General features: G+C 44.6%; 1 long non-coding RNA gene across 1 annotated transcript; it reads left to right on the top strand.

Annotated features, from left to right (window-relative positions):
* Positions 1-7,858: 7,858 nt before the first annotated feature.
* On the top strand, positions 7,859-43,802 carry LOC123596717. Its single transcript, XR_006711822.1, has 3 exons — positions 7,859-7,986; positions 32,510-32,657; positions 43,691-43,802. It is a non-coding gene; the product is annotated as an uncharacterized LOC123596717 (long non-coding RNA).
* Positions 43,803-72,089: the final 28,287 nt, after the last annotated feature.

Here is a 72,089-nt window from a genome sequence, read left to right on the forward strand (position 1 = left end):
CAAACAAACAGACATTTACAAGATGTGTGATTTTCTAGCTCTACTTTCTCATATGTCGGCAACCTCTTTACATCTAGAAAGCCCAGAGGTAGCAAAAGTTTTCTTTTGAAAGTTTGAGGGGTAACTTCATATTATATACACAGGCCTTCTATAAATGGCCAGTAAATCTTCCGAAAGGGTGGTCTTCCTTTTGGTCAAATGTGGTGTGAAATTCTCCCATTTCTATTTTCCAACATCAACCTCTGGTAGAAGGAAGAGCATTGCCTTATGGCCCGTTAACCAAAACACCTGTTGTGGACCAGGACCAATAGAGCCTCTGTCCATTGTCTGGAGCAGTCCAACTAGGACGGAACAGTCATCCCATGGCCCGCATCTGTGGGGCTCTGAGGCCCAGGGGTGGCCAAGCTCACATCAATGTAGACCTGCCTTGTTGGGCCCTCCCACAACTCCGAGTGGCCTCCATTCTTCTCACCCCAGCATGCCCCACCTCTAAAGACACCGCGTCCCCACTGGCTGGGCTGGTGCTTGGCATAGGCCCCACAAACTTGGGCCAGGAGAGTGGGCAGCCAGCAAGGTTGGGGTTCCAAGAGGCCGCCTCCATTGGAGCTGGGGTGGGGGTGGGGGTGGGGAGAGGTTCATGGCTGCTTCAAGGCCTGGACCTGGCCAGTGGACAGCCACGGCCAGGGCACTGGGTCTCTGCAGGTCAGAGCCCGCGACCTGTCCCTGGGTCCCCTAGTTTACCCACTGGCCTGATAGATGCCAGTGCTGATGACTGCAGGCTCCCCAGGGACCTCAGTGAGGCCTCAGGGTGGGGATGGAATGTAAAAGTCAAGAAGCAAGTTCAGGAAGGTCACTGAAAGCCATCAGAAGGAGTTTGGACTTTATCTTGGGGCGATGAGGGGCCACTGAAGAGGGTGAGGGAGGAGAGAGGTTGACTGTAGGGAAGATCAAGAAGCTGTCGGGTCTGGGGTGAAGGGCCAGCTAGGAGGCTGCTGCAATTATCTCAGCCAGAGATGGTGAGTGTATGGTGGAGGATGGGAGGGATGCAGCTGTCCCAGGAGCCTGTGGGTCTGTGTCTGATCACAGTGCCCAAGGGTGCCCATGGAGTGAATATCTTCTTCAGGTCATTCATCAAGTGCCTCCACACAGTGGGCTTGTCAGTCAGGTCAGTTTCCCTGTCTTTTCTGCAGTGTCCTCGCCACTTTCCCCACCAAGGGGGAAATGGGCAATGGGCATCTCTTCATTAACCTACACCGAGTACCTTGCCTCAAGTTTCACCCAGGAAGTGGTTAAGGTGAGGGCTTCAAATGCTTTCCTTAAGAACGTGGAACAAGTCTTAGCGCTGAGCTAGGTGCAGACACCAACCTTCCAACCTGAGTTGGGGATGGCTACATCAGGCACAGCTGCTGGCTGCTGGCTCCCTGCTCCTCTGTAAGGCTGTCTCTGCCTCTGCCTGTCCTGTCTCCTGGCTGCCCAGGCTCAGCACTCTCTTTTGTGGGGGACATGTCTGTTTTTCTTTTACCTGGGCATCTGAAATTATGGCCTCTTAAAGTAGGCAAGACACAACACAATGGATGCCCTCATTGGCTATGCCCTGAGGGACTGTCACCCCCGGTGCTGGCTGGGGAGCCTTTTTGCTAGCCCATAAAGGGGATTGAGAGATGCTCCAGGGATATGAAATTGTCTACAGTGAAAACAGATAAATTAACCGATGTTTACACTTATGCTCATTTAAGCTCCAAAGATGACTTGTGTAAAAAGCGGCCACCTAATTTGTGGAAGAGGAAGAATCGAGATTAATTGAAACAGTAAATCAACATTATGGTTGTGTGGGAGAATACATTTCCAGCGCATTTTTCACCAGCTCACCAAAGCAGCACCATTTTGCATGCTGATTTACAAACAGGAACAGGAATGACTGGGACATCAGATTGCTTTGATATGCCACCAAATCAGAGGATTCCTCTGAGAAAGGCACTCTTTGGCATTTGAGTGTAGAGTCAGGCCATCTGTGGCAGGAAGGTCCCGCGTTCCCCAGTTCTGTTGGTCTGTAGCCACAGGGGGCTGTGCTCTGGCAAGTTGGACAAGCAGACCAGTAGTAAACACAGGGCTTCCCAGAACATTTCACTGAGACAAGTCCCTGATGATAGACGGGTGTTTACATCTGCACCCTTTCCTGTGCCAGCAAGCTCTGCTGTGTTTTTCCCCTAAGAACTTAGGACAATCTAACAGGCTTAATCTGTGTATTTACTACCTGTCCCATCTTACTAGAGTGTAAGCCCCAAGAGGGTCAAGGGCTTGTCTGTTCCATGCCCTGCCCTGTCATCCACCCTGGATAGACCGGCACATCATAGGTGCTGCGTGAGCTTTTGTGGACTGACAGAGCCCAGCCCCTGCTGTGAAGACCTGCTCTGAGAACACTCTGCTCTCACTGCAGAGGCTGCATGCCTAGGTCAGGACCCATTTCATGATGTCACTCCACAGACATTAAGGAATATACCTTGCTGGGGACATTCATGTAGGCTGAGAAGAGAAGAGAAGAGAAGAGAAGCCAGAGAAGAGAAGGCATGGTTTCCCTTATTCTCCTATCTTTCTGCTGGGGCAGGTGCTGAGGCCAGGAGGCTGATTTTTTTCCAGTGGAGCAAGCCCTGCCCTGCTGATATCCCTCCTGTAGGGCAAGTGTGAGGGTAGTTTTCCCAGTGGGTGTAAGCAGACGTGTTTGCAATTGAGTGGTCCGAGTCTGGGGTGCCAGCTGTTTATAGGAGCTGCTCAGCACCTGGGGACTATCCCGGCAGGAAGCTGAGTTTACTTTTAGAGAATCTCACTTGTTGTACCACATTTTATGCTGAGAAAGCAGGCACAGAGGGTTGGATAATTTGCTCAAGGTCGAATGCCTGCCAAAGTAGAAGATATAAAGATTTGACTCCTAAGACTGATTCTGTCCTACTGAGCCATCCTACCCTCACTCCTCCAAGCTGCTAAACAATCTGAGGAGAGACCCTGAATATCAGCACTGGGTTACCTCTGGAGGCCCTTGTGTCTGTGGTCTGGACTCGCAGGTGGTCAGGTCTCCTGCAGCAGGCAGGGAGATATGGAAGGACATGGCCTTTGTCAGGATCTGCTGAATGCCCAGGGTTCTCCATGCACCCTCTCACTTACTCCTGGTGTCCCTACAGCTGAGGCTCCAGCATGTGGCTACCTGCCTAAGCTTACACAGTGAGAGATGGTGGGCCAGCGGTCTCAGGCCACCGTCCCGAGTGGTCTCTATGTAGGACCTGTTCCACAGCACTTCCACTGTCCTGTGGCAGTTCCCAGTGGTGCAGCTGCCGAGAGTTTTCATGGCACTTGGTATCCTGTGCCGGTCCCTGTGATTCTATCAGAGGCTGTGCCTGTCTCACCTCCTGTCATCTGGGGATGCCTTGTGAGCTCCAGCAGGGCTACTTTTTCCTGTGCCTTTCACCCCTGGACAGTGTCCAGGCCACCACATGCACCCTGCTATCTAGTTGTGACTGGCCTTTGGTATTTTGGAGCATTGTCTCAGCCAGCTTTGACACCACCAGGAACCAGGCCTTCTGGCATGGGAACAGGACCACAAACCAGCTTCTCCACTGAAGAAGCCAGCCCTTAGCGCAGAGATGGGGGCCTAATGTTAATGGAATGAGGCACAGCAGCACCCATATAAATGTATGGTCCACATGTGTGGGTCATATGCACACACATCAATGCAGAGACATGTGTGCCCTGCAATCAAACACATGCTCAGGTTTCATACATGCCAGTTGCCCTGTGTGTGTGCACATAGAGAGACAGACACCAACCCACAGCCAAACAGACATGCAGAGAAGTGGTGTTGGGTGGAAACAATCTTATTTGGCTCCTCTATCTGTTGACTTTTAGATTCCTTCCCCTTGGAAATAAATCATACTTTGATGAGTGATTGAGCAAAATGTGGCTGAACTCAGGTTATGGGAGTGGTGTCGGCTGGGGTGATCTGAGTCCAGGGAGAGACTCCAGTGTCCAGGCCTGAGCCCACCAGTCGCCTCTGCATTGCCAGGCCCACACTTTTTCTTGGGGCCTGCTGGCGAGCCCTTCCCCTCTTCCTACTGGTCCCTCAGCCACCTCCTCCATGCCCCACATCCTTCATGCCCCCCTTGTGACTGCCATGCAAAGTTTTGGTGCCATTTTGCACACTCTTCAGAAAAGACACTGTTCTCCTGGTGTGTCCCTGTCCCAAGGCAGGCAAACCTGCAGGGATCAGGATACTGGTTGTGGCACACCTGGCAGGGCCCCTGGGTGAGCCACTGTGCTGCTCTGCCTCAGTTTTACTTTAAGAAGGAAATAATGAGAGGCACCTGGGTGGCTTAGTCGGTTAAGTGTAGGACTTCGGCTCAGGTCATGAGCTCAGGTTTGTGAGTTCTAGCCCCACATTGGGCTTCATGCTGATGGTGCAGAGCCTGCTTGGGATTCTCTCTCTCTCTCTCTCTCTCTCTCCGTCTCTTTCTCAAAATAAACTTAAAAAAATGAAAGAAATAATGACCCTACATGAAAGGAATTGCGGTGAAAAATAAACTGAAATAATTATGGGGAGAATCATAATTGCTTGAGGGATTGTAGGTCTCAGGAAAGGGGTGCTCTTTGTTAGGGAGGCTGGCTGTTCTCCTTTTGCCCCCACCCTCATTCCTTCCTCTGCTCTGTGCCCTTCCCAGGCCCTTGAAGGGCAGCCGTCCTCACATGCCCCTGGGACACCTCTGCCTGTTGGCATCCAGATGGGTTTGACCAATGGAGAGCATTGGCAGATGTGGGTGTGAGGAGAGAGGGCTGGGGCATCTCTTCCCTGTCTCCTCCCTGCTGGGCTCTGTTTCTGGGTGCCGTCTCACCTGCCCCCTCACCTAACCCTGAGGAATGCCATGGCCTCACTGTGGATGGCCCCCAAGGGCCATGTCTGTGTGCTCTCAATCCCACCTAGGCCTCAGGACCATGCCCTTTATTTGAGCCTCCTGTCTGGGAAGGGGCACTGGGCCTTCCCAGTGGGAGTGGGAGTGGGAGCCCTGGCAGGCGGGCTGGGGACTGGGAAGTTTGTCTGGAAGGGGCACTGGGCCTGCCCAGTGGGAGTGGGAGTGGGAACCCTGGCAGGCGGGCTGGGGACTGGGAAGGTGGGTGGCCCACAAAAGAGTGGATCTGCCTAGTGGGAGAGAGGAATGGCATCTGCTGAGTTCCCACAGTGTCCTGGGCATTGCAGTAGGGACAACACCTGATTTATTGCTCACATTAAGCCCAGGATGTGAGTGTTATTGCACTTTCCTTGCATGGATAGGTGGGGCAGGAGAAGTTGGTGACTGCCAGACTCACAGAAAGCTGCACAGCACTGGAGGCCAGGTCCCTCAGCCATGGCCCTGACCGGTGCAGGGTCCTATACAGGGAGGGCCTGGCTGTTGACCCTGGGACACAGCACATGGGGAGCCTTGGAGAGGTAACTGCCCTGCCTAACTCAGCTGCCTCACCTGAGAGGAAGTAAGCTCCTGCTTGACTTGAACACCTCTGCTGGGATTGTCACTCGGCCATTCTTGTTTTGATCGGTCCTGCCACAGAGAGAGTCCAGTTCCTGCCTTCTCAGTAGCCTCCGAGTCTTCCTGGGCCCAAGGCTCAGTCCTGTGCAGCCAGACAGGCCCCTCTGGCACTCATGATAGATGTCCCCAGGGAAGAGACACAGCTCAGGGGCACTGCCCACACCACAATTCCACCCATCACTTAGCTGCAGGGTGTGCCTCTCTGTCTACACTGGAAAGACCCAAGGCGCCTTACATAGAGGCACTTCCAACCCCATGGGTGACCACAAACAAGTGAACAAGGCATGTGGGTGCAGAGAAAATAAGATGCATCTAGCGCCAAGGGGTCCACACACAGAGCACTCCCCACAGGGCCTATCCATGAGCTTCCTTCTGGCCCAAGTAAAGAGGGAAAATGTTACCTGGAATTCGCTTGCAACCAAGGAGTTCCTGTGGGCTGTTCCAGCCGTGGGGCCTGGAGTGCGGTGTCTTAAGCTGCCATCTGTCCAGGGCCAGCCTGTGACAGCAAGCTTCACATTTCCTCGCCTAATGGAGTTAGACTCCTGGCGAGGCTCTGGCTCTTCACCTCTGCTCATTTCCCCTCCTCTTTGTATGGGGTTTGTTTGCAGGCGTTTGTCTGCTGTACTTGAGGCTGAGCCTGGAGGAGAACCCAGAGGTCAGATGAGGCCCTGGCCATGGGTGGCACTTGGAGAAGGAGGCCCTGATGTGGAGACCTTGCTGCCCTGGCAGCATAGTCTCTGCTGTCCTTCTGGTCCCGTTACTTGTCATGACAGGTTGGGGTTGTAGTGAGGAAGAGTGGGAGAGAGCAAGAAGCTGAGCAGAAGTCACGGCTTATAAAGAAATTGTGTCGGGCTGTGGCATTTCTGCTTTTATAATTCTCAGTCAGAATGTACCTCTCTGAGCAAGGAATGGGGTCCCCAGTCTGCTCCTGTGATGCTGGCAGGTAGGTGACATGGCAGGACAGATGTCTGCATCCCTGAGGTGTGCTGGGCCCCACAGATGCCAGTCTGCTGAGGGGGTGGTCTTGGTCCCGCCACGGTGTGCAGGGAATAAAAGCCTAGCAGCGGCTCCTGTGGTTCCGCGTGTAGGGTGCTGCTCCTAGAGCATCCCATGAGAGATTCAGCCTGCCTTTCCTAGCACAGGCCTTACCATGCTGAACAATGCACAGAGCCCAGACAGCTCTGCACTGATGGCAGGCTTGGTGGGCTTCAGGGAAGAGCATTCCTCTGCAGAGCTGTGCCTTAGGACTGGGCCTCAGGGGTCCAGGGAAAGCAGATGGGGCTGGGCTCGAGCCCCCATGCCCACATTATGCAGACCCATGCCAGGTTTCCCTGTTCTATATGTGCTGCTTCCTTTTCAGACTTCATTTGCAGAAGGAGTCCACAGCTGAGAGTGCCTGAGAGAACCGATGGCCTCACAGGAAGGCTGCCAGCTGGTTCTTTGGCAGAATTTGTGAATATCTCTTCTCCCACTCGGCCTCTTTGTGCTGATGGGGCAGCAAAAAGCACTGCATGGGGGCAAGGACCGGGGATGCACAATGCTGGTGCTCTTGGTTGGCCCGTGCTGGTCCTCCCTGCCCTCTCCCATGTTCCCACACCCTCCTCTCCTGTTGTCCCTCAGAAGAATGGGCTGGCAGGGAGTTAGGGAGAACCCTCCTGGGGAGCACAACATACAGGCACAGACAGCCACTGGGTGGGATTGGAGGATCCTGGAGAAACTTTTGTTAGAGGACCTTTGAGGCCCCATCTATGGATAAGTGTGGAAAAAGTTGTTTCATGAGTTTAGTAATCACGGCAGAATCAGTTTTCTGTGTAGTCAAAAGTCCGCATCCATAACTTACTATAAAATATAGGCATCAGGAGCAGGCCTTTTTATATTTGTGAATATTTCTGTATCACCTTGTGACAACCTTGTAAATATTGTTAAAGGATGGCAGTTTGACTCTGCAACATTCATCCTACCATGGTAAATGGCTTGTCCCCCACTAGAATGGAGACTAGAGGGTGGGGCGTCGGTGCGGGTGGGGTGGACTCATGCACTCAGTCTGTGTGCAGGGATGCTTGCTCCCTAGGGGTGGGGGCTGGGGCCCTGGGTGGCAATGGAGTGTCTAGGCTGTGCCGACGCTTGATCACAGCAGCTGGAAGGCCTGAAGTGAACTTTGGAGGGAGGGCCAGGGGTCAGTGAGAGGCTGCTAGGCACCTTTTCTCTGTGTTGTCTCCCTCCCCTAGGACACCTTGCAGCCAGACTATTATTGTCTTCATCTTGCAGAGGAAGCAGGGGCTGGAGAGGTCAGGTGCCAGGTTCTAGTGCCCCAGTGTGAGAGGCAGTTTGGAGTTTAACCAGCGCCACGCTGACCCTTGGGTCTCAATGCCATCCAAGAGACTGCTGGTACCCAGGTAGCGGAGAGCCCAACTGCAGGGTAAGTTTCCACAGGGCACAGGGCTGCATCGTGGAGACTTCATGCCTGGACACGGAGCCTGGAGGCTGAGCCGTACTGTAAGTTTTATAGCTGTGGTCACTTGTGCTCTCCTGGTGGAGTTATTAGAGGACACAGGTGATTTCCGCACACTTAGACCATGACCAGCTCACTATGGTCATCAGCTGCTGTTGCTGCTGCTGCTGTTAGCGGGCAGTGAGTGGACCCTGCTGTGTTCTTCCAGTGTCCTCAGCAAGTGGACCCTGCTGTGTTCTTCTGGTGTCCCCAGCAAGTGAACCCTGCTGTGTTCTTCCAGTGTCCTCTGTGGCTTTGCAGTTTTCCTGAAGGGTCTGGCTCACCCAGGCCATCCTTGGGCCCATCCTGTCTGCCCTGACTGTCATCAGGTGTCTGACCCCTATCTCTGCACGCTCATGTGGGGTGAGCTGAAGCTTCACATACCTGGTTTCATCTAATTTTCCTGTATACCCATGAAGTGGGCTTTGTTATCCCTTTTCCTTGAATGAACTGGGGATCAGAAAGATTAGGCAGCTTTCTCGAAGTCACAGAATTTGAATGTGTGTTCTATTTTTCCTTTAAAGCCATATAGTTCTTGTATTTTATTGTAGTACATTGTACCACATTGCATGGCCTCTCATGCTCAGTATGAGCTAGGAACTTTTTGAACTGATTTGACCTGAGGTATCTTTCCATGAATGTCAAAATGATATATCAGTGACCATCTGGCCTGTTGGGTGCAGAATGAAAGGCAAACTTTAGGGCACACAATAAGCATGTCATGGTGTTCTTGATTTCTCCTTGGCGATAGAGATTTGATTTTGGGGGTCTCTGAATGGCCAGGTCCTGCCATTTCTGGCGCATATATGCCCGGAGGAAATAAGCCCTGGTGATCATGAGAAAGAAAATGACTTTGTGATTTAAAAAAAATTTTTTAATGTTTATTTATTTTTGAGAAAGAGAGACAGAGAGTGTGAGCAGGGGAGTGTCAGAGAGAGAGGGAGACACAGAATCCGAAGCAGGCTTCAGGCTCTGAGCTGTTAGCACAGAGACCAATGCGGGGCTTAAACTCACACACTGAGATCACCACCTGAGCTGAGGTCGGACGCTTAACCAACTGAGCTACCCAGGCACCCCATGACTTTGTGATTATTACCTGGCCATATCCTCCTGGGCTATCCTCTGTCAGATAGAATCCAAGAACTTTCTGGGGAGATGGGGTGGATTACCATCTCTTGGACACACGTGTATCTGCTCTTACCTGGGTACTGTTGCAAGAGTGGTGGTGGTGTTGGATGTTGCCTGACAGACAGTCACATGTCTGGTGGTGGGGAAGCCAAGTGCATGCTGTCCCCTCCAGGGGGAGCCTTGGGTTCTCCAGCAGATGGGGGCTCTTTTCTCTGGCACACCCCTCTTCTGGGGGTTACACCTGAGGACAGGCCTTGGTATCTGACCTCTCTCTTTTCTGCCTAGCCCTTTTTGCCTTGCAGCAAAGACTTTTGCCTCTGTCTTCAAAATTCTGGATTCCAGACCCAGAAACACCTCGCCCACTGCCCCATCTTTGGCCTGGTCAGGGCACTGAGTCTCTTACTTGGGCCTGGCTGCCACCTCCCACCTGTCTGTATGGAAGAGCCCTTGAAATCAGATTCAACACCCCTGCCTTGTCTGCTCTCCCTCCCTGACCCTCTGTGGGCTCCCTAGAGGCTCCACTGGATCTGTTCCTGGTTTTCTCCCCACCTGTTTCTTGTTGTCACCCCAGGCTTGTCTCATTGTCCCAGCCACTCTAGCCTCTTCTCTGTCCCTCACATGTGTGGGTGCATACCCTGTCCTCAGGGCCTTTGCTCTTCTTCCCACCACCTGCCATAGAAGGCCCATCTCATTCTCTCACACTGTTGTTCAGTTCCCTGCTCAATGTCACCTTGTCACCTGATCTACAGAAGCCTCTGTCTCCACCCCTGCTTTGTTTATTACTAGCAGGCAGGAGATGATATACTTCCTTGTTTACCATCTGTCTTTTTAGCCAGCCCACACCCTCTGCTCTGCTCGCTGTGGCATCCCTCCCACCTGGGCCAGGCCAGCGTCTGTTGTGTGCTGAGGCCACTGCTGTTGGAAGAGCATGGATATGAGCCTGGGCCTCTGACAGCAGAGCAGAGACAGGAAGCCCCAGAGCCCTATAGGACTTGGGACAGGTGCATCCCTTGAGGTTTTTGGTTCTGAGCCCTCCACTCTGGGAGTGGCACTGGGCAGGCAGACAGGCACACAAGGAAATGGGGCAGGTCATCGACCTGGGGTAACCCCTACCATTTACTGTAAGCCTATTCTGGGTCAGCTCTCCTTGGGCCCTGGATGTTCGTGGTCTCCCTGAGGGGTCAGGGTGATTGTGGAGCTTCAGGAGATGTGGAGATGCAGGACCTGCCTGAGCCACCTACTCCACCTACTGCCACCTACTCCCCTGTGGAGAGAGCACAGTGGGGGGCAGCATGCTGCACTCTCAGACTCACTTCCTGTCGGTTGAGGGCTCCTGGCGTCTCATTTATTTATTCAATAAATGCTGGCTTATGACACGGGGCCACTGACTGGGAGTGCAGATGTATAAATGATCCACTGTTGTCAGGAAGGGTGGACAGGAATCAGCAGGGCAATGACAGGGAGGAGAGCAAAGCCTGGAGGGGGAGCCGTTCCCTCTTGGATACTCATTGCCATGTTCCAGCTCAAACCTGAGACTCATGGGAAGATGTATTCCCTGAGTGTGGGTTAGCTCATCCTCACCCTAATGGCATTGTGTGGAGACAATGTCAGTATGCATCTTTTTTTTTTTTTTTTTTAATTTTTTTTAACGTTTATTTATTTTTGAGACAAAGAGAGACAGAGCATGAACGGGGGAGGGGCAGAGAGAGAGGGAGACACAGAATCGGAAACAGGCTCCAGGCTCCGAGCCACCAGCCCAGAGCCCGACGCGGGGCTCGAACTCATGGACCGCGAGATCGTGACCTGAGCTGAAGTCGGACGCCTAACCGACTGCGCCACCCAGGCGCCCCTGTCAGTATGCATCTTAACTGCAGAAAAAATTCCTGGAGCAGCAAGTTGTTGGGGGTAGAGCTTGGATAGTAGTCTGCATAACAAATGCAGGTATGGCTGCATAACAAATACCCCAAAAATGTAACTTAAAACAATCAGTTTATTATTATTGATGATGATTCTGGGAGTGGAGTGGGCTTAGCTCAGAGAGTTTTATTCTCAGGGTCCCTCTATGTGATTGCAGTCAGATGGTGTGTGGTGGTAAATTTTCTGTGCCACCTTTGTTAGACTATAGGTCCAAATGTTTGATTAAATCCAAGTCTAGATGCTCTGTGAAGTTATGTTTCAGACATGATTAGTATTTAAGTAAGTAGACAATGGGTAAAGCAGATTACCCTCCATAATGTGGGTGGGCCATACCGATCAGTTGAAGGCCTTGAGAACAAAGACTGAGGTTGCCTGAGGAAGAAGGGGTTTCTTCCAGGCTGCTCCTGGACTCAAGACCACAGCAGAGCTCTCTCCTCGGTCTCCACCATTTGACCTGGCCTGCAGATTTTGGACTTACCAGCTCCCACAATCTAATGAGCCAGTTCCTTAAGATGAATCTCTCTCTACATGTGTGTACTCATCACAGTGGTTCTGATACTTTGGAGAAAGCTAACACATGCTGTCATCTCAAAGTTTTACACACTGTGTATGTGGTGGTTGGGGTGAGATGTTGGATGGGTGGTCGGCCAGATACCCATGCATGGCCCAGACTTCCTTAAACATAGCACCTGAGCAAAGAAGGAGCTTGAGAAGATGGCAGAGTAGGACCCTGAGCTCACCCCATCCTGTGGTTACAAATAGATATCCACATCAAAGTAAATAAACTGGAGGGTGATTTGAAGACTGGCAGAACAAGTTCCACAACTAAATATGGAGAAGAAGCTGCAGCTGAAAGGTTAGGAAGGTCAGAAAGGTAGAGGGAGGCTGCCCCCAGGAGGGAGGGAGGTTCATGGAGAGGGCCAAGAAACAGGCCCCTGCACCAGGGAGCTCTTATGGGGAAAATTAATCCTCATTGGCTTTGAAAACCAGAGAGTTTGTAAAACCAGTAGGAACCTGGAGCTTTGAGAGTCAGCTGAATGAGCACTGGGTGAGTCTGGAGGGCAAGGAATAGCTGGGTTGCCGCCCTTAAAGAGACAGCAGCCTTCAAGGAAAGGCAACATAAAAACAGCAGTTTATACAACACCATGGTCAAATGGGAGACAGATCTGTTCATACTGATTTTGGAGGGTGTTGGGGACTTCCCTGAAAATGAGGGACCTGGCAGGTTCCATTTCCCTCCCCTGTCCCCCAGCGTAAACACAGGTCATCTGTGGGAGGTGACGCTGCACAGACTCTTACAACCAAACCATCTAGCAGTGTGCCATGCCTGTGAGTTCTCCTGAAGACTCACCCACTCTAAGTCTGTGAGCCTTGGCCCTGGGCTCAGAGCAAATTTTGTTAAAGCTGTGCACACTCATCCTACCCAGCCACAGGGCACACAACTGCTGCCTCAGGCCATGCCCAGCTGCTGTGCAGCACCCAGCTGTTGCAGCACTTTGGGGGATCTGGAATAGGACTAGTGGCCTAGCACAAATTTGCTAATACTGCCACCCCACTCCCAAGTTCTGTGGTGGACACACCCTCTCAGACCTGGCCTGCCTGGATTCCACTAACACCACAGAAAGCAAGCATGACCCACCACAGGCAGAGAGACAGTGCAGATGACTGCACTAAAAGGAATAGTGACTCAGATACAACAGCAGGGAATAAGCAACACACATAGGATAGTTTGTTGCACTGCCAAGTTCTGGTGAACAGGGGGCACTGCACGGCAGGGCACTCCACGACCTCTTCTTCATAGAGCAGAAGACACAACTGACTTTCTTAACACAAAGAGAGGCAGACAAAATGAGGAGACAGAGAAATATATCCCAAATGAAACAACAGGACAAGGCCACAGCCAGAGATCTAAGTGAAACAGATATAAGGAAATGCCTGATAGAGAACTTAGAACAACAATCATAAGGATACTCACTGGACTTGAGAAAAAAGAGAAGACAGGAATAAGACCCTTAACAGACAAATAAAAAAGAGCGTAGCAGAGATAAGGGGCTCAGTAAATGAAATGAGAAACATACTTGATGGAATGAACAGCAGCATGGATGAAGCAGAGGAACAAACTGATGACCTAGAAGACAGAGTGATGGAAAGTTGTCAAGCTGAACAAAAGAGAGAAAAAAAAATTATACAAAATGAGAATAGATTTAGAGAACTCAGTGACTCTATCAAACATAATAATATTCATATTATAGGAGCCCCAGCAGAAGAAGAGAGAGAAAAGATGGCAGAAAATTTATTTAAAGCAATAATAGATGAAAACTTCCTTAATTTGGGGATGGAAACAGATTTCCAGATCCAGGAAGCACAGGGAACTCCATCAAAATCAACAAAAGCAGACCCACACAACATATTGTAAGTAAATTGGCCAAATATAGTGATAAAGAAAAAAATTAAAAAAATTTTTTTTAATGTTTATTTATTTTTGAGAGACAGAGAGAGACAGAGTGCAAGCAGGGGAGGGGCAGAGAGAGAGGGAGACACAGAATCTGAAGCAGGCTCCAGGCTCTGAGCTGTTAGCACAGAGCCTGATGTGGGGCTTGAACCCACAAACCGTGAGATCATGACTTGAGCTGAAGTCTGGCGCTTAAATGACTGAGCCACACAGACGCCCCAAGAAAAAAAATTTTAAAGCAGCAAGACAAAAGAACTTATAAGGGAAAACTCATAAAGCTACAGGAAATTTTTCAACAGAAACTTTGCAAGCCAGAGGGAGTGACATGATATATTCAACATGCTGAATGGGGAAAATCTGTGGCCAAGAATACTCTATCCAGCAAGGCTATCTTTCAGAATAAAAGGAGAGATAAAGAGTTCCCAAGACAGAAACTAAAGGATTCATGACCACTAAACCAGCCCTACAAGAAATATTAAAGGGGACTCTGAGTGGAAAGGAGAGAACAAAAGTGACAGTATAAAGGTAGGAAACACAAAAACAGTACAAATGAATATTTCTTTAAAAAAATCAGTTAAGGGGGAGGAAGGAAGATGGCGGCGTAGGAGGACGCTGGGCTCACCGCGCGTCCTGCTGGTCACTTAGATTCCACCTACACCTGCCTAAATAACCCAGAAAACCGCCAGAGGATTAGCAGAACGGAGTTGCCGGAGCCAAGTGCAGACGAGAGGCCCACGGAAGAGGGTAGGAAGGGCGGCAAGGCGGTGCGCGCTCCACGGACTGGCGGGAGGGAGCCGGGTCGGAGGGGCGGCTCGCCGGCCAAGCAGAGCCCCTGAGTGTGGTTGGCAAAAGCGGAGGGGCCTGACGGACTGTGGACTGTGTTCCGACAGCAAGCGCGACTTAGCGTCTGGGAGGTCATAAGTTAACAGCTCTGCTCGGAAGCGGGAAGGCTGGAGGGAGAGCTGCTGAGCCCCCGGACGACAGAGCTCAGTTTGGCGGGGAACAAAGGCGCTCGCCAGCGCCATCTCCCCCGCCCATCCCCCAGCCAAAATCCCAAAGAGAACCAGTTCCTGCCAGGGAACTTCCTGGCTCGTGCAAACACCCAACTCTGTGCTTCTGCGGAGGAGCCAAACCTCCTGCAGCGGATCTGACTCCCTCCCGCTGCCACAGGGCCCCTCCTGAAGTGGATCACCTAAGGAGAAGCGAGCTAAGCCTGCCCCTCCTGCCCCTGTGCACCTTGCCTACCCACCCCAGCTAATACACCAGATCCCCAGCATCACAAGCCTGGCAGTGTGCAAGTAGCCCAGACGGGCCACACAACCCCACAGTGAATCCCGCCCCTAGGAGAGGGGAAGAGAAGGCACACACCAGTCTGACTGTAGCCCCAGCGGTGGGCCGGGGGCAGACATCAGGTCTGACTGCGACTCCGCCCACCAACTCCAGTTATACACCACAGCACAGGGGAAGTGCCCTGCAGGTCCTCACCACGCCAGGGACTATCCAAAATGACCAAGTGGAAGAATTCCCCTCAGAAGAATCTCCAGGAAATAACAACAGCTAATGAGCTGATCAAAAAGGATTTAAATAATATAACAGAAAGTGAATTTAGAATAATAGTCATAAAATTAATCGCTGGGCTTGAAAACAGTATAGAGGACAGCAGAGAATCTCTTGCTACAGAGATCACGGGACTAAGGAACAGTCATGAGGAGCTGAAAAACGCTTTAAATGAAATGCAAAACAAAATGGAAACCACCACGGCTCGGATTGAAGAGGCAGAGGAGAGAATAGGTGAACTAGAAGATAAAGTTATGGAAAAAGAGGAAGCTGAGAAAAAGAGAGATAAAAAAAATCCAGGAGTATGAGGGGAAAATTAGAGAACTAAGTGATACACTAAAAAGAAATAATATACGCATAATTGGTATCCCAGAGGAGGAAGAGAGAGGGAAAGGTGCTGAAGGGGTACTTGAAGAAATAATAGCTGAGAACTTCCCTGAACTGGGGAAGGAAAAAGGCACTGAAATCCAAGAGGCACAGAGAACTCCCTTGAGACGTAACTTGAATCGATCTTCTGCACGACATATCATAGTGAAACTGGCAAAATACAAGGATAAAGAGAAAATTCTGAAAGCAGCAAGGGGTAAACGTGCCCTCACATATAAAGGGAGACCTATAAGACTCGTGACTGATCTCTCTTTTGAAACTTGGCAGGCCAGAAAGAATTGGCACGAGATTTTCAGTGTGCTAGACAGAAAAAATATGCAGCCGAGAATCCTTTATCCAGCAAGTCTGTCATTTAGAATAGAAGGAGAGATAAAGGTCTTCCCAAACAAACAAAAACTGAAGGAATTTGTCACCACTAAACCAGCCCTACAAGAGATCCTAAGGGGGACCCTGTGAGACAAAGTACCAGAGACAACACTGCAAGCATAAAACATACAGACATCACAATGACTCTAAACCCGTATCTTTCTATAATAACACTGAATGTAAATGGATTAAATGCGCCAACCAAAAGACACAGGGTATCAGAATGGATAAAAAAACAAGACCCATCTATTTGCTGTCTACAAGAGACTCATTTTAGACCTGAGGACACCTTTAGATTGAGAGTGAGGGGATGGAGAACTATTTATCATGCTACTGGAAGCCAAAAGAAAGCTGGAGTAGCCATACTTATATCAGACAAACTAGACTTTAAATTAAAGGCTGTAACAAGAGATGAAGAAGGACATTATATAATAGTTACAGGGTCTATTCATCAGGAAGAGCTAACAATTATAAATGTCTATGCGCCGAATACCGGAGCCCCCAAATATATAAAACAACTACTCATAAACATGAGCAACCTTATGGATAGAATGTGGTAATTGCAGGGGACTTTAACACCCCACTTACAGAAATGGATAGATCATCTAGACACACGGTCAATAAAGAAACAAGGGCCCTGAATGAGACATTGGATCAGATGGACTTGACAGATATATTTAGAACTCTGCATCCCAAAGCAACAGAATATACTTTCTTCTCGAGTGCACATGGAACATTCTCCAAGATAGATCATATACTGGGTCACAAAACAGCCCTTCATAAGTTTACCAGAATTGAAATTATACCATGCATACTTTCAGACCACAATGCTATGAAGCTTGAAATCAACCACAGAAAAAAGTCTGGAAAACCTCCAAAAGCATGGAGGTTAAAGAACACCCTACTAACGAATGAGTGGGTCAACCAGGCAATTAGAGAAGAAATTAAAAATATATGGAAACAAACGAAAATGAAAATACAACAATCCAAACGCTTTGGGACGCAGCGAAGGCAGTCCTGAGAGGAAAATACATTGCAATCCAGGCCTATCTCAAGAAACAAGAAAAATCCCAAATACAAAATCTAACAGCACACCTAAAGGAAATAGAAGCAGAACAGCAAAGACACCCCAAACCCAGCAGAAGAAGAGAAATAATAAAGATCAGAGCAGAAATGAACAATATAGAGTCTAAAAAAACTGTAGAGCAGATCAACGAAACCAAGAGTTGGTTTTTTGAAAAAAGAAACAAAATTGACAAACCTCTAGCCAGGCTTCTCAAAAAGAAAAGGGAGATGACCCAAATAGATAAAATCATGAATGAAAATGGAATTATTACAACCAATCCCTCAGAGATACAAACAATTATCAGGGAATACTATGAAAAATTATATGCCAACAAATTGGACAACCTGGAAGAAATGGACAAATTCCTGAACACCCACACTCTTCCAAAACTCAATCAGGAGGAAATAGAAAGCTTGAACAGACCCATAACCAGCGAAGAAATTGAATCGGTTATCAAAAATCTCCCAACAAATAAGAGTCCAGGACCAGATGGCTTCCCAGGGGAGTTCTACCAGACGTTTAAAGCAGAGATAATACCTATCCTTCTCAAGCTATTCCAAGAAATAGAAAGGGAAGGAAAACTTCCAGACTCATTCTATGAAGCCAGTATTACTTTGATTCCTAAACCAGACAGAGACCCAGTAAAAAAAGAGAACTACCGGCCAATATCCCTGATGAATATGGATGCAAAAATTCTCAATAAGATACTAGCAAATTGAATTCAACGGCATATAAAAAGAATTATTCACCATGATCAAGTGGGATTCATTCCTGGGATGCAGGGCTGGTTCAACATTCGCAAATCCATCAACGTGATACATCACATTAACAAAAAAAAAGAGAAGAACCATATGATCCTATCAATCGATGTAGAAAAGGCCTTTGACAAAATCCAGCACCCTTTCTTAATAAAAACCCTTGAGAAAGTCGGGATAGAAGGAACATACTTAATGATCATAAAAGCCAATTATGAAAAGCCCACAGCTAACATCACCCTCAACGGGGAAAAACTGAGAGCTTTTTTCCTGAGATCAAGAACACGACAGGGATGCCCACTCTCACCGCTGTTGTTTAACATAGTGCTGGAAGTTCTAGCATCAGCAATCAGACAACAAAAGGAAATCAAAGGCATCAAAATTGGCAAAGATGAAATCAAGCTTTCGTTTTTTGCAGATGACATGATATTATACATGGAAAATCCGATAGACTCCACCAAAAGTCTGCCAGAATTGATACATGAATTCAGCAGAGTTGCAGGATACAAAATCAATGTACAGAAATCAGTTGCATTCTTATACACTAACAATGAAGCAACAGAAAGACAAATAAAGAAACTGATCCCATTCACAATTGCACCAAGAAGCATAAAATACCTAGGAATAAATCTAACCAAAGATGTAAAGGATCTGTATGCTGAAAAGTATAGAAAGCTTATGAAGGTAATTGAAGAAGATTTAAAGAAATGGAAAGACATTCCCTGCTCATGGATTGGAAAAATAAATATTGTCAAAATGTCAATACTACCCAAAGCTATCTACACATTCAATGCAATCCCAATCAAAATTGCACCAGCATTCTTCTCGAAACTAGAACAAGCAATCCTAAAATTCATATGGAACCACAAAAGGCCCCGAATAGCCAACGGAATTTTGAAGAAGAAGACCAAAGCAGGAGGCATCACAATCCCAGACTTTAGCCTCTACTACAAAGCTGTCATCATCAAGACAGCATGGTATTGGCACAAAAACAGACACATAGACCAATGGAATAGAATAGAAACCCCAGAACTAGACCCACAAACGTATGGCCAACTCATCTTTGACAAAGCAGGAAAGAACATCCAATGGAAAAAAGACAGCCTCTTTAACAAATGGTGCTGGGAGAACTGGACAGCAACATGCAGAAGGTTGAAACTAGACCACTTTCTCACACCATTCACAAAAATAAACTCAAAATGGATAAAGGACCTGAACGTGAGACAGGAAACCATCAAAACCTTAGAGGAGAAAGCAGGAAAAGACCTCTCTGACCTCAGCCGTAGCAATCTCTTACTCGACACATCCCCAAAGGCAAGGGAATTAAAAGCAAAAGTGAATTACTGGGACCTTATGAAGATAAAAAGCTTCTACACAGCAAAGGAAACAACCAACAAAACTAAAAGGCAACCAACGGAATGGGAAAAGATATTTGCAAATGACATATCGGACAAAGGGCTAGTATCCAAAATCTATAAAGAGCTCACCAAACTCCACACCCGAAAAACAAATAACCCAGTGAAGAAATGGGCAGAAAACATGAATAGACGCTTCTCTAAAGAAGACATCCAGATGGCCAACAGGCACATGAAAAGATGTTCAGCGTCGCTCCTTATCAGGGAAATACAAATCAAAACCACACTCAGGTATCACCTCACGCCAGTCAGAGTGGCCAAAATGAACAAATCAGGAGACTATAGATGCTGGAGAGGATGTGGAGAAACGGGAACCCTCTTGCACTGTTGGTGGGAATGCAAATTGGTGCAGCTGCTCTGGAAAGCAGTGTGAAGGTTCCTCAGAAAATTAAAAATAGACCTACCCTATGACCCAGCAATAGCACTGCTAGGAATTTATCCAAGGGATACAGGAGTATTGATGCATAGGGACACTTGTACCCCAATGTTCATAGCAGCACTCTCAACAATAGCCAAATTATGGAAAGAGCCTAAATGTCCATCAACTGATGAATGGATAAAGAAATTGTGGTTTATATACACAATGGAGTACTACGTGGCAATGAGAAAAAATGAAATATGGCCTTTTGTAGCAACGTGGATGGAACTGGAGAGTGTGATGCTAAGTGAAATAAGCCATACAGAGAAAGACAGATACCATATGGTTTCATTCTTATGTGGATCCTGAGAAACTTCACAGGAACCCATGGGGGAGGGGGAGGAAAAAAGAAAAAAAAAAAAGAAGAAAAAAAAAAAGAGGTTAGAGTGGGAGAGAGCCAAAGCATGAGAGACTGTTAAAAACTGAGAACAAACTGAGGGTTGATGGGGGGTGGGAGGGAGGAGAGGGTGGGTGGTGGGTATTGAGGAGGGCACCTTTTGGGATGAGCACTGGGTGTTGTATGGAAACCAATTTGACAATAAATTTCATATAATAAAAAAAATAAAAATAAAAAAATAAAAAAATCAGTTAAGGAACTCACAAAACAAAAGGATATAAAATGTAACAACATATACCTGAAGTTGGGGAGAAGAGGAGTAAAGAATCCATTCAAAGTTAAACAACCATCAACTTAAGGTAGAATGCTACTTGCATAAGAGGTTATATAGAAACCTGATGGTGAGCATATATCAAAAACCACTAATAAATATGCAAGTAATAAAGAGAAAGAGGAGATTGAACATGGTGGAGAAATAGGGGGACCCAAAGTTCCCTCGTCCCTCAAACACATTAGTGTTGAGGTCAAAGGACTTTGAATTCCAAGAGTCCAGGCTGCCGAGTGACAGGGACATCTCCAGGGACCCATGGGGACAACCTGGTGGGCCATAGCTGTGTGATTGCAAACTGGGAGGGATAAAGTAGGCAGCATCCGCACGGATTGGAGGGATCCCCGTCTGCGGAGAGACAAAGGAAGAGAAAGAGAGGCTGGAGAAGCGTAGGACCGTATCTGGACAGGAGACACCACGGACCAGGATGGAGATAGATCCAATATCTGACTGTGGGGCTTCCTCCGGACTGGAGCCGGCTCCCCAGTTCGCGCACTTGGGAAGGAGGGGAGCCAGCAGGGATCGGTAACTAGTTCAGAGGTGCAATCTGCAGTCGGAGAAAGCAATCCCCTCCCTGGAGTGCTGTGGGAAGAAGGTGTATGACCGCTCAAAGGACCCTGCCTGCGCCCGCCAGCCAGAGGCCAATATTGGTGGGCAGAGTGGCACTTCCCCAGAACTGGGGTGCATGGAGCGGGACCCTTTAAGACATTGGGGTTTAAATACCAGCTGAGTACCATGGAAGCACCAGAGCCAGCAGAGCTGGACAAGCCATCTGGTTCGTGACCGAGTGGCACTGAGAGGAGGCCCTCCATCGGTGGGGTGGAGCGCACTTCCCGGGAACTGGGGCGCACGGAGGATTCTTTAAGACATTTGGGTTTGAAAACCAGACAAGCCCCAGGGAGACGCTGGAGACTGTGGAGTGGAAAAAACAAAAAGAAAAACAAACAAAATGGTCTGCTCTCGCCACTCAGCGCTGTGAGGACTGCTTGAACAGAGTAGTTTGGGACACCCAGTCTGTGGAGGAAACACTGGGGTGTCACCATTTTTCTCCCCATCACCAACAAGGTGGGGCTTCCGGGAACGGACAGTGGACCCACAGTGGAGGCAGGACCCGCCTACACCAAACCACACCCTTCTCTGCCTGGTACCTGCATATCTAAGGAGTGGGATTGACCATGAGGAACCAGACGTTCCTTCCTCCAGATCAGCACTGCCACCAGGTCCAAGGAAACCAGTGTTTTTGCATTTTCGGATTTAATCTTGGATAATTCTTATCGTGTGTGTGTGTGTGTGTGTGTGTGTTTTCTTCTTCCTTTTCTCCTTCTTATTTCTTCCCTCCTTTATCTGGGTATTCTGGTTGTTGGTTTGTTTAGGCAGACATATTTAATCTATTCTCTTTATATCTGTTCTATATCTCCTTTTTTTTTTCTTTCTCTCTCTCTGGATTAAGCAGTATAGTTTCTCTGTCTGGTGAATTTTCTTTTCTTTTCTTTTTCCTCACCCCTGTCATTTCTCTCTTTGTATAGGAGAAGACCTCTTCCATCAACACTGTGCCCCCCCCCCCCATCCATTTTGTTTGTTTGTTTGTTGTTGTTGTTCCAGGGCTTTTTCCAAGGCTACTTCAAAGAACAAATCAAAGCACACCTGGTGGAGGGACCAAACTATCACTATGAGTAGGGAGATAAAACAACTAGAGTCCAAAAAACAGAGAGCAAGGAACATACTCCAAAAAACACCTCCAAAACCAAGCCCTGGATAGTGTATGACCCCTCTTTTTTTAAAATTTTATTTATTTTTTTAAATTTACATCCAAATTAGTTAGCATATAGTGCGGCAATGATTTCAGGAATAGATTCCTTAATGCCCCTTACCCATTTAGCCCATCCCCCCTCCCACAACCCCTCCAGTAACTCTCTGTTTGTTCTCCATATTTAAGAGTCTCTTGTGTTTTGTCCCCCTCCCTGTTTTTATATTATTTTTGCTTCCCTTCCCTTGTGTTCATCTGTTCTGTGTCTTAAAGTCCTCATATGAGTGAAGTCATATGATATTTGTCTTTCTCTGACTAATTTCTCTTAGCATAACACCCTCTAGTTCCACCCACGTAATTGCAAATGGCAAGATTTCATTCTTTTTGATTGCCGAGTAATACTCCATTGTGTATATATATATATATATATATATATATATATATATACACACACACACACCACTTCTTTATCCATTCATCAGCTGATGGACATTTGGGCTCTTTCCATAGTTTGGCTATTGTTGATAGTGCTGCTATAAACATTGGGGTTCATGTGTCCCTTCAAAACAGCATTCCTGTATCCTTTGTGTAAATACCTAGTAGTGCAATTGCTGGGTCATATGGTAGTTCTGTTTTTAATTTTTTGAGGAACCTCCATATTGTTTTCCAGAGTGGCTGCACCAGTTTGCATTCCCACCAGCAGTGCAAAAGAGATCCTTTTTCTCTGCATCCTTGCCAACATCTGTTGTTGCCTGAGTTGTTAATGTTAGCCATTCTGACAGGTGTATGGTGGTATTTCATTGTGGTTTTGATTTGTATTGCCCTGATGATGGGTGATGTTGAGCATCTTTTCATGTGTCTGTAGGCCATCTGGATGTCTTCTTTGGAGAAGTGTCTATTCATGATTTTGCCCATTTCTTCACTGGATTATTTGTTTTTTGGGTGTTGAGTTTGATAAGTTCTTTATAGATTTTGGATACTAACCCTTTATCTGATGTGTCATTTGCAAATGTCTTCTCCCATTCCATGTGTTGCCTTTTAGTTTCGCTGATTGTTTGCTGTGCAGAAGGCTTTTATTTTGGTGAGGTCCCAGTAGTTCATTTTTGCTTTTGTTTCCCTTGTCTCCGGAGATGTGTTGAGTAAGAAGTTGCTGTGGCTGAGATCAAAGAGGTTTTTGTCTGCTTTCTCCTCGAGGATTTTGATGGCTTCCTGTCTTACATTGAGGTCTTTCATCAACTTTGAGTTTATTTTTGTGTATGGTGTAAGAAAGTGATCCAGGTTCATTCTTCTGCATGTTGCTGTCCAGTTTTCTCAACACCGCTTGCTGAAGAGACTGTCTTTATTCCATTGGGTATTCTTTCCTCCTTTGTCAAAGATTAGTTGGCCATATGTTTGTAGGTCCATTTCTGGGTTCTCTATTCTGTTCCATTGATTTGAGTGTCTGTTCTTGTGCCAGTACCATACTGTCTTGATGATTACAGCTTTGTAGTATAGCTTGAAGTCTGGGATTGTGATGCCTCTTGCTTTGGTTTTCTTTTTCAAGATTGCTTTGGCTATTCAGGGTCTTTTCTGGTTCCATACAAATTTTAGGGTTATTTGTTCTAGCTCTGTGAAGAATGCTGGTGTTATTTTGATAGGGATTGAATGAATATGTAGATTGCTTTGGGTAGTATTGACATTTAACAATATTTGTTCTTCCTATCCAGGAGCATGGAATCTTTTCCCATTTTTTGGTGTCTTCTTCAATTTCTTTCATAACCTTTCTGTAGTTTTCAGTGTTTAAAATTTTCACATCTTTGGTTAGATTTATTCCTAGGTATTTTATGGTTTTGGTGCAATTGTAAATGGGTTTGATTCCTTAATTTCTCTTTCTGTTGCTTCATTGTTGGTGAATAGGAATGCAACCGATTTCTGTGCACTGATTTTATATCCTGCAACTTTGCTCAATTTGTGAATCAGTTCTAGCAGTTTTTTGGTGGACTCTGGGTTTTCCATATAGAGTATCATGTCATCTGTGAAGAGTGAAAGTTTGACCTCCTTCTGGCTGATTTGGATGTCTTTCATTTCTTTGTGTTATCTGATTGCTGAGGCTAAGACTTCCAATACTATGTTGAATAACAGTGGTAAGAGTGGACATCCCTGTCTTGTTCCTAACCTTAAGGGGAAAGCTCTCAATTTTTCCCCATTGAGGATGATATTAGTGTTGGGTCTTTCATATATGGCTTTTATGATCTCGAGGTATGATCCTTCTCTCCCTACTTTCTTGAGGGTTTTTTTTTCAAGAAAGGATGCTGTATATTGTCAAATGCTTTCTCTGCATCTATTGGTCATATGGTTCTTGTCCTTTCTTTTATTGATGTGATGAGTCACATTGATTGTTTTGAGGATATTGAACCAGCCCCACATCCCAAGTATAAATCCCACTGGGTTGTGGTGAATAATTTTTTTAATGTATTGTTGGATCTGGTTGGCTAATAGACCCTTCCTTAATATAGTAGTGCTCGCAGGTGTAGGACATATAACAAACTTTTAAAACACATAAGGGACAGAAAATAAGCCAAAATGATGAAACAGAAGAATTCTCCTCAAAAGAATTTCTAGAAAGAAATGACAGCTAAAGAATTGATCAAAACAGATATAAACAATATAACTGAACAAGAATTCAGAATAATAGTCATAAGATTATTCACTGGGCTTGAGAATAGCATAGAAGACAGCAGAGAATCTATTGCTGCAGAGATCAAGGAACTAAAGAATAATCATGATGAATTAAAAAATGATATAAATGAGGTGCAAAATAAAATGGATGTGGCCACAGTGCAGGTTGAAGAGGCAGAAGGGAGAATAGGTAAATTAGAAGATAAAATTATGGAAAAAGAGGAAGCTGAGAAAAAGAGACAAAAATAATTCTAGACGAGAGGAGAATTAGAGAACTAAGTGATTCAATGAGGCATAATAATATCTGTATCATAGTAGTACCAGAAGAAGAGGCAGAGAAAGGGGTGGAAGGTGTACTTGAACAAATCATAGCTGAGAATGTCCCCAATTTGGGGAAGGAAATGGACATTGAAATCCAGGAGGCACAGAGAACTCCCTTCAGACATAACAGGAGTCAATCTTCTGCATGACATGAAATAGTGAAATTAGCAAAATACAAAGATAAAGAGAGAATTCTGAAAGGAGCTAGGGACAAATGGGCCTTAACCCACAAGGGTAGACACATAAGGGTAGTAGCAGATCTATCTACTAAAACTTGGCAGGCCACAAGGAAGGGCAGGGAATTTTCAATGTGCTGAATAGGAAAAATATGCAGCTGAGAATCCTTTATCCAGCAAGTCCGTCATTCAGAATACAAAGAGAGATAAAGATTTTCCCAGACAAACAAAAACTGAAGGAATTCATCACCACTAAACCAGCCCTACAAGAGATCGATCCTAAGGGGGACTCTGTGAGTGGAATGTTGCAAAGACCACAAAGGACCAGAGACAACACTACAAGCATGAAACCTACAGATAACACAATGACACTAAATCCATATCTTTCAATAATAACACTGAATATAAATGGACTAAATTCTCCAATCAAAAGACATAGGATATCAGAACGGATGAAAAACAAGACCCATCTATTTGCTGTCTATAAGAGACCTATTTTAGACTTGAGGATGCTTTCAGAATGAAAATGAGGGGATGGAGAACCATCTATCATGCTACTGGAAGTCAAAAGCAAGCTGGAGTAGCCATACTTATATCAGACAAAGTAGGCATTAAACTAAAGGTTGTAAAAAGAGATGAAGTAGGGCATTATATCATAATTATGGGATCTATTTATCAAGAGGAGCTAACAGTTATAAATGTTTATGTACCCAATTCAGAAGCACCGAAATACATAAAACAATCACAAACATAAGCAATCTTTTTGATAAGAATGCGGTACTTGCAGGGGACTTTAATACTCCACTTACAACAATGGACAGATCATCTAGACAGAAAATCAATAAAGAAACAATGGCCCTGAATGATACACTGGACCAGATGGACTTGACAGATATAGTCAGATCTTTTCGTCCTAAAGCAGCAGAATACATATTATTCTAGAGTGCACATGGAACATTCTCCAAGACAGATCACATACTGGGTCACAAAACAGCCCTCAATAAATATAAAAGAATTGAGATCGTGCAACACACATTTTCAGATCACCATGCTGTGAAAGTTGACATAAACCACAGGAAAAAGTTTGGAAAACCTCCAAAGGCATGGAGGTTACAGAACATCCTACTAAATAATGAATGGGTCAGCCAGACAATTAAAGAAAAAATATATGGAAACAATGAGAATGAAACCACAACAGTCTAAACACTTTGGGATGCAGCAAGGCAGTCCTAAGAGGAAAATACATTGCAATCCAGACATATCTCAAGAAACAAGAAAAATCCCAAATACAAAATCTAATAGCACACTTAAAGGAACTAGAAGCAGAACAGCAAAGAAACCCCAGGGCCAGCAGAGGAAGAGCAATAATAAAGATTAGATCAGAAATAATATAGAATAAAAAAACCCAGTAGAACGATCAATGAAACTAAGAGATGGTTTTTTTGAAAAAATAAATAAAATTGATAAACGTCTAGCCAGACTTCTCAAAAAAAGAGAGGACCCAAATTGATAAAACCAGGAATGAAAATGGATTTATCACAACTAATCCCTCAGAAATACAAACAATTATCATAGAATACTATGAAAAATTATATGACAACAAACTGGAAAACCTGAAGGAAATGGACAAATTCCTAGACACCCACACACTACCAAAACTCAAACAGGAAGAAATAGAAAGTTTGAACAGACCCATAATTAGTGAAGAAATTGAATCAGTTATCAAAAATCTCCCAACAAATAAGAGTCCTGGGCCAGATGGCTTCCCAGGGGAATTCTACCAGACACTTAAAGCAGAGTTAATACCTATCCTTCTCAAGCTGTTCCAAAAAATAGAAAGGGAAGGAAAACTTCCAGACTTATTCTATGAGGCCAGCATTATCTTGATTCCCAAACCAGACAGAGATCCTACAAAAAGGGAGAATTACAGGCCAATATCCCTGAGGAACAGGGTTGCAAAAATTCTGAACAAGATACTAGCAAATTGAATTCAACAGCATATAAAAAGAATTATTCACCATGTCCAAGTGGGATTCATTCTTGGGGTGCAGGGCTGGTTCAATATTTGCAAATCAATCAATGTGATACATCACATCCATAAAAGAAAGGATAAGAACCATATGATCCTGTCAATACATGCAGTAAAAGCATTTGACAAAATACAGCCTCTCCTTAATAAAAACCCTCAAGAAAGTTGGGATAGAAGGAACATACCTAAACATCATAAAAGCCATATATGAAAAGCCCACAGCTAATCTTATCCTCAATGGGGAAAAACTGAGATCAGGAAACAACAGGGATGTCCACTTTCACCACTGTTGTTTAACATAGTGTTGGAAGTCCTAGCATCAGCAATCAGACGACAAATGAAATAAAAGGCATAAAAATTAGCAAAGAAAAAGTCAAACTTTCACTTTTCACAGACGACATGATACTCTACATGGAAAACCCGAAAGACTCCACCAAAAAGCTGTTAGAACTGATACATGAATTAAGCAGAGCTGCAGGGTACAAAATCAATGTATAGAAATCAGTTGCATTTCTATACACCAATAATGAAGCAACAGAAGGAGAAATCAAGAAATCAATCCCATTTGCAATTGCACCAAGAGCCATAAAATATTAGGAACAAACCTAACCAAAAATGTAAAAGATCTGTATGCTGAAAACTATAGAAAGCTTTTGAAGGAAATTGAAAGAAATGGAAAAACATTCCATGCTCATGGATTGGAAGAATAAATATTGTTAAAGTGTCAATACTATCCAAAGCAATCTACACATTCGATGCAATCCCAATCAAAATTGCACTGGCATTCTTCTCAAAGCTAGAACAAAGAATCCTAAAATTTGTATGGAACCAGAAAAGAGTCCAAATAGCAAAAGTAATGTCAAAAAAGAAAGCCAAAGCAGGAGGGATCAGAATCCTAGATTTTAGCCTCCATTACAAAGCTGTAGTCATCAAGACAATATGGTATTGGCACATAAACAGACACATAGACCAATGGAATAGAATAGAGAATGCAGAGTTGGACTGACAAATATATGGCCAACTAATCTTTGACAAAGCAGGAGAGTATCCAATGGAAGAAAGACAGTCTCTTTAGCAAATGGTGCTGGGAGATCTGGACAGCAACGTGCAGAAGAATGAAACTAGACCACTACACCATACACAAAAATAAATTCAAACTGGATGAAAGACCTAAACGTGAGACCTGAAACCATCAAAACCCTAGAGGAGAACACAGACAGTAAGCTCTTTAACATCAGCTGTAGCAACTTTTTCTAAGTATGTCTCTTGAGGCAAGGGAAATAAAAGCAAAAATAAATTATTGAGACTTCATCAACATACAAAGATTCTGCACAGTGAAGGAAATAATCAACGAAACTAAAAGGCAGCCTACAGAAAGGGAGAAGATATTTGCAAATGACATATCTGATAAAGGATTAGTATCTAAAATATATAAAGAACTTATAAATCTCAACACCCAGAAAACAAATACTCCAATTAAAAAAATGGTGCACAGTGTTACCTGGCTGGCTCAGTTGGTAGAGCATGCAACTCTTGATCTCAGGATGTGAGTCTGAGCCCCACATTGGTTGTAGAGATTACTTAAATATAAAATCTTTAAAAAATGGGCAGAACAGACATTTTCCAAAGAAGATATCCAGATGGCCATCATACATGAAAAGATGTTCATCATGACTCACGATCAGGGAAATGCAAATCAAAATTACAATGAGATATCAACCCATACCTGTCAGAATGACTAAAATCAACAACACAAGAAAAAACAGGTATTAGTGAGGATGTGGAGAAAGGGGAACCCTCTTACACTGTTGGAAGGAATGCAAACTGGTGAAGCTACTCTGGAAAACAGTATGGAGTTTCCTCAAAAAATTAAAGTAGAACTTCTGTATGATCCCACAGCCACACTTCTAAGTATTTATCCAAAGTTACAAAAACACTAATTCAAGGGAATACACGTACTCCAATGTTTATAGCAGTATTATTTACAATAGACAAATTATGGAAGCAGAAAATGTCCATCAACTGATGAATTGATAAAGAAGAGGAATATTACTGAGCCATAAAAAAGAATGAAGTCTTGCCATTTGCAATGATGTGGATGGATCTAGGGAGTATAATGATAAGTGAAATAAGTCTGTCAGAGAAAGACAAATGCCATATGATTTCCACTCATATGTGTAATTCAAGAAACAAAAAAAATGAACAAAGGGAAAGAGAGAGAGAGAGAGAGGGAGACAGAGAGAGAGAAACCAAGAAACAGACTCTTAACTATAGAGAACAAACTGTTGGTTACCAGAGGAGAGGTGAGTGGGGGAATGGGTGAAATAAGTAATGGGGATTAAGGAGTGCATTTGTGATGAGCACTGGGTGATATATGGAAGTGCTGAATCATTATATTGTACACCTGGAACTAATATAACACTGTATGTTAACAAAATGTAATTAAAATAAAAACCTAAAAACAAAAAAAAAACCCTAAAAACAACAACAAAAAAAAAAACACCCAAAACATGGCACCTGGGCTCTCATAGGGGTGTCCCAGGTGGACTCTATCACCTGTCATGACCTCATCTTGGAAATGACCCAGCATTTTCCCCCTAGACACAGCTCCACTAAATTCAAAGTGAACCCAGCCAGCCTTTTTAATTTTTAATTTATTTTTTAAAATTCAGGGTTGTTAACCTACAGCGTATTATTGGTTCAGGAGTAGAACCCAGGGACTCATCATTTACATATAACACCCAGTCCCCATCCCAACAAGTGCCCTCCTTAATGCCCATCACCCGTTTTGCCCATCTCCCCACCCAACTTCCCTGCAGCAACCCTCAGTTCCCTGTATTTAAGAATCCTTTATGGTTTGCTTCTCTGTTTTTATCTTATTTTTCCTTCTCTTCCCCTATGTTCATCTGTTATGTTTCTTAAATTCCACATATGAGTGAAATCATGATATTTATCTTTCTCTGACTTAGTTCGCATAGCATAATACACCCTACTTCCATCCAAGTTGTTGCAAATGGCAAGGTTTCATTCTTTTTGACTGCTGAGTAATATTCCATTATATTCCATATAATTATATATGTTCCATATAATATTCATATATAATATATGTATATATATATATATATATATATATATATATATATATATACCACGTCTTCTTTATCTGTTCATCAGTTGATGGACTTTTGGGCTCTTTCCATAATTTGGCTATTGTCGTTAGTGCTGTTATGAACATTGGGGTGTGTGTGTCCCTTTGAACCAGCATTTTTGTATCCTTTGTGTAAATACCTAGTAGTACAATTGCTGGGTTGTAGGGTAGTTCTATTTTTGATTTTTTGAGTAACATCTATACTGTTTTACAGAGTGGCTAGCCTGCCTTTCAGTGCGAGGCATGTCAGCAGCACATGGGAAAGAGCTCAAGAGCTGGGTGGTCTTGTTGCTGCTAAGTTAGAAAATCTTTGGCTCCAGTTGGAAGCTGGGGGAGGAAAGAAGAGTGGGAGGCTCAGGAGAAGCTGGAGGAGGCCTTTTGCTGGGGATATAGGCCCTGGGCATGTCTGGCCTGTAAAGCAGGTCCATGCACGGGCTCTCTGGACTTGGTCAGAGTCTGCTTTTAGTCATCTTGGCCTGGAAGGAAGGAAAGAGGCAGCTCCCAGAGAGCCTGGACTGGAAGTGAGAGGTGATGTCGTGGGGCCTGGTGTAACTCTGGGGGTTAGAGTGCAAGGGAGGCTATGGAGGGACAGTGGAGGAGTGAAGAGGGAAAGGGCACAGAGAGACTGTGCATGCAGGGAGGGGCTTTCTGGAGCAGGGTGTACGTGAAGGGGGCCTACTGTACTGCCCCCAGCAGCTGCTTCCCAGGGCCAGAGTGTTCCCCTGATGCTGAAACCCTAACAGAAACAGACAGTGCTGTCCTAGCTCCTGGCGCATGCACACACACACACACACACACACACACTCCTGTGTAAACACACCCACACTCTTACACATACACACTCATGCACACACACCCTCACAGTCATGCATGCACTCCCATGTGTACACACTCACCCAGAGTCTCACACACATATTCATTCATCTTCACACACTCCCACGTACACACACTCTCATTCACATATACAAAAATCACAGTGATACACATATACACATTGACTCACATACACAATCACATACTCATATGTACAAACAATACCCCACTCACACCACACATTGTCACAATCTCATATTCTCACAGACTCACTAGTCACTTTCATACACTCACACACACAAACAACACCCCACTCACATATATCCTCACACATAGACTCACACATACTTACACACTGATGCACACAGGAACAAAACCTCTTACACACTCACGTATTAACAGTCGCATACAAACTCACAAAATCACTCACCCACATACTCACAAACACACAAAACACTCCTCTCACTCTCACACTTGCCTCGGGACTACCGCTTTCACTCATTGGTGGAAACCCACCTGCTCTTTCCCTCACGTGCAGGGTGCAGCTGTACATTGGGACCACCTGGGAGCTTTTGTTTTCCTCCATTTTTTAGAACAAATATTCTCAAGTGTACAGAAATGTAAAAGGAAGATTGCAACGAACATCTGTCTACCCACCACCTGGCTTCAACAATTGTTAACACTTTGTCATAATATTATTTTTGCCTGAATATTTGACAATTTATCTCTACCCACTGCATCTTTCTCTCCCTCACCCCCCTCACATTATGGATTCACATTTTTTTTTTTAATTTTTTTTTCAACGTTTATTTATATTTGGGACAGAGAGAGACAGAGCATGAACAGGGGAGGGGCAGAGAGAGAGGGAGACACAGAATCGGAAACAGGCTCCAGGCTCTGAGCCATCAGCCCAGAGCCTGATGCGGGGCTCGAACTCACTGACCGCGAGATCGTGACCTGGCTGAAGTCGGACGCTTAACCGACTGCGCCACCCAGGCGCCCCTGGATTCACATTTTTAGTTATTATTTGCTTTATAATACCTTATAATCATTAGTCTGTTTGATGCTTACGTTTTTCCAAATTTATCCAGCAGAAGCCCCTTCAAGGTGCCTTCTGAGTCCTTTTGACTGAAGCATTTCTTTCGTTTTGGCCTAACAAAGCATCCCAGCTTCACCTGTCCTTTCCCTGTCCCTGCACCAGAACTGGTCATTTCTCCAAGGAGCCCTAGTTTCTGTTGGTGAGGGGGTATTTGGAAACCAAAAACTGCACTCTGGGTGTGATCATTATCGCTAGGATATCAGTTTCTAGGCCTTTTCAGTGGATAGAGGTAGGAGACTTATTTTTTAAATCATGAACTTGTATTAATATTTAAAATTCCAATTTTACGTTGAAGATTTGTTTACTTTATATTTGCATCTTTTTTCTCTTACAGTGAAAAATTTGATTTCTAACTGTATTTACACAAATGTCTTCCTTGGTCTCACACCCTGGTCTTGGCCTCTTTGCCTCAAAGCCTATGCTGTTCATCATCTGCCCACTGCTCACTCTGCCACTGGAGCCCTGCTAAGCGCAGCTTTCAGGTGGGTGTCAGGTGGGTACAGTCAGTAGCACCCATAAGTTTCTGATGAATTGTCCATTTCCCCACTGAACTCTGATAGGTCCCGGGGAGAATGCAGTCTTAGCCAAATGTGAAGCACAGTTTTATCTCCCAGAGTAGACTAAATCACTCTTTTTTTGGTGGAACCAGTCAGGAGAGATGTTTCCTGTTTCAGCTGGATTCCAGAGACAGAATTAGGTTGAAATGGGAAGCTGATATTGGATGAGGAGAGCAATGCAAATCAGTGAGAAAAATAGGACCATTTAAGAAATGAGTCGGCATAACTGTCTAGATATCTGGGGGAAAAGAGAATTTATCTGCCTCCTACCTTACACCAGACTAAATTTTGGACAGACCAAGGCTTTAAAACTAAAATATAAAACCATAAAGATAACTAGAAAAAACTTGAGATTAAAAAATTTTTTTTGTAATCTTATTTTAGGGAAAGCTGTTCCCAGCATGAAAACCGCAAAACCATAAATGAAAAGTGATAGATTCAACTATAAGACAGTTAAAAAAAGTTCCACACCTAAAACTAGAAATATATAAGCAGTCAAGAGGCAAACACAGACTAGGGTAGATATTTACATAAAAAGTGCTCATGTCCTTACTAGAAGGTTTCCTACAATTACCTATAGAAAACTGCCAAAGGCCATAAGGACACAGAAAAAAGCTTTGCAGGAAAGCAAAAGCATATAGTTCTTAAGCCATCACCACCAATGGAAGTTCAACCTCACTTCTCACTTCTAATGAGAGAAATACAATTAAAGGTCCAATGAGTTACCATTTCCAGCTACTAGGTGGTCAAGGAACATGATTCTTGTTAGCAAGGTTGTGGGTCAATGGATACTCTCATACATTGGTGAAGGGAGTATGGAATTGATCCAGTGTCTATGGAAGGCACTCTGTCAGTATCTGTCAAGGTAGAAAGTACACAGAAATTATTTTGCAGCCATACAATCACTCATAGGAGTGGCATTTGTCTCAGGACATGCACTGCAATATTGTTAGCAGTTGCATTACATTTGGACACCTCACTGTCTATCACAAGGCACCATTAAATATATTCTGATATATTCAGGTACAGAATATGATGCAGCTAACTAAAAGTGTGAGGAGGCACCCTAACTGCTGATGTGCATTGATTTCCAAAGTGAAAACTATGAGATGGGGAGAGAGTGCTATTTGTCACAGTGGAGTTAAATTTGGGCAGGTATATGCACAGCTTGTGTCTGGACAGAGGCCCAAGACCCGGTGTGGGAGAGGGAGGGAGGGGATATTTTCACTATAAGGCTTTTGTATCTCTAAACTTTTTTATGTTGATATTAGGAATAACATCTTACACATTAAATTTTACGTATTAAAAATAATTTTTAAAAATTACTGGAAAAAAATTGATCTGGTTGATAGGTTTCTTCCAGGGAATATTGTATCACACCTCCAACCGTGAGGAGATGTGGGGATTTCTGAGGCCACAGCTGGCCTGGGAACCCTAAGGCCATGTGGGAACTTGTGGTCACCACCCTTAGAACATGAAGTGTAGTTCATATCATAGAAAAAATGGGGGCCTGGAGAAAAATCTCTATCAGTCAGCGCATGCACTATAATTAATACAGGCTTATGGCATCTCCATGTCTTATGGCCACTAGAATCTATGTCTTACATTCATGTCTGTGGGTGGCTGGGATGGCTGTGCTTCGAGGCTGGGAGGCGGATGAGACCCAAGCACTAGCAGTGCAAGCGGGTATCCAACTGCATTAGCATGAGTGTTGCACCTGTTAGCATCCCATTTGTCAAAGCAAGTCCCATGGCCAGCACCCAGAACTGTGGAGTAGAGGAGCATGATGTGCTGAGGCTGGGTCTGAGGGAGTGAAGCCTTGAGGCTCATAGTGCATACAGTATGCTTCCTTACACACTTAAGTATGCTTCCTTACACACTTCCTTACACACTTACACATGTGTCCTTCCCCAGAATCTACAGGGCATGTGGCAGTTTTAAGGAAGAGTCTTTCTTTGTCCACCTCATTTTCTTTCCAAAGGTTTCTTAGCCAAAGTTGTGTGAGTCAATACAATTCCTTCTCCACCTGACAGAAAGCATGGATAGGGTAGCAATAACCAGAATAAAAGGACAAAAATGGCTCAGCACATTAAAGGTTAATACAATTACTGGAATACTGATTCTGTAGCAGCCAGCCACAGACCCGGAAATCTGTCTAAATGCCTCCCAAACACCAGTGGAGAAACAGGGATGGGTTGATGCATGTAGAGGCAAACCTCTGAGAAACCCCAGAATCCCCAGTGTCTGGTGAAAACAATGGAGTGCTGAATGATCTCCCACCACAAGTTGCCCAGTGCACTCCAGTAATAGGGCTGGTTTGGGAAGGATTTGGGGCTTGCAGGGGTGCTTCACTCTGTTTCCCACAGCATCGCAGTAAAGCCAGAACTGGTCTTTGTGGGCCATGTATGTGAGAGTTTAAGTGAGAAACTCTTCATGTGTAGCACTGATGCAACATTGGTTTACTTCTGCCCAAGAGGATGCCAGAGAAGAGTGTTGGCTAAAGATGATGAACACAGGTGGAGCAGACATCCTGCCCAGAAAAACAACTATCTGTAAAACTGAGGAAGATTCATGCATCTAGGGAAGAAGCCAAGCCAGGCATCCAGAGCAGAAAGGAGAGACCCTTTCACTGTCATCTCCAACTGTGAGCTCTTGGGCTGGGTCATTGTCTCTGAAGTGTTGGTATACTTAGGGATGACAGAGGCCAGCCTGGTGAGAAGTGGCCTTCCCAGATGGAGATTCATGAAGGGTAGGAGTGGCTGCCAGTGTTACATTCTGAGTATTTGTGCTAGAGGCTGGCTCAGGATGGAACTACAAGTGTGGGCTCTACTTCTAGGTGAGGAGACTTCAGTGGGCTTTGTCAGATCATCAGGAGCGTACCTTGCAAAGATTTCACGATATCTGTGACCAAGCTTTGAGGGGACCCCATCCACAATGCATATGAATCCTGGGCACATGGATAGTCTCATTGTAGGGACATTTTATGGATGGCACTTTTATAATCCAGAGTTGGTGCCATTAAAACTATTGTAAGGTCGTTAGAGCACAAACCCACCAGCAGGGTGGATAGGATTTGGTTACATTGAGAGGGCCATGGATAAAGAGGGAGTGACTCTTTTAAGCATTGCTTCCATTGGTATCATTTAATGTAGAAGGAGGTGATCTATGGGTCAGAATCCATGCCTGGTGGCATGCTGGTCAAAGCTCTTCTAACAGAACCTGCCAGCACCAGCACTTAGCAGTCCTGCAGTGCAGTTGTGTACCTGGCTGATTTTGTTTCCGTACATCTCCTGAGACAGGGGGTCTACTAGCAACCTTATTATCCAGGCTGTGCACAGTAAGAGTAATAGTCACAACCAAGGGGAGGATTTACATTTGGGTAGCTTGCAGGGGCATCCTTTGGGGCAAACAATCTGGATGCTGACCAAGGGCAGTATGGCTGCTTTGGAGCAAGAGGTTCTTTACCTCATTGTCTGTGGTCAGGTAGGGCTTGGCCTGGGTCTGCTGATAGAAGCCACCAGATCCCAGGGTTTCATTTCCTAATGTGACTGACATCCACTTGGTGAAGGGCCTCTTCTCCTGTGAGATTCACACATTTCTGCTATTTGTCCTGGAGCTATAATGTCAATCTCCTGCAAAATCTGTGATGAATCTGGTTTAATTAGCCAGGATTTATCACCTGAATAGTGAGGCAAAGCTGGTGGCCTTAGCTTCATATCTGGTTATGGATCATCATCTGGGCCAATAAATCTGTAGAATCATGATCTGTAAACAATTTAGTAGGGATTTTCCCTTGGGATTTTTATCCTAAGGGGGTCAGACTGCATAATCTTCCCCTGTTCAAGTTGCCATCATGTGGAAGATGGAGAGACAATGGGAAGAACAGATATGTATGATGTCCTTCCTGATGTCAGAGGAGTGGGGATTCCCTGAAGCACTAGATGGGAGTTCTTAGCAGAAGACTGGTAACTGGTGGGGAGTGGGCATGGAGACCTGAGGGCCAGGGATCAAGCAGTATTGGAGACTGGGCTAAAATTTCTGTCCATGTAGGGGACTGCCTGTTGTTTAAAAGCTTGAGGAACACATCTTTGAATAGGCCATTGTCCCTCTCTATATGTCCAACCACTTAGAGCTGGCAAACTAGGTGGAGATTCCTCAAGATTCCACATTATAGAGACTGTAACTGATCTGCCTGGGAGGTGAAACGGGTATCTTAATCTGAATCTATGATGTCTGGTGGACCAAAGGGGATGAGCACATATCTGGTTAAGAAGGAGATTCCATGATGAGCAGGACTGGTGCTTTGTGTATTGGTATATCCCAGAGCTGAGTAGCAGTTCCCAGGCCACTTCTGTGGGCATTTTACATTTAGTGAGGAGCTTGCTAACTCCCTTGGGCATTTTGGGTGGCTTTGACACTGGGTGCTCAGGCCATTAGATCTTGTGCCCCCACATGCCATGGGTAAGGAACCATGATATCCCATAGTGTTGGGTGGTGAGGTGAAACAGCAGCAAGGTGCACAGCAACAGAGGGACCGAGGGCTCCAGCTGCACCTGCTTTTGTGAGGAGCTACATCTTCCCGAGTGAGGGTGCCCTTAATGTATTGGTTAGGACTTGGAGTTGCAGTGCTACACACAAACATAGTGGAGTATCCCTCTCCCCCTAAGGGCATTGCCTGGCACCTTTACCCAGAAGCTCACCCTTGGGTGGGGGTTGCCACTAGTGTGTCCTGGCTGTTAACTAACACAACAAGACCTTTCAAAAATCCTAGCCAATTCTCCTAACAGTTGATAGCTAGGTCCATGTTTAGAGTTGAGAAACACATCCCAAATTTAATACCCACTGGGGAGTTCATCTTCTGTGGAATGTTAGCAGTTAGAAGACACATTCAGGGCACCTCAAGCCAGCTTCAATGAGTGACACCCCTAGATTTGGGAGAACTCTGGCTGTTTCTTTCCCAGCTTTCACTTTGGGATGGGAATTTGAGGCAGCACTCTGCATAAGCAGTACATTGCTGAGAAAAGCAGTGTGAATGAATACCAGCAAGTGGTGGATCTGTCTCTCCAGATAGAATTACCTGTCTGCAGAGCCAGACCACCATCCACAGCTAAAAGGCATTCTCATTGGGCAATAGCAAACATGCCTCTACCATCCTGTTTGTGATGTTAGTCTTAAATTAACATCTTTTAAGTGGAGCATAGGGTGCTGGATGGTGAGCCATAATTCAAAAACAGACCACAGGAAAAATTTCAGTAGAGTTCATTACTCACAAGTTCAAGAGCAAGGACACGGCAGGCCTCAAGACACCAAGCAGGGAGATCAGGGTGGAGTGCAGGCAGGGAGAGCCATAGGACCTGTGACTCATGCATTTGTTAGATTCCTTGGGTAGAGTGCTTTGGGGTTCCCAGGCTAAGTCTGGGTTGGTTAATCCAAAACAAAGAGAGTGGAGTTTTGGTGAGCTCCACAGGTGTCTTATCTAAGGGATGCACAAAGGGAAAGTCCTGGAAGGAGGGGGAGACTGATCACAAGGACCATTGGTAAGTCCTATCAGAAACTAACTTGTGACTCTATGGGCCATTATCTAGGGCATGCACTTGCATGTGGGGCTAGTGTCAATTTATGTTTCCCACAGGCTGCTTAGCCAAATGAAATGGATGTCAAGGCAGCAGTACCACGGAGTAGCTTAGCTAAACTCTCCAGAAGATCCAAACAAGTAATGGCTTAAAACAACAAAAGTTTATTTCTTGTTCATGGGACTCACCTGGACTATTGAACAGATCTGAGGGCAGCACTTTTCCTTGGTCATTTCCATGGTCACTGAGGGACATAGGCTGATAGAGCCTCTGCCATTTTGGATACTTGACTTTTAAAGGGAAGAGCGTGGGAGCCTTTTGAGGGTGGCCAGAGCTCAGGCACAGGCACTGGCACTCTCATCTGTAAGGAGGCTGGGATGCAGCCTGGCTGTGTGCTCAAGAGGACCAGCTGGCTACTGTCTGCAACAGTTGCCTCAGGATGCCTTAGAGGTATGGAAACCATCTGTGACCAAGAAGTGTAATTACTGCTCTTTGTAATGGTGAAACCCTGGAAACAACCCAATATCTAGCAATGAGAAATTAGCAAAAATATCTATGCAGTGTGACATTGCATGGCTACTAGAGGTCATGCTTTGGGGGATATTTAAAGAATAAAATGAAATGATAGTATAAAATATTAACTGACAAAAGCAGGGCACCAAACTGAATATTCAATATCTCACCTTTGAAAAATCTAGAGCAGATGAATATGTACTGAATTAATAACAGTGGTTCTCTCTGGGAAGGAGAATTATGGATAGCTTTTATTTGTTCTTCATCTTTCCCTATTTCCCAATTTCCTGCAATGAATACAGATTTACAATCAGAAGAAATGATACAAAACTACGTGCTGATTTACAAGGAACAGACTTGGAGGCCCTTCCCTCCTCTCATGTCTTTGTAACGACCTGGTCTGTGTTGATTGATTTTCTCATGGGCAGATCAGGGAGCCCTGCTGCAGCCTGGCAGAACTAAATTGGGTATTGGCCCAGCAGGCCTGGCAGCAGACTCAGGCATTGTCCATCTCTCTCCTTGGCTTTGTTTTCTCTAGAGGGTCCACCTTTTCTGCTCTGATTCTCACAGAAAGTAGAGCATGGGCTCACACTGCAGCCTAGACCTTTGGGGCAGAATGAGGGGAGGTCCTGAGGGGCCCTTACCCAAGCAGACCCCCACCCTGGCATCCAGGTGCTGTTGTTGCACTGGGAGGGCCATGGAGAAAGCATACTCCCCACACATTGACTGTGTTATCTATTTACTCCACAGACCAGCTCTGAAATAGTGTTTGCTTAGTCAGCCAATGAGAAGGCAGCCTCAGGCAGGGAAGCACACAGTCATAAATGGTTGAGAATGGATGCAAAGATGTATGTGCCTGATTGCAAAGCCCTGGAGAAAAGTGTGCTTTACTCCCACTGAACTGATAGAAGCTCAGTGAACTTTTCCTTTCCTGAGGAATGGGCCATAAAAGGACAGTACTTTCCCTCTGCAGTCTGAGGCTGTCATGATGAAAATGCTGACCTGTGACCTCCTGGATTTTGGAGATACTTCTCTGTTAGAAGCAGGTCCAGCAGTAGTCTGGATGCAGAAGGGTAAGCACCCAGGGTCCAGATAGACTGGCCTGGAAACACTAGCCCTTGAGACAGAGCCCAGCAGCAGGCACTAGTGGGTAGATGCAGGCAAGCTGGGGGCATTTAGGAGTGAGTCAGGAGCAGCCCACAGTCTCAGGGCTGGAAGTACCATTGGGGGCCTGGCCTCTCCTGCACTGTGTCCAGCACTGCTGAAATTCATTTTTATTGCTATTTCAGGTAAATGTCATACTAGTTCTGCCAGAAGAGACTGCCAATCTCCATTTTGTACAAGCCAGAAGTTGGCAGAGGATATAACTGCAGCTGTGGGGCACAGGATGTGTGGCTGGCTGGGGAGTTGACGGGTTGGTTCCAGACTCCTGTTCCTTTAGTCACTGTGTGGCTCCTGACATGGCACTGGCCATTCCACAGGAGCTGACAGGAAGCTTTCCAGAGACAAGGCCCTGGGAGGCAGTGACAGGAGTCCAGAGCCAAGCTCTTTCCAGGGACAAGGGCTTGGGAGGCAGTGACAGGAGCCCAGGGCTGAGCTCTTTCCAGGGACAAGGCCCTGAGAGGCAGTGACAGGAGCCCAGGGACGAGCTCTTGGCTCAGAGCTGCTCCAGGTGGGCCCAGCTTAAGGCAGGACCTCCCTGGACTACAGCTGGCAGACCCCACAGGTCAGGGTGAATAAGCAAAAGCGGTCACTGGTGCAGGGGGTGGTGAGGACAGGCTAAGTCCAGCCTCAGAGGTGGAGGACCTGGGGCGGGGGCAAGTCCCATGGTCAGTCCAACACACAAATGGCAGAGATAGGGCATGTCCACCTTGTCTTCAGTGACACTGTCCCTGACACTGTCCTTCCTTAGGTGCTCCTTTCTCTGTTTCTGATTAGTTTCACCTCTATCATCCACCCAACCCCGGTAAAAATCTGTGTTCAGGCAAGTGTTTGACATTACCCTGTCTAGGAACACAAGCTGGCTTGTTGGTGGAAAAGGGCTGGGCTACTGTGGTTATTGTCATCTCCCTCTAGGAGATGTTGGCCACAGCCTGCTGTTCTGCAGGGATTTCTATTTCCAGTCTCATGCCTAATTAGATTATGGAAAACTTTGAAGCCTCAGATAGCAGATAAGAAGTTAATTAAGGCATCAGAGCAACAGCAAATTTTTTTTTGAGTGGAGTTTCTTGGTAGTTAAGAAATTATAACAAAAATAACGATATTAAATCATACTTTAATGAATGTTCATCATGAAGCAACACTTTTCCTACATTATCTCATAAACCTTTATTTTACTGATGAGGAAAGAGAGTAGGGAGCTTAAGCAAAGCAGGATCCCAAAGTCAGTGGAACAGGTGGTGCCAGCCCAGTTGCTGATTCCTTGCTCTCCAGCACTGTACCACCCCAGTGGCTGCAGGCACCTCCTCCCTGCCCCTCTGTTCTCCTTCCTGTGTGAGTAGAAACCGAGGCCTCGCTGTTACTGTCACTGGCTGTGGTACCCATGTAGGGCTGCACTTCTTCACCCAGTCCAACCCCCTCCCCAGCCCCTCTGTGGGTGGCTTAGTCAAGCAGCTTTTGCATTTGGCTGATTTAGGTCGAGCAGGGTTGGGAGGGGTACGGTGGGGGGAGGTAAATGCTGGGGCTCTGGATAAGTTCCTTAGCTCTGAACAAGGGTCCCAGGAGAAGGGCAGCCATTCTCACCTCTAGTGTTTCTATGTCTGGATGTGGCCCCTTCCCAGCCTGGTGGTAATGCCACATTTAGCAGAGGGTAGAGACATGAGAAGGCTGTGCTCCAGCCAGCCATGGCCGCCTAGTTATGAGACCCACTCATACTTGCTGTTAGCAGCGCTTTTGGTTGGCTGCGGCTCCCTGCTGAATCACTCTACCCGGGACAGCCCAGGTCTGCACTGAATGTCTTGATAGCTTAATTGATTTAAGTTTGCCTCACTCACTGTGTGATGTGGTTTTTGTTCCAGAATGTGGGCTCAATGATTTCAAGAAATCCTTGTGTGGTCTTCATGCAAACCTTAATTTAAGATCCCCCAGTTGTGTGTAAGGAACTAGATGTTCTGGAGACCTCCTACCTCTGTGAGCTGTGATTCTGGGGTCTAGTGTGGAAAATGCAGGTGGGCCTCTCTCCCTGAGTAAATGCTTTCACAACCAGGTTTGCTTTTGGCAGAGAATAGGATACATGGCATCTAATTTTTTCAGTCTTTGTGAATACCGCACACATGTCTGAAGATCCTAAAGGTCTAGCTGCGTTTTTATTATTTTATTTTTTAATTTTTTTATTAAAATTTTTTCTTTTACATTTATTTATTTTTGGGAGACACAGAGAGAGCACAAGTGGGGGAGGGGCAAGGAAAGAATGAGACACCGAATCTGAAGCAGGCTCCAGGCTCTGAGCTGTCAACACAGAGCCCAACGCGGGTCTCAAACTCACAAACTGTGAGATCATAACCTGAGCTAAAGTCGGACGCTTAATCGACTGAGCCTCCCAGGCCCCCAGGTCTAGCTGCATTTTTAAAAATGAAATGAAAAAAGGGAGGGAAACCCAATGACACATATGCAGTGAAATCAAAGGTGGAATCTGGTGTGAGCTAACAGGCACAGACTGAGACCCATCACCCACCCCTTCATTCACCCTGCTACAGCCCCTCCTGTCCAGGGTGCCCTTTTGATGAATGGTGATGAGAGGTGGCCCTGATGGGATTACTGAAGAAAGGATGAGAATTTCTAGGTGATGGCCATGGCCAGACCCAGAGGAGGAGCCCATTTTAGTTTGTCTTCTCTAAAACTATTTTTCCTAGATGATCACATCATGGTTTCTCTTGGCGAGTTTAATTGCCTACTGATCTTTCAATTGCGAAGTTAGAAATTTCTGGGCTTCTCTCCCCTGGAATGAAATGTTTCATGAATGTCATGAGCACCTCCCTGGGAATGGAGCCCATCATTGCATTGAGCCTTCCTATGGAGGCCTGGCTAAGTTTCAACCAAATCTCTCCCTCCCTAATGTGAATTTATTTAACTTCCCTCTGTTTTTATGAAACACATTTTGGAAGACATTGGAACAAACAAGCTTCACACCTTTGTTGTCTTCTGATGTCAATTTCCCCTGCCTTTGAGTTGCTGAAAATCCAGTCTTTTTTTTTTTAAAGACTTTTTATTTATTTATTTTGAGAGAGAGAGAGAGAGAAAGAGAGAGAGAGAGAGAGAGAGAGAGAGAGAGAGAGAGAGAGAGAATCTTAAACAGGCTCCATGCCCAACGCAGAGACTGATGTGGGGCTCAATCTCACGACCATGAGTTTATGACCTGAGCCGAAATTAAGAGTCAGATGCTCAACGTACTGAGCCACCCAGGCACCTGGAAAATCCAGTCTCTCTATCAAGCTCTCACCCCTCTTTAAAAGTGTGCCCTGAGAAGAGGCTGTCTTGGGAGTGCAGGATTTGATGGGCACAACCATGTTTACCCTTGGGAAAAGGATCATGGAGTGGTGCTATAGGGTTTTCAGAAAACAGTTCTCCTGGGCTGTCCACTGTGAGGGGGCCAAGAGATCCACAGAGCCAGCTGTGGATGATGGTGTCCTATGTGGCTTCAGACTGAATGTGCCTACATATCTCCCAGGGGTCTCATTAAGGAGCAAATGTGGGTTCAGGAGTTCTGGATGGGGCCCCAGTTTCAGCATTTCTTACCAGCTCCCAGATGAGGACAGTGCTGCTGGGCTGAGGGCCCAGAGCTTGGGCAGAGCAGAATAGAGGGGCTGCCAGGAGAAGCAGGCAAATGTGGAGTACATGATAATCCACAGACTCCTCTGCTTTCCTTTCGTGCAGAAATAAATCTCATGAGCCCCGTCAAGTGTGAGACATGAGACATGGATCCAACCCAAGATAAGTCTCTCTTCAGACAGGCTGTCAGGACTTCAGAATGCAGCACCCCCATATCTGGATGTGAGTTATGTACTGACCTGGGCTGGGATATAGTGGACTCCAAATCTGTGGTCCAGGGCTTGGGGTAAACATGTGGAGTTGCCAAGTGTCCCTGAAGGTTGCTGCATGGGGTTCCCAATAGCAGGGTGAGACAAGTTGCCATGTGTCACTGACTCTGTCTTCCCAAATTCAGAATCCACTTATGCTGGTCTTGTTGGAGTATGCTTCTCGAGTTTGCTTTATACAATGCAATAGTTTTTCAAATGTGACTGTTCAGTTGAATTCTAAAAAATTTGTACACTAATCATAGGGCATTCTGAAGTTGGAGGACTTGCGTGTGTGTGTGTGTGTGTGTGTGTGTATGTGTGAGGAGGGAATGGAGATAAATTTGACAAAAGAGATTTTGTTACATTTCAACTGACCTGAGTTCTGGTTTGTCCAACCTTTGGTCAATTGTCAGCCCATCAACTAATCCACTATGTCATTTCTTCCTCTGTGCACCTGATCTGTGCCCAGACATGCTTCGATTATGGCAACTGATCACTGAGGGTCTGCAGTAGGCCACAGCATTGTGTGATATGAGGTCATCCTCTGGTCATTCCTCCCACTATGACTTGGGGAATTGGAATGGTTCACACTTTATGGATGAAGATATGAAGTTTCAGGGAGGTTGAAGGCTTGGCCACATTATATGGCCTGCAGATGGCACAGGTGACATCAAACTGCCCAGACACCCAGCCTCTTTGGCTGCCACTGAATTCTCATTCTGTAATTGCAGACTTTGTTTTTTTTTTTTTTTAATTTTAATTCCAGTATAGTTAACACACAGTGTTATATTAGTTTCAGGTGTACACTACAGTGATTCCTGGTACTCATCATGACAAGTACACTTTTTAATCCCCATCACCTATTTAACCCCTCCTCCCCACTTCCCCTCTGGTAATCATCAGTTTGTTCTCTCAAGAGTCTGTTTCTTGGTTTGTCTCTCTTATTTTTTCCCCTTTGCTTGTTTGTTTTGTTTTTCAAATTCTACATTAGAGTAAAATCATATATTTGTCGTTCTTGGACTTATTTCACTTACCATTATACCCTCTAGCTCCATCCATGTTGTTGTAAATGGCAAGACTTTGTTCTTTTTTATGGCTGAATAGTATTTCCTTATTTATATATCACTTATTCCTTATCCATTCATCTAATACGTGGGCTGCATCCATAATTTGGCTATTGTAAATAATGCTGCAATTAACATAGGAGTGCATGTATTCCTGTGAATTAACATTTTTGTATTTTTTTGGGTAAATATTCAGTAGTGCAATTACCAGATCTTAGGGTAGTTCTATTTTTATTTTATTTTTTTGAGAAATCTCTATACTGTTTTCCAGAGTGGCTGCACCAGTTTGCATTCCTACTAACAGTGCAAGAGAGTTCTCCTTTCTCTACATCTTCATCAACACCTGTTGTTTCTTGTGTTGTTGATTTTAGCCATTCTAACAAGTATGAAGTGATATCTCATTGTAGTTTTGATTTGCATTTCCCTGATGATGAGTGATGTTGAGCATCATTTTATGTGTTTGTTAGCCATCTGGATGTCTTCTTTGGAGAAATGTCTGTTCATGTCTTCTGCCCATTTTTAAATTGGATTATTTGTTTTTTGGGTGTTGAGTTTGATAAGTTCTTTATATATTTTGGATACTAACCATTTATTGGATATGTCATTTGCAAATATCTTCTCCCATTCTGTTGGTTGTCTTTTGGGTTTTTTTGATGGTTTCCTTCACTGTGCAAAAGCTTTTTATTTTGATGAAGTCCCAATAGCTTATTTTTGCTTTTATCCCCCTTGCCTCAAGAGACATATCTAGAAAAATGTTGCTATGACCAATGTCAGAGAAATTACTGTCTGTGCCCTCTTCTAGGAATTTTATGGTTTTCTGTTTCACATTTATATCTCTAATCGACTTTGAATTTATTTTTGTGTATGGTGTAAGAAAGTGGTCCAGTTTCATTCTTTTGCATGTTGCTGTTCAGTTGTCCCAACACCATTTGTCGAAGAGACTGTTCTTTTCCCACTGGATATTTTTTCCTGCTTTGTCAAAGATTAATTGACCATATGGTTGTGGGTTCATTTCTGGTTTTTCTGTTCTGCTCTATTGATCTATGTGTCTGTTTTTGTGCCAGTACCATAATGTCTTGATGACTACAGCTTTGTAATATACCTTGAAGTCCAGAATTGTGATGCCTCCTTGCTTTGCTTTTTTCATTCAGAATCATGCTTATTTATTTAGTTATATCCAAGTCAGTTAACACATAGTATAGTAATCATTTCAGGAGTAGAATTTAGTGATTTATCACTTACATATTACAGTGCTCATTCCAACAAGTGCCCTCCCAGTACCCATCACCTATTTAGCTGACCCTCCCCCCCCACCCAACTCCCCTCCAGCAACCCTCAGTTTGTTATCTGTATTTAAGAGTCTCTTATGGTTTGCCTCCCTCTCTGTTTTTATCTTATTTTTTCTTCCTTTCCCCTATGTTCTCTAGGGCTGACTCCTCCTCTGAGCCTCCATGGATTTTCTCCAGGAAGAGACCCTGCCTTCCCAAGGGCTGTGAGTATTTTAATATTCCCTGTCCTGAACATGGTACATGGAATATAGCGGGATCTCAGTAAGTTATTATTGTCCAAGTGTGGAAAAGAGTGACAAAGTTTATAGTTACAAAGACATTGAATGGCCAAACCAATTTTGCAAAAGAAAAGCAGGTGCTTTGATGGTCTGTTCCATACTTGGACACTTACTCAACTTCATTTGTTAATAATAATTTACTGAGATCTTGCTATATTCCATGTACCATGCTAAGGACAGGGAATATTACAATAGTCATAGCTGTTGGGATGGCACATAGATGCACTGAGCATCAGTATATCAGGGTCCCTACCTGGAGCAAGATTCAATGGAGGCCCAGAGGAGAGGTCAGCCCAGCCAGGGGTCAGGGATCTGGAAGTCAGAGAAGATGTTGGTCCTGCAAGGTGCTCAGGAAGCCAGAGGAGGGGCTGCCTCTGTCAGGGGTCAGAGGTCTTTACAGAGGAGTTTGCCCCCTGCACGTGTCAGGGAGGACATACTCGGCAAATAGTGTGCCACAGTGTGGAACATGGTTCCTGGTGTTCTTCTCCATGTGTACATAAATCTTGTCTTCTCAGAGGGTCACAGGCTCCCTGAAGACTGGTCTCTGTTTCACTTTTCTCTGTTCATGGCTGGCCTGCAGAATGGGCTGTGACAATAAAGCAGAGCTGAAGGAAAACCTCTATTGTCTGAGGCTTGCATATCCCAGCTACTCAAGGCAGATAAAATAAAATGATACCATTTTGAGGGGACAATTATATTAGCTAGGATTTAATAATAGCCTTTTTACAATGCTAGCAAGTGTGAAAGGAGACACAAATGGATAAAGTGGATGTCAGGACCAACTTTCAAGAAAGCACTTTTTCACTTGGTTAACATTTATATATATATATTTTTGATTTGCTTATTCTGATTTTAGGAATCTGTTTTAAGAAACAGTAAGAAACTCAAAGCCACAGCAGAAACCTCCTGGTGTTGCTCAGAACCGTAGAGCTGGACTTTGTCTGGGGGTGGTTGTACAGGAGAGCTGAGGAGGGGTTTGGTGAGAGCTCTGTGACTAGTCATGAACACTGTGGGAGTTTGGAATAGCAGGGACATGCTTATGAATTGACGGTAATTGAGAAAAGGCCAATACAGAAACATGTGGTGTCATTGCAGCAAGTAAAATTGTATACAGACAGAAAGAAACACACTGGAGTATGACTAATGGTTAGCTTTGAGAGAGATACTTATAGCTGACTTAGTTTATTTCTCTGTAATTTATAAAATGGTCTGCTGTAAACCTTTGACAATTGTCTAGTAAAGACCTCATTACAAATAATTGAGAGAACACAATTTTGGTTGAAGGAATGTGCAAAATCATGTGGGGTGTATTTGTTTCTTATGGTCACCGTAACAAATTACCACAAATTTAGCAGCATAAAACACCACAAACTTACTATCTTCTCGTTCTGGAGTATAGACATCTGAAATGGGCTAATATCAAGGTGTTAACAGGATGCATTCCCTCCAAAATCTCTAGGGGAAAACTTGCTTCCTTGCCTTTTTCAACTTCTACAGACTGCCTGCGTTCCTTGATTTATGGCCAGTCTCTTCAAGCTCTGCCTCCTCCATGTGTCCCCTTCTCTGGTTCTGCTATTCTGCCTCCATCTTATAAAAACTCTGTGATTGCCTGAGCACATCTGGATAATCCAGGATGATATCCCCCATCCCCAGATCCTACATGTAATCACATCTGTAAAGTGCTTTTTACTGCATAAGGTAACATGGTCACCGGTTCTGGAGATTAGGGCATGGGCATCTTTTGGGAGCCATTACTCTGCCTACCAGAAGGGGCAATTTACCATGGGGGTTTGAGAGTGCCATGGCTGGTACTGGGGAACCTGCCTAGCACATCACCACCACCTTGCAGGAGTGTTCTCTAAAGTTCTTAGCAAATCCAGTGTAAGAGCTTGAGAAACAGAAATTGATCACCTGTCTGATGTTGTCCAGGTGGATCCTTCTTGGTAAATGCAGCACCCACAGAGACCTCTGGTGGGGTTCAGTGGTGGAGATCTGGGTATCTGAGTTCCTGGAATTTCAACTGACAATCAACGTCACAGAGAAAAGTGAGGGGAAGCAAGTTTGGGGGTGTGTATGCAGAAGAGGATTTGACCATGCCTTGAGACAACTTTGTGGAGAAGTATAGGAAACTGGGGCCAAGAGTTGTATTCCAGAGCCCCAAAAGGCAGGCAGAATTATGGGAAGTGGAGGAAAAAACCATTGCATCTGTACAGTGCTTCACCTTCTACAGCATGTTTTCTTGAATTGTTTACTTCATTTATTCTTTCATGCATTAATTCAGCACATTTTTGGGAGTGGCTATTGTGACAAAGGGACTAAAGATGGTGCCTTGCCACACACAGTCCCTGTTCCTGGTGGGTGCGGGATTTCTGCTGCAAGTCCAGAGGCAGTCCACCATGTCTCCTGAGAGGGCCCAGGTCAGGAGTAGGCCCCCTCTCACTCTGCCCACTAGACTGTGCTCTAGGGACCTCAGACTCTCCATCTACCTCTTTGGGTCTGTAGAGCCTCCTCCAGCCAGACCATGAGGCTTCCTCCACCCCTGCCATGAGTCTTGAGAGGGCAAGAGGCCCAGACCACTGTGTGGTCCATCCTGCCTTTCCCTGGAAGCTGAAGTCCTCCTGGCCTGGCCTTTCCTCATCTCTCTGTCCTTGCCTCCCTTCTTGGTTCCTCACCTTCCCAGGTCCTCCTTCTTTCCCTCAGGACCATCCATCCTTCCTTCCTCCCATTTTCTCTCCACAGAAGTCACATCCTGGGGTTGGAGCAACAAGAGTGGAAGACACTCCACATTCCCCTGAGGAGTCCACCCCTTGGGCAGGCCCTGTTCCTATTTCTTTCTGTAGCATAAATGAAGTCACCCTCATCAGGAGGCAAATAAGACAAAGGAAAAGCAGAGAGAAAAGAAAATGCTTTTGGAACTGGGACCAGAATCTCATCTGACATTTGGGAAGTAGAGCAGACAGGTGCTGAAGGCAGGGCTCATGTTGTCCCATTGATGACCAGTGCCTGCTGAGAGAGAGGGTGGGAGCCTCTGTGTGTGTGTGGCACTGTCCCCTGTACTGTCTGCCTGATCCCACACAGAGTGTTGGGGGTACAGTGTGGGAGGGGCTGTGTTTCCTGGGAACATCAGGTGAGTGTCAGGTTGAATGCGCTCTTGGTGGGGGTTGCAGGTGAAGCAAGTGGTTTAAGGCTGGGGGATGCTGTTCTCCTCTGAACCTCCTCTGGGCATTTAGTCTACATGAAGGCTCTGTTCCCTGCAGTGAGCTCCCACAGGTGTGTTCCTGGAGTACCTACATCCCGACATCGCTGCTGACAGTGGCGAGGGGATGGTGTGGAGGTGGACACAGGGTCTGGTGCCCTGAGCATTTCTCCATGCCAAGGATCAAGGATTACTCATTCCAGAGCTTGGGGCCAATGAAACTTCGGTGCCACAGGCCACTCCTAAGTCACTATGGGAGATGCCATAGGCTGAATTGTGCACCCCACCCCAAGTTCATATGCTGAAGCCCTAACCCTCAGTGTGATCATATTTGGAAGTAGGACTTTTGACAAGCATTAGGGTTGGATGAAGTGATGAGGACCAAGCCCCAGTGATGAGATTACTACTCTTATAAGGAGAGTTGCCAGAGAGCTTGCTATTTCTCTCTGCCATATGAGAATGCAATGAGGAGACCATCTGCCAGCCAGGAAAAGGGCTCTCACCAGAACCTGTTATGTTGGCACCCTGACCTCAGACTTATGGCCCCCGGAACTTTGAGAAAACAAACTTTCTGCTGTTTAAGCTGCTCAGTCTATGGCACTTTGTTATGGCAGCCCGAGCTGACAAATACAGATTTTGGTACTGGGAAGTGGGATGTTGCTGTAACAAATACATGAACACATGGAAGCAGCTTTGGAATGATGGGGTGATGGGCAGAGGCTGGAAGAGTGTTGAGGTGCATTCTAGAAATATGGATGTTAAGGGTGATCCTGATGAGGCTCAGATGGGAATGAGAAACATGTTCTTGGAAACTGGAGGAACAGTGATCCTTGTTATTAAGTGGCAGATAACTTGGCCACACTGTGTTCTAGCATTAGTGGAAGGTAGAACTAGTGACTGATAAAATAGGATATGTAACTGAGGGGATTTCTTAAAAAATTTTTTTAATGTTTATTTACTTTTGAGAAAGAGAGAGACAGAGAGAGGGGGAGACACAGAGTCCGAAACAGGCTCTGAGCTGTCAGCACAGAGCCCAATGTGGGGCTCAAACTCACAGAGTGCGAGATATTGACCTGAGCTGAAGTTGGACGCTCAACGGACTGAGCCACCCAGCTGCTGCTGTAGCTGAGATTTCTTTTTTTAAAATTTCTTTTTTTCAACGTTTATTTATTTTTGGGACAGAGAGAGACAGAGCATGAACGGGGGAGGGGCAGAGAGAGAGGGAGACACAGAATCGGAAACAGGCTCCAGGCTCTGAGCCATCAGCCCAGAGCCCGACGCGGGGCTCGAACTCACGGAGCGCGAGATCGTGACCTGGCTGAAGTCGGACGCTCAACCGACTGCGCCACCCAGGCGCCCCTGTAGCTGAGATTTCTAAGCAAAGTATGTGGCCTTGTTTCTCCGGACTGCTTAAGGAATGTAAAATGTAAAAGGAATTAAGATGTAATTGTAAAGCAAAAAGGAGCCAGAACTTGAAGATTTGGAAAATTCTCAGTCTATCTATATTGCAAACAACAAGTAAGTTTGTTCTGCAGAGAGCACTAAGAGTGTGACTGAATGGCCATCTGATAAACAGGTCATGGGACGGGTGCCACTCATATGCTTAATCAGCCATTGCAGTGGAAAAGAGGGGTAGAGATGACATTGTGCCATCGGAGACACTGCCCACTTGGACTAGAAGGGACAGAGAAATAGAGACAGAATGAAGGAAGGCCATCAGACTTCTAGATCCTACAGGACCTGACTGGAGAGCCATTTGGCTGCCAGTATGAGCCATTCCTCAAGGAAAGGGAAGAAGGGCGAAGGTAATTTGGAGACTATCAAGGCCACTGTTTTGGTTCCAGCAGGTCAGGTGGTCTATGACTGAAGCCTTGGGACTGCCCTATGGAGCCTTGGGGAGACGTGGCCTCAGCCATGGAGGCTGTCACTTCAGTGAGCCTGGAGGGCAGGGTGTTGAGCCAAAGAGGACTATTCTCATGCCTTAAGATCAGATGGAATCAGCCTTACTAGGTTCTGGACTTGATTGGGACCTGTCACCCTTTTCCTTCTCTCCTTTTTCTCCCTTTCGGAATGGGACCTCTGCCTGTCCTACCATTGCATTTGGGAAGTGTTTTTTTTTTTTTTTTTTAATTTTTTTTCAACGTTTATTTTTGGGACAGAGAGAGACAGAATATGAATGGGGGAGGGGCAGAGAGAGAGGGAGACACAGAATCGGAAACAGGCTCCAGGCTCTGAGCCATCAGCCCAGAGCCTGACGCGGGGCTCGAACTCACAGACTGCGAGATCGTGACCTGGCTGAAGTCAGACGCCCAACCGACTGCGCCACCCAGGCGCCCCTTGGGAAGTGTTTAATGTGTCTGATTTCACAGTTCACACAGCTGGAGAGGAATTTTGCCTCAGGATGGTCTGTGCCCAGAGTTTCACCCACACCTGATTTAGGTGACCTTTCTATTTTTCTGTCTATCTTTCTCTTTCCCTTCCTTCCTTTCTTGTGTTTTTTATTTAAGTATAATTGACACACAGTGTTATGTTAGTTTCAGGTGTATAACATAATGATTCACAGTTCTATACATTGTTCAGTGCTCATCACAGTAAGTGTAGCCACGATCTGTCACCAAACGACATTATTACCATCTTATTGACTATATTCCCTATGCTGGACTTTTCATTTCTGTGACTGATTTGTTTTGTAACTAGGAGTTTGTACCTCTTAAGATGCCTTATCTATGCCACCCTCCCATCCTCCCGTCTGGATGCTACTAGTTTTTTCTCTATATTTGTCTGTTTTTTGTTCTTTGATTGCTTTGTTTTTTAGATTCCACATATAAGTGAAATCATATGGTATGTATATTTCTTTAACTAACTTATTTTGCTTAGTATTACACTCTCTATACTTTTATTCTTTTTATGGGTGAGTAATATTCCCAGTTTATTAACCCAATAAACATAGGGTTTGCAGCATTATGTACAATAAGTGATATTAAAATTTTTTTAATGTTTATTTATGTTGAGAGAGAGAGAGAGAAAATGAACAAACAGGGGAGGGGCAGAGAGAGAGGAAGACACAGAATCCGAAGCAGGCTCCAAGCTCTGAGCTGTCAGCCCGGAGCTCAATGTGGGGCTTGAACTCATGAACCATGAGATCATGACCTGAGCCAAAGTTGGATGCTCAACTGACTGAGCCACCTGAATGCCCCTACAATAGGTGATATTTAGATGAGACTTTGGACTTCAGAGTTCAGAATTGGTGCTGGAATGAGTAAAGAGTTTTGGGGGCTCCTGGGATGGAATAACTGTGTTTTGTGTGCAAAGGACATGCATTTGTGGGCCAGGGCTGGAATATCATGGACTGAATAGAGGCTTTTTCTCAGGGGCACTTTGGAGGCGAACTCGCAGGGATACACTCCAGCTTGTAAGGTGAGGTTGTACCTGCAGTCAGAGGCCTGACTTGTGGGTGAGGGACGAGGAGATGGTGTGAGGCTGGCTTCATTTCCTTTCCCAGGCACCTTCCCACTGAGTCCTGGGACAGCCCTGGGAGGCATGCAGGCACACCCTGTCCTGCAGAGGAGCTGGGAGTTGGCCAGGTGGGCTGGACCTTACCCTGTACCTGTGCCCCCACATCATTTATCTCCAGCACACGCTTTCAGGTTTTGAACCAGGGTCACTGTCTGCATGCTAGTCACCTGAAAAGACTCAGTATTCCTGCGCAGATGACTAACTTTCCAAATATCATCAGGCAGTGTAATGAGTACATTTTTATAGACTCTGCTGTTGGCAAGGTTTGAGGGCTATCTGAGCTGGCTCTCCCTTTCTTTAAAACCTTGGTTTTCTCAATTTAGCATTGTTGTAAAGATGAAGTAGATAATGTGTAAAGTTCTTCATGAAGTGCCTGCCCCTTCCCCTTCCTCTCCACACTCCCCATTATCTCATTTGACTCACCCACAACCCTGTGTCTTCTCCTGGGGAGGAAGGGAATGGCCATCCTGAGCCCGTCTTCCCTGGACACTGTGGTGGGGCTTACACTGATGTTACATCATCCTTCTAAAGTCTCTGGACCTGACTGTTTTTCCACATCCCCCAAATCCACAATGAGAGTCTCTTATGTGCTACTCTGCATTCTAAGGGCTAGAGATTTAGCAGTGATGGAAACACAAACCTCCACCTTCTAGGAGCCTACATTTGTGTGGAGAAACAAATAAGATAAATAAAACAAACAAACAAACAAACAAACAAACAAACCCCTGTAGAGTAGGTGACATGATGCACAGTACGAAGAAGAAAAGTAAAGGTGGGGATGTGTGTGTCAAGTCGGAGGTTTGTAACCACAAATAGATGGCCTGAGAAATTGAGCAGAGGCTGAAGGAAGTGAGGGAGGAAGCCTTGTGAAGGTCTGGGAGGAGAGTTTCAGGCAGAGGGAGCAGCAAGTGCAAAGACCCTGAGAGGGGTAGGAGAGGGCAAGACCAGAATTAATCAGGCCTGGGCCACTGCAGGGACTGTGGCCCTCACTCTTAGTGAGATAGAAGTCCAGAGGCAGCACAGAGAAGAGGATGGATAGGAACTGACTTTCATTTAACAAGCTCACTCTGACTGCCTAGCCAAGAAGAACCCGAGGAACAAGGGTGGGGTGGCTGAGCAATGATGCACAGAGAGATGCAGTGGCGCAGGCCAAAGGCTGGCAGGGTGGGTAGTGAGAAGTGCTTGGAGTCTATGTCTATTTGGAGGCAGACACCTGGATGGCCTGCTGGACTACGTGTGGGCCTGGGGAGAGGGAAGGTAATAGCTCATTCCACGTTTGTGGCTAGCACCTGGCACCTGGCTGTCTGGAGCCATGATGGCTGACACAGGGCAGGGCAGGCTGACCTGCAGATGGGAGTGGATGTGTGGCTCCAGCAGAGTGGGGAGCCAACAGCAGCAGGCCTGGGCTTCGTTCAGGGCAGAGGCACAGACTGGACTTACACCTCTGGGGTTCTCGGGGAGGGGCAGTTTACTTGCCAGGGCACTGGATGAGACCCAGAGTGGCCAGAGGGAGGAACCCCAGGTTCGCTTTCTAGAAGTCAGAGACTAGGAGGAACTAGCAAGTGAAACAGGAAGAGGAGGGGCAGGAGGAGAGCAAGGTGTGCTCATCACACTGGGGAGCCAGGGGCAGGGAGGGACCAGATATGAATCCTGCAGTAGAAGTGTGGGGCAGTGTCCTGAGGGATTAGTGATCCTGGTCAAGCGGGTTCAGTGGGGTGATGGAGCCACTTAAGGGGAAGGACCAGCTGTGTTCTGTGTTCGGGCTCCTGTCTCTTGCATATGAAATGTTGTTATGGACAGCAGTGCTTGACACTATGTTCACCATCTCTTGGGTCTGGCTCCCAATGTCTCACTGTGAAGTGGGCATTCATGTCTCCATGCAGACGTCCCGTGGTCCCTTTATTGATGACTGACTGGCACATGCAGCTGTGCTCCAGTCAAGAGCCTCGTTTTCATTGAAAAATTCTGTCATTGCCTTTACCTGAGGAGTCCTTTCAGCAAGGAAAGAAAATGTGTTCTACACTTTGGAAGATGCCAGAAGGGCCATCAGGTGGGGTGAGCAGAGTCGACTGGTTGACTTTGGTATCCTGTACTCTGAGAAACCCTCTCTCAGGGGGCAGACCCACCCTGGAGACCACCCTTTGACTCCTAGATGGGCAGGAACTCAGGGGGTGTTAAGGGACCCCCAGATGGGTAGGGATATGGGGGAACCAGGGGGGGTGAGGGTACGGGGGATCAGGGTCCCCTAGAAGGGTGGACACCGAGGGAGGGGCACTTTGAGGTGTCGGGGCCTTGTTTATGGGGACAAGACCAGGTATTTTCCAGTCTGCATCTCATGGCTTGAGAGACATCTTATTATTTCTTCTCAGAGAAAGCTTTTCCTTCCTTTTTGAGATTCTCCTCATTAGTCATAAATTCAATTTTATACAGATAGGGTTTGAGACTTGGTCTCAAAAGGCTTACTTTTTAGCCATATTGGTCATCACAGGAGTTGGTGCCTTTTTGGACATTGTTCTGCATTAAGAATGGATGTGAAATATTCCTGTACAACTGTGTTGTATGTCACAGCAGACTGCTCCTGACAGCCTCCTATAAGGGTGTCACTATCCCCAGATAGGAATGTACAGAAAATATACCTGAGGTATTTGTTACTCACTTTATGTATGTCTGGGAATTGTAAGGAGCCTGGCAGACCTTGCAGGGTCAGGAAGGGTGAAGCAGATTCTCTGCATGCTGGCTAGTAGCATGCAGGACTTGGGGGGAGCTGGAGCAGGCTCCCCTGCTTATCTTCCCCGTCCCTCTCCATTGTCCCTCCTGGTCCCAGGAGTCCAGATAGCCTGCTGAGTGCAGCCAGGTCACACAGCCCCACAGATGAAACCTTCCAGGAGTGTCACTTCATCATGTCCACTTACATTCTGTTAGCTGAAGCAGATCAGGTGGCAGTGCTGAAATTCAAGGGGGCTGGGAGACGCAGTCCTGCCATGTGTCCAAAAAGAAGACTGGGAATTTTGTTACTTGTGTGGCTGGTTGAGGGGAGCTAGGATGTCTCCCTGAGCCCCAATGACACAGCTTCCTGTGCTCTCTTGAGGCCCTTCCTTTATCCCAGCACAAGCATTGTGATTTGGGAGCTTCCCAGGCCTGGCCCCTCATCCTCTTGGCCATCCTCTTGGCCCACACTTGGCTCAGACACAGAGACTTTTGTCTCTGGATCCATCTGGATGTGTGACTTCAATTTGGACTCTTTCCTCTGACCAGCTTCTTCCTTAGAGCCCTTCCTTCTGGAACCCCCTCCTCAGCCCCACAGGGACAGGTGGAGGAAGAGGAGGGGACCATATCTTATTGTATAGTGCTGGCTGTCTCCCTAAGGGGTGGGCTTTCTCGTAAGGCAGTATGGCAGCAAGGGGAAATAGAAGGCTCAGCCATTATGGAAAGAGAACTTTGGTTTTTCTACATTGTGGCCCTTATGTATGTTGACCCACTTGCAGGAGTGGCAGCTGTTGAGCTTCTCAGTGAGCACCTCCTATGGGCAAACATTTTGCCTCTTTCATCTTTTTCAAAGGCACTATTGGTTTAACAGATGAAGAGACTGAGGTCCAGAGAAAGAGAGATGAAGTCTTCAAGCTGACAAAGCCAAGCAGTAGCTGAGGGAGACTTGAACCTCAGTCACCTGGTGGGCCTGGACCTGCCTGATTCCACACTGCTGCGCCACCCCAGATAGGGGGCTGCTGCTCACCAGCTTTGTTGAACTGTGTAAAATAGAAATGGGAGCTCTGGAATCCATAGTGTTTGTCACAGATGAGTTAATGCAATGGTGGAGTCCTGGTTCCTCCTCCGTGCATCCTGGGGGCAGCCATCCAGTCATGGGAGGGGACAGCAAGGAGGGAGTGGTCTGGGGCAAGACGCCAGGCCCGGCGCAGAGGAGGATTTGTTTCCTTTCTCTTTCTCTCTCTCCCATTATCTATCTATGTCTATCGATCTATCATATCTATCTATCTATCTATCTATCTATCATCTATCTATATCTATCATCTATTAAAATTTTTTTTAACATTTATTTATTTTTGAGAGACAGAGAGAGGCAGAGCATGAGCAAAGGAGGGGGAGAGAGAGACACACACAGAATCCAAAGCAGGCCCCAGGCTCTGAGCTGTTTGTTAGTACAGAGCCCAACATGGGGCCCAAACCCACGAACTGCAAGACCATGACCTGAGCCGAAGTCAGACGCGCAACCGACTGAGCCACCCGGGCGCCCCTATCATCTGTTTAATCTACCTATATCTATCATGTATATATTTATCTATGTATCATCTATCATCATTGTCATCATCTATCATTCATTTAATTAAATGTGGATGCCTTTAGATCGGGTGGAGATACACTAGTGTCCACACTGATTTCCACTGGGATGTGCTCCTTCCTGCCTAGTGTGTGATCACCTGTCCACACAGGTCATTTGTGTCTGCGTCTTGTTCTGACTGCAGGCCTCTATGGGCTCTTTCTCTTTCTCTGAGCCTCTTTACAGTCTTCTCTTGCTCTATTGGGAACATGTAGGACTCTGGACACCACTCTGGGGCTCTGGGAAACTGGGAGTGTCTCAGTCCCTTCTGCCCTAAGAGACCTAATACCCTTCTGCACCCATCCTGGCACAGATGTGACTGTGCTTTTCTTTCTTTTTTAATAAAAATAATATTTACCATGTGATATTTAATATACAAAATGAAACATACAAACACATGCAATTTATGGAGCATAATGTCAAAATAACACTCTTATAGCTCAAATCCTAAAGTATCCCTAAAGCCACATGTCTTTCTTCTTAACTGTCAGCCTCCCCATAGGGAGCATCATCCTGAAATCTGTGCTTATTATTTCTTTGGTTAAAATGGTTATATTAGGGGTGCCTGGGTGGCTCAGTTGATTGAGCATCTGACTTCTGATTTTGGCTCAGGTCATGATCCTAGGATTGTGGGATTGAGCCTTGTATCAGGCAAGATCTTCTCTCTCTCTCTCCTTCTGCTCCTCTCCCCTACTTGCTGTCTCTCTCACAAAAAAATGTATTTTCCCTAAACAACGTGTCATTTAATTTTGCTTTTTTTTTATTTTTTATTTTTTTTTATTATATGAAATTTATTGTCAAATTGGTTTCCATACAACACCCAGTGCTCATCCCAAAATGTGCCCTCCTCAATACCCATCACCCACCCTCTCCTCCCTCCCACCCCCCATCAACCCTCAGTTTGTTCTCAGTTTTTAACAGTCTCTTATGCTTTGGCTCTCTCCCACTCTAACCTCTTTTTTTTTTTTTTCTTTTTTCCTCCCCCTCCCCCATGGGTTCCTGTGAAGTTTCTCAGGATCCACATAAGAGTGAAACCATATGGTATCTGTCTTTCTCTGTATGGCTTATTTCACTTAGCATCACACTCTCCAGTTCCATCCATGTTGCTACAAAAGGCCATATTTCATTTTTTCTCATTGCCACGTAGTATTCCATTGTGTATATAAACCACAATTTCTTTATCCATTCATCAGTTGATGGACATTTAGGCTCTTTCCATAATTTGGCTATTGTTGAGAGTGCTGCTATGAACATTGGGGTACAAGTGCCCCTATGCATCAGTACTCCTGTATCCCTTGGATAAATTCCTAGCAGTGCTATTGCTGGGTCATAGGGTAGGTCTATTTTTAATTTTCTGAGGAACCTCCACACTGCTTTCCAGAGCGGCTGCACCAATTTGCATTCCCACCAACAGTGCAAGAGGATTCCCATTTCTCCACATCCTCTCCAGCATCTATAGTCTCCTGATTTGTTCATTTTGGCCACTCTGACTGGCGTGAGGTGATACCTGAGTGTGGTTTTGGTTTGTATTTTCCTGATAAGGAGCGACGCTGAACATCTTTTCATGTGCCTGTTGGCCATCTGGATGTCTTCTTTAGAGAAGTGTCTATTCATGTTTTCTGCCCATTTCTTCACTGGGTTGTTTTTCGGGTGTGGAGTTTGGTGAGCTCTTTATAGATTTTGGATACTAGCCCTTTGTCCGATATGTCATTTGCAAATATCTTTTCCCATTCCGTTGGTTGCCTTTTAGTTTTGTTGGTTGTTTCCTTTGCTGTGCAGAAGCTTTTTATCTCCATAAGGTCCCAGTAATTCACTTTTGCTTTTAATTCCCTTGCCTTTGGGGATGTGTCGAGTAAGAGATTGCTACGGCTGAGGTCAGAGAGGTCTTTTCCTGCTTTCTCCTCTAAGGTTTTGATGGTTTCCTGTCTCACATTCAGGTCCTTTATCCATTTTGAGTTTATTTTTGTGAATGGTGTGAGAAAGTGGTCTAGTTTCAACCTTCTGCATGTTGCTGTCCAGTTCTCCCAGCACCATTTGTTAAAGAGGCTGTCTTTTTTCCATTGGATGTTCTTTCCTGCTTTGTCAAAGATGAGTTGGCCATACGTTTGTGGGTCTAGTTCTGGGGTTTCTATTCTATTCCATTGGTGTATGTGTCTGTTTTTGTGCCAATACCATGCTGTCTTGATGATGACAGCTTTGTAGTAGAGGCTAAAGTCTGGGATTGTGATGCCTCCTGCTTTGGTCTTCTTCTTCAAAATTCCTTTGGCTATTCGGGGCCTTTTGTGGTTCCATATGAATTTTAGGATTGCTTGTTCTAGTTTCGAGAAGAATGCTGGTGCAATTTTGATTGGGATTGCATTGAATGTGTAGATAGCTTTGGGTAGTATTGACATTTTGACAATATTTATTTTTCCAATCCATGAGCAGGGAATGTCTTTCCATTTCTTTAAATCTTCTTCAATTACCTTCATAAACTTTCTATAGTTTTCAGCATACAGATCCTTTACATCTTTGGTTAGATTTATTCCTAGGTATTTTATGCTTCTTGGTGCAATTGTGAATGGGATCAGTTTCTTTATTTGTCTTTCTGTTGCTTCATTGTTAGTGTATAAGAATGCAACTGATTTCTGTACATTGATTTTGTATCCTGCAACTTTGCTGAATTCATGTATCAATTCTGGCAGACTTTTGGTGGAGTCTATCGGATTTTCCATGTATAATATCATGTCATCTGCAAAAAACGAAAGCTTGATTTCATCTTTGCCAATTTTGATGCCTTTGATTTCCTTTTGTTGTCTGATTGCTGATGCTAGCACTTCCAGCACTATGTTAAACAACAGCGGTGAGAGTGGGCATCCCTGTCGTGTTCCTGATCTCAGGGAAAAAGCTCTCAGTTTTTCCCCATTGAGGGTGATGTTAGCTGTGGGCTTTTCATAAATGGCTTTTATGATCTTTAAGTATGTTCCTTCTATCCCGACTTTCTCAAGGGTTTTTATTAAGAAAGGGTGCTGGATTTTGTCAAAGGCCTTTTCTGCATCGATTGACAGGATCATATGGTTCTTCTCTTTTTTTTTTTGTTAATGTGATGTATCACGTTGATGGATTTGCGAATGTTGAACCAGCCCTGCATCCCAGGAATGAATCTCACTTGATCATGGTGAATAATTCTTTTTATATGCCGTTGAATTCGATTTGCTAGTATCTTATTGAGAATTTTTGCATCCATATTCATCAGGGATATTGGCCGGTAGTTCTCTTTTTTTACTGGGTCTCTGGTTTAGGAATCAAAGTAATACTGGCTTCATAGAATGAGTCTGGAAGTTTTCCTTCCCTTTCTATTTCTTGGAATAGCTTGAGAAGGATAGGTATTATCTCTGCTTTAAACGTCTGGTAGAACTCCCCTGGGAAGCCATCTGGTCCTGGACTCTTATTTGTTGGGAGATTTTTGATAACCGATTCAATTTCTTTGCTGGTTATGGGTCTGTTCAAGCTTTCTATTTCCTCCTGATTGAGTTTTGGAAGACTGTGGGTGTTCAGGAATTTGTCCATTTCTTCCAGGTTGTCCAATTTGTTGGCATATAATTTTTCATAGTATTCCCTGGGATAATTGTTTGTATCTCTGAGGGATTGGTTGTAATCATTCCATTTTCATTCATGATTTTATCTATTTGGGTCATCTCCCTTTTCTTTTTGAGAAGCCTGGCTAGAGGTTTGTCAATTTTGTTTATTTTTTCAAAAAACCAACTCTTGGTTTCGTTGATCTGCTCTACTGTTTTTTTAGACTCTATATTGTTTATTTCTGCTCTGATCTTTATTATTTCTCTTCTTCTGCTGGGTTTAGGCTGCCTTTGCTGTTCTGCTTCTATTTCCTTTAGGTGTGCTGTTAGATTTTGTATTTGGGATTTTTCTTATTTCTTGAGATAGGCCTGGATTGCAATGTATTTTCCTCTCAGGACTGCCTTCGCTGCGTCCCAAAGCGTTTGGATTGTTGTATTTTCATTTTCGTTTGTTTCCATATATTTTTTAATTTCTTCTCTAATTGCCTGGTTGACCCACTCATTCGTTAGTAGGGTGTTCTTTAACCTCCATGCTTTTGGAGGTTTTCCAGACTTTTTCCTGTGGTTGATTTCAAGCTTCATAGCATTGTGGTCTGAAAGTATGCATGGTATAATTTCAATTCTGGTAAACTTATGAAGGGCTGATTTGTGACCCAGTATATGATCTATCTTGGAGAATGTTCCATGTGCACTCGAGAAGAAAGTATATTCTGTTGCTTTGGGATGCAGAGTTCTAAATATATCTGTCAAGTCCATCTGATCCAATGTCTCATTCAGGGCCCTTGTTTCTTTATTGACCGTGTGTCTAGATGATCTATCCATTTCTGTAAGTGGGGTGTTAAAGTCCCCTGCAATTACCACATTCTGATCCATCAGGTTGCTTATGTTTATGAGTAGTTGTTTTATATATTTGGGGGCTCCGGTATTCGGCGCATAGACATTTATAATTGTTAGTTCTTCCTGATGGATAGACCCTGTAACTATTATATAATGTCCTTCTTCATCTCTTGTTACAGCCTTTAATTTAAAGTCTGGTTTGTCTGATATAAGTATGGCTACTCCAGCTTTCTTTTGGCTTCCAGTAGCATGATAAATAGTTCTCCATCCCCTCACTCTCAATCTAAAGGTGTCCTCAGGTCTAAAATGAGTCTCTTGTAGACAGCAAATAGATGGGTCTTGTTTTTTTATCCATTCTGATACCCTGTGTCTTTTGGTTGGCACATTTAATCCATTTACATTCAGTGTTATTATAGAAAGATACGGGTTTAGAGTCATTGTGATGTCTGTATGTTTTATGCTTGTAGTGTTGTCTCTGGTACTTTGTCTCACAGGGTCCCCCTTAGGATCTCTTGTAGGGCTGGTTTAGTGGTGACAAATTCCTTCAGTTTTTGTTTGTTTGGGAAGACCTTTATCTCTCCTTCTATTCTAAATTGCAGACTTGCTGGATAAAGGATTCTCGGCTGCATATTTTTTCTGTCTAGCACACTGAAAATCTTGTGCCAATTCTTTCTGGCCTGCCAAGTTTCAAAAGAGAGATCAGTCACGAGTCTTATAGGTCTCCCTTTATATGTGAGGGCACGTTTACCCCTTGCTGCTTTCAGAATTTTCTCTTTATCCTTGTATTTTGCCAGTTTCACTATGATACGTTGTGCAGAAGATCGATTCAAGTTACGTCTGAAGGGAGTTCTCTGTGCCTCTTGGATTTCAATGCCTTTTTCCTTCCCCAGTTCAGGGAAGTTCTCAGCTATGATTTCTTCAAGTACCCCTTCAACACCTTTCCCTCTCTCTTCCTCCTCTGGGATACCAATTATGCGTATATTATTTCTTTTTAGTGTATCACTTAGTTCTCTAATTTTCCCCTCATACTCCTGGATTTTTTTATCTCTCTTTCTCTCAGCTTCCTCTTTTTCCATAACTTTATCTTCTAGTTCACCTATTCTCTCCTCTGCCTCTTCAATCCGAGCCGTGGTGGTTTCCATTTTGTTTTGCATTTCATTTAAAGCGTTTTTCAGCTCCTCGTGACTGTTCCTTAGTCCCGTGATCTCTGTAGCAAGGATTCTCTGCTGTCCTCTATACTGTTTTCAAGCCCAGCGATTAATTTTATGACTATTATTCTAAATTCACTTTCTGTTATATTATTTAAATCCTTTTTGATCAGCTCATTAGCTGTTGTTATTTCCTGGAGATTCTTCTGAGGGGAATTCTTCCACTTGGTCATTTTGGATAGTCCCTGGCGTGGTGAGGACCTGCAGGGCACTTCCCCTGTGCTGTGGTGTATAACTGGAGTTGGTGGGCGGAGTCGCAGTCAGACCTGATGTCTGCCCCCGGCCCACCGCTGGGGCCACAGTCAGACTGGTGTGTGCCTTCTCTTCCCCTCTCCTAGGGGCAGGATTCACTGTGGGGTTGTGTGGCCCGTCTGGGCTACTTGCACACTGCCTGGCTTGTGATGCTGGGGATCTGGCGTATTAGCTGGGGTGGGTAGGCAAAGTGCACAGGGGCAGGAGGGGCAGGCTTAGCTCGCTTCTCCTTAGGTGATCCACTTCAGGAGGGGCCCTGTGGCAGCAGGAGGGAGTCAGATCCGCTGCAGGAGGTTTGGCTCCGCAGAAGCACAGAGTTGGGTGTTTGCGCGGAGCGAGGAAGTTCCCTGGCAGGAACTGGTTCTCTTTGGGATTTTGGCTGGGGGATGGGCGGGGGAGACGGCGCTGGCGAGCGCCTTTGTTCCCCGCCAAACTGAGCTCTGTCGTTCGGGGGCTCAGCAGCTCTCCCTCCCTTTGTCCTCCAGCCTTCCTGCTTTCTGAGCAGAGCTGTTAACTTATGACCTCCCAGACGCTAAGTCGCGCTTGCTGTCGGAACACAGTCCGTCAGGCCCCTCCGCTTTTGCAAGCCAGACTCGGGGGCTCTGCTTGGCCAGCGGGCCGGCGAGCCGCCCCTCCACCCGGCTCCCTCCCGCCAGTCCGTGGAGCGCGCACCGCCTCGCCGCCCTTCCTACCCTCTTCTGTGGGCCTCTCGTCTGCACTTGGCTCCGGCGACTCCGTTCTGCTAATCCTCTGGCGGTTTTCTGGGTTATTTAGGCAGGTGTAGGTGGAATCTAAGTGATCAGCAGGACGCGTGGTGAGCCCAGCGTCCTCCTACGCCGCCATCTTCCCTCCTCCCCTAATTTTGCTTTTTAAAAAGTGTTGAGTACTATAAAGGAGGTCTCAGAATTATCAGATGGTGCCAAATTGTTTATCACAGTGGCTGAATTAATGCACTTGCACTGGTGGTCTGGAAGATTGTCCCTCTCTCCACATCCTAACACATAGTATTATCAGACTTCTTAACTTTTGGCAATCTCGTGGGAGTATCTTAACTGTGATCTTAACTTCTATGTACCTGATAATTAATGAGGTTGAAATTCCTTGACTTTTGTGTATCTTTTGTTATGAAATGCTTATTATCTTATTATGTCTTTTTCTATTGAGTTGTTTTTCTTTTGATTTATAGGAATTTTTTCTAAGTATATTCTGAATACTAATCACTTGTCAGTATATGTGTTGCAGATCTTTTCCAAGTTTGTATCTTGTCTTTTCATCTTCCTTTTTGAATTAATTAACTAACTAATTAATTAATTAATTTTGGGGGTATGGTTGACACACAATGTTACATTAGTTTCAGTTGTACAACATAGTCATTCAATAAGCCTATATGTCATACTGTGTATGACACAAGTGTAGCTACCATGTGTCACCATACAATGCCATTAAAATACCACTGACTATATTCCCTTTGCTGTACTTTTAATTTTAATTTTAATTCCAGTATAGTTAAGATACAGTACTGCATTAGTTTCAGGTGCACAACATAGTGATTCAACAATTATATACATTACTCAGTGCTCATCATAATAAGTGTACTCTTAATCCCCATCATCTATCACACACATCCCTCCTCCCACCTCTGCTCATCAGTTTTTTCTCTATAGTTGAGTCTTTTTTTGGGGGGTTTTCTCTATTTTTCTTTGTTCATTTGGTTTGTTTCTTAAATTCCACGTATGAATAAAATCACATGGTATTTGTCTTTGACTTATTTCACTTAGCATAATACTCTCTAGATTCATCTATGTTGTTGCAAATGGCAAGATTTCATTCTTTTTTATGCCCAGATAATATTCCATTGTATATATGTACCACATATTCTTTACCATTCATCTATTGATGGACACTTAGGCTACTTCCATAATTTGGCTATTATAAATAAAGCTGCAATGAACATAGGGGTGCATATATATGTCTGAATTTAGTTTTTGTATTCTTTGGGTAAATACCCAGTAGTGGAATTACTGGATCATAGGGTAGTTCTATTTTTAATTTTTTGAGGCACCTCCAGACTGTTTTTCAGAGTGGCTGTACCAGTTTGCATTTCCACCAACAGTGCAAGAAGATTCCCCTTTCTCCACATCTTTGCCAACACTTGCTGTTTCTTGTATTTTTGATTTTAGCCATTCTAACAGGTGTGATGTGATATCTCATTGTAGTTTTGATTTGCATTTCCCTGATGATGAGTGATATTGAGCATCTTTTCTTGTGTGTTAGCCATCTGGATGTCTTCTTTGGAGAAATTGCCAGTTTATGTCTTCTGCCTGTTTTTGTTTGTTTGTTTGTTTGTTTATTTTGAGAGAGATAGAGACAGAATGATCAGGGGAGGGGCAGAGAGAGAGGGAGAGAGAAAGAGAATCCCAAGCAGACTCTTCACTGTCAACACAGAGCCCAATGCAGGGCTTCAACTCACAAAATCATGAGATCATGACCTGAGCCAAAACTGAGAGTCAGATGGACTGAGCCATCCAGGTGCCCCTCTTCTGCCTGTTTTAAATTTGGATTATTTGTTTCTTTATTGGTAAGTTGTATAAGTTCCTTATATATTTTGGATATTAACTTCTTAAAAAATTTTTTTATATGTTTATTTATTTTTGAGAGAGAAATAGGGTATGAGCAGGGGAAGGGCAGAGAGAGGGAGGGAGACACAGATCTGAAGCAGTCTCTAGTCTCTGAGCTGTCAGCACAGAGCCTGACGTGGGACTTGAACTCACAATCCATGAGATCATGACCTGAGCTGAAGTCGGATGCTTAACCAACCTAGCCACCCAGGTGCCCCTTGGATATTAACTTCTTATTGGATATGTCATTTGCAGATATCTTCTCCCATTCAGTAAATTGTCTTTTTGTTTTGTTGATGGTTTCCTTCCCTGTGCAAAGATTTTTATTTTGGTGTAGTCCCAATAGTTTATTTTTACTTTTGTTTCTCTTGCCTCAGGAGACGCATCTAGAAAAATATTGCTAAGGTTGATATCCAAGAGATTATTGACAATGTTTTCTTTTTTTTAATTATTTAATTCATTTTTTACATTTACATCCAAGTTAGTTAGCATATAGTGCAACAATGATTTCAGACAATGTTTTCTTTAAGGAGGTTTATTGTTTCAGGCCTCACATTTAGGTCTTTAATCCATATTCATTTTATTTTTGTGTATGGTGTAAGAAAGTGGTCCAGTTTCATTCTTTTGCATGTTGCTGTCCAGTTTTCCCAACACTACTTGTTGAAGGGACTATTTTTTCTCATTGGGTATTCTTTCCTACTTTGTCATAGATTAATTGATCATATAATTGTTTTTTTTTCCCCTGGGTTTTCTATCCTGTTCCATTGATCTATGTGTCTGTTTTTTTGCCAGTACCATACTGTTTTGATCACTATAGCTTTGTAGTATATCTTGAAATCTGGGATTGTGATATTTCTAGTTTTGTTCTTCTTTTCAATATTGCTTTGGCTATTCAGGGTCTTTTGTGGTTCCATACAGTTTTTAGTATTATTTGTTTAGTTCTGTGAAAAATGCTGTTGGTATTTGATAGGGATTGGAATCAGTGTAGACTGCATTTGGTAATATGGACAATTTAACAATACTTGTTCTCCCAATCCATGAGCATGGAATATTTTTCCATTTGTTTGTGTCATCTTCGATGACATTCATCTGTATTTTATAGTTTTCAGGGCACAAAGAGGTCTTTCACCTCCTTGGTAAAGTTTATTCCTAGGTATTTAATTATTTTTGGTATAGTTGTAAATGGGATTCTTTTCTCAATTTTTCTTTCTTAATTTCAACTTCATTATTAGTGTATTGAAATGCAACAGATTTTTGTATGTTGACTTTATATCCTGAGACTTTACTGAATTTATTTATCAGTTCTAGCCGTTTTGTTTGTTTTTTTTTTTTTTTTGGAAGAGTCTTTGGATTTTCTATACATAGAATGTCATCTGCAAATAGTGAAAATTTTACTTCTTCATTGCTGATTTGGATTCCTTTTATTTCTCTTTGTTGTTTGATTGCTGTGGCTAGGACTTCCAGTACTATGTTGAATAGAAGTGATGAGAGTGGACATCCCTCTCTTATTCCTGACTGTAGAGGAAAAGCTCCCAGTTTTTCCCCATTGAGGATTATATTAGCTGTGGGTTTTTCACATAAGGCCATTATTATGTTGAGGTATGTTCCCTCTAAACCTACTTTGTTGAGGGTTTTTTTCATGAATGGATGCTGTATTTTGTCAAATATTTTTTTCTGAATCTATTGAGGGGATCATATGATTCATATCCTTTCTCCAATCTTATCTTACCTAACATGGTGCATCACATTGATTGTTTTGTGAATATCAAACCACCCTTGCAACCCAGGAATAAATTCCATTTGATCATGGTGGATGATTTATTTTTTAATGTATTGTTGAATTCAGTTTGCTAGTATTTTATTCTGGACTGTTGCACCTACGGGATATTGGCCTATAGTTCTCTTTTTTAGTGGTGTCTTTATCTGGTTTTGGTATCAGGATAATCCTATACTGTACCTTTTATCCCTATGACTTACTCATTCCATAACTGGAAGCCTATACTTCCCACTCCACTTAACCCTTTCTGCCCATTCCCCCAGTCCCAGCCCCTCTGGAAACCGCCAGTTTGTTATCAGTATTTATGGGTCTGTTTCTGTTTTGTTTGTTTGTTCGCTTGTTTTGTTTTCTAGATTCTACTTAAAAGTGAAATCATATGGTATTCTTTTGATGATAGAAGGTCTTAGTATTAATGCAGTAAAATTTGTCAGTCTTTCCCTTTGTACTTTGTGCTTTGTTGGTCTGGCTTAAGAAAGACTTTCCTTCTCCAAAGGCACAGAAACAGTCTTCTATGATTTTTTTTTACAAAATTGTTAACATTTTGATTTTGAATTTAAATAATTAAACCATTTGGAGTGAAGTAGATGTCTTTTTTTCCCCATGGAGGCAAACAGTGGCCTCAGGATGATTTATTCCATGTATTGTGTAGTGGATATTCCATGCCATCTCTGTGAACTGAAGTCCTACTTCTGCTACTATTTAATGTGCATGTATGGTTTGCTTTTTCTAAATTCTCTGTCCTGTTCCACTGGTCATTTTGATTGTCCCTGAACTGACAACTGATAACTGGTAGGGCAACTGTCCTTTCTAAATTCTTCATGAATTCTTTGACCTTTCTCCTCTATAAAAAATTTAAAAATAACTTGCCAAGTTACTTCAAAACCTTATTGGGGTCTTGATCGGATTTTGTTGAATCTATAGTTCAGTTTGGAAGAAACTAACCTCTTTTATAATACTGATTCTTCCAATCCATGAACATCATATATCTCTCCATTTAGTTTACTGTTCCTTATTTTCTTTTAATAACTTTATGATTTTCTTCAGATACATCTTGAATATCTTTTTTTATGATTTATTCCTAGGTACCTTACATGCTTTATCCCTATTGTAAATGGCATATATTTCTGGGGTTTTATCTTCCTTCATTTGGAACATATTTCTCTGTCTCTTCATTTTTCTTGACACCCTGTGTTTGTGTATTAGAAATAGCTATTTCTCCCATTCTTGAAGGAGTGGCCTCCTGTAGGAGATGAATCTTATCATTTAACCTTACATTAGCTCTTGGTTGTCTCTGAATTTTTGTGATTGTTTAAGCAGCTTGGGTCTTTTTTTTTTTTGTAAGTCCCAGTTGTTGAGGATGTGCTAACACCTGTGAGTCTTCTAAGGGAGGTGTCAGTCAGCACCTATGTTAAGGCTGATTCAAGCTAGACCCTCAGGCAGCAGCTTTTAAGGTAAGCAAATATATATAGACCACAGCTGTAGACCCCACTGGCCTCCAGAGCAGGCACTCGGGAGTTTACGTCAGAGACTGCATCTTCACTTCTGATACCCCCTCAATGTGGTGATAGCTGCAAAATTTGGGGCTCCAGGCAAGTGTATGGGCTCTTTTCTGGAAGGTACCAGTGAGCTATATAGAAGACCAAATAAGAACTCAAATATGGTATCTCCCAGCCTACTTTCTTTGAGAGCCCTTCTGTAGCTTTTACATGTGTGGTGAGCCTCAATCCTGCCCCTCCGGCTGAAGCTCAGACTAAGTAAAAGGCCTTTTTCATAGGATGACTGGGGGTGGTTTTTAGTTTGCTGTCTTTGCAGTGCCTTGGGGGTGGTAGATTGCCAAGAACTATTTCTCTGATTATTTCAGAACCATAGGACCTCAAAATAATCCTTGGATACTAGACCCAGGAAGTTCAAAGAGCATCCTCTGTGTGGGGTTCCCACAGTTGGCTTTGTGGGGACCATGGTGCAGTGGCATGCAGGCATGGTATGCCCCACTGGCCACCTTAAGTTGTGGAGTTATGGGCTCAGGGGCAGGGAAATGCCCACTGGCACTAGCAGGTTAGAAGAGTACAAAAATGATGTCTGCTTTGTGCTTGTGTCTGCTAGGAGGGTAGATAGAAAACACCTACATCTCCTTCCCCAGAGAGCATTCCAACAGGCTTCTATCCTTCCATCAAACACTTTAAGAATAGCAAATAAATCTCCTTCAGTTAAGGTCTAGGTGCTTTGTAAACTGCTACTTTTGTGCTGGATCCCAGGATAAGTGAGTCTGTGCATGAGCCCTTTAAGAGTGGAGTCTCCATTCTCTACAACACTATGACTTTCTTAGACACACATTCCAGTAGTTTTCAAAACTAGATATTTTGGGGGCTTTCTCTAGTTTTCAAAACTAGATATTTTGGGGGCACGGTTGGGTGCCTGATGTGGGGCACAAACCCCTTGCTCCTCAGGGAGAAATTTTATTTATATTTGTGAGATACTGCCTGACTTTGGGTCACTATGCTATGGATGGGGTTTTTGGTGAGATTGCATCTATGCCTCTTTTACCCATTTTGATGTTGTTCTTTGATCCTTTGTTTTGGAGGAGCTTGTTAAGATGGTTTTTAGATTTTTTTAGAGGGTGGTTTTTCCATATGTAGTTGTAGATTTTTTATGTCCATGGGAGGTGAGTTCAGGATCTTCCTCTATTGCCATCTTGAAAGGCCTCCTTGTAGGTCAATTTTATTTGAAACATTTTCAACATCTGATAATTTCTTTAATTAATGAGTTAAATGAAATATTTGGCAAGCGTTTATTTTATATTTGTATGATGAACATGGTTTCACCAGTTTGAAAGCTATACTTTAACATTGTGAAAATTTTCAAGCATATATTCAATACATTGAAATTAGTGTAATAAATTCCCTTGCACCAGCCTCCAGTTCCACAACATTAAAACTGTTGGGAGGCCTGTATGTATTTCATTCACTTAATCTGCTCACTCTCTCCATGGAGCAGGTACAATTATTACCCCACCTTAGAGAGGATGAAACTAAAGCATGAAGAGAAGTGATGAATCCGACTCCACAGCTGGGATAGGCACAGCTGGGATTCAGCTCTGGAGCACCTGTTATTAACACTGCTATCTGAGAAGATTCCAATCCTGGAGGGCTTCCAGGGGCTAAAATGTGGGTGTACATTTTGAGCCTTCAGGAGGGTGGCATTGTGCATCCCCAAATCACTGGACTCAGTTAACACTTTCTTCCATACCCAGAACAAGGACCTCTGGATGTCTTTAGGAAATGCTGTTCTGGACCCAAGTGAGTAAAATATGGTAGTGCAGAGCCTGGTAAATTTAGCATGAGCACTGAGCTCAGACCATGCTGGATGAGACCTGATATTTACCATCTGTACAGCCTTGGACATGTCATTTCCCCAAGAGCCCCAGTGTCCTCCCAACAGAGGGGACTGTCACAAACTTTGAGTCTGGAGTTTTCTCTTGTCCAGTAAGAGAGCAGATGCAGAATTAAATATGAGAGAGGCTAATGTCCGGGAGGAGACAAGAGCCCTGAGTAAGGGTCCTTGCTCCATAGCTATTAGGATCAGAAGGCTCACAAATGTGATGGATGTGCAGCAAGAGACAATGAAACAGTGATCATCAACTCATGTGTGTGAGAGAAAAGGGGTTTCGAAGATATGCAGTGTTAAGGGTTTGGGTCAATACAAAGCAAAATCCCAGCACCGAGCAGATGGCTGTTTACTGCAGGCACCGGGCACTGTGTCTGTTTATCTTAACTTGCCTAGGGGATAAGACAGATATAGCATACTACCTCAGGGTCAACGAGGCACCTTTCTTTTGCTAATTAGCTCCAGGCAGTTTCACCCTGCTGCGTGGTCTATTGCCTGTTTACCTGTTTACCTATTCTGGACGCTTTTATCCTGTGCAAGCAGCTTTATGCTTTTGTTTCAGGCTGGGGGTGCTTCTGCCCTGTTTACCTATTCTGGACACTTGTCCTGTGGAAGCAGCTCTATGCTTTTGTTCTATGCTGGGGACACTTTTGCCCTGTTTACCTATTCTGGATGCTTTCATCCTAAGCCTTGTTAACCCATTGGTGCAAGTTCAGGGACTGTCTAAACTTATTCCCTACAGGGGACAATCTACACAGCCCTTAGCAGCTAGTAGGATGGAAAATGTTTGCCTGCTCAGTACTCTTGGAAATGATGGATACTGCCTTCCTGTCTTCCCAGTTTGTTGACTGACCATTGTTGCAGTCCGCCCTTGTCTGTGAGTCTGATGGGGGGGCACCCCTATCCATGAGTCTAATGGTGACAGGCTCCCCCTGTCCACAAAT

This window comes from Leopardus geoffroyi, chromosome C1 (genome assembly GCF_018350155.1).
Source record: "Leopardus geoffroyi isolate Oge1 chromosome C1, O.geoffroyi_Oge1_pat1.0, whole genome shotgun sequence".
Lineage (NCBI taxonomy): Eukaryota > Metazoa > Chordata > Mammalia > Carnivora > Felidae > Leopardus > Leopardus geoffroyi.